This window comes from Nicotiana tabacum, chromosome 17, assembly GCF_000715075.1.
Source record: "Nicotiana tabacum cultivar K326 chromosome 17, ASM71507v2, whole genome shotgun sequence".
NCBI lineage: Eukaryota > Viridiplantae > Streptophyta > Magnoliopsida > Solanales > Solanaceae > Nicotiana > Nicotiana tabacum.
Genome location: NC_134096.1, coordinates 106488155 through 106560243, shown reverse-complemented (window position 1 = coordinate 106560243; position 72089 = coordinate 106488155). Strand labels below are relative to the sequence as shown.

Here is a 72089-nt window from a genome sequence, read left to right as displayed (position 1 = left end):
ACTAGGACATCCGCTTTTGAGGCGGAGCAGCTAAGACTTGAGAGGTACAAGAAGTACCACCCACCTACCTTCAATGGGTCGGCTACAGATGAAACTCAAGGTTTTCTGGAGGAGTGTCATCATATTCTCCGTACTATGGGCATAGAGGAGAGGGTTCATTGCTTTATTGAAAGACTCCACCCCAGCATCAAGATCAGTATGGCTAGGGAGTTGGAGATGGATATCTCTTATCTGCAGGTTATGAGTATTGCCAAGAGATTGGAGGGCATTCTTGCCCGGGACAAAGAGGAGAGAGAGGTCAAGAGGTCTCTCTTTATTGAAGGACTCTACCCCAGCAGCTCTCCATGGTAGGGGTTATATAGGTCACCCCGTTCATTCAGCTCTTCCAGCCGCCAATGGTATTCCGGTCCCTTCTAGGCCTCAGGAGATTTATTATGCACTGCCAGTATCTAGTGTACCTCCTGCTCGGTGTGCTTTTAGCGGCCAGTCCAGCAGACCTGGCCCGAGACAGTCACATCAGTCACGCTCTCCGAGATCTTGTTTTGAGTGTAGCGACACTCGCCATATGGTGAGGGATTGCCCCAGATTTAGGAGGGGTGCACCTCCACAGACTTCTCAGCCACCACATGCTCCACCGGGTCCTTAGGCTATGATTCCAGCACCAGCTACCGCCCCACCTCCTCAGCCAGCTCGAGGTGGAGGTCGGGGAGGTCGAGGTCGCCCTAGAGGAGGAGGCCATGACAAATATTATGCTCTTCCAGCTCGTACAGAGGCAATTGCTTCCGACTCTATCATTACAGGTATTGATCTGGTCTGTCATAGAGATACGTCAGTATTATTTGACCCAGGCTCTACATATTCCTATGTGTCCTCTTATTTTACCCCGTATTTAGGAGTATCTCGGGATTATTTGAGTTCCCCTATTTATGTGTCTACTCATGTGGGAGATTCTCATGTTGTGGACCGCGTGTATTGGTCGTGTTTGATTGGTCTTAGTGGTTTTGAGACCAGATCATGGTAGACTTTGATGTTATCTTGGGCATGGACTGGTTGTCGCCCCATTATGCTATTCTTGATTGTCACTCTAAGACCGTGACGCTGGCTATGCCAGGTTTGCCGCGATTAGAGTGGAGAGGTACCTTAGAGTATACTCCCATCAGAGTTATTTTATTTCTTAAAGCTCAACAAATGGTTGAGAAGGGGTGAACGCGTATCTAGATTATGTAAGAGATGTTAGTATTGATACCCCTACAGTTGAGTCAGTCCCAATAGTGAGGGACTTTCCTGATGTATTTCCAGCTGATCTTCCGAGCATGCCGCCCGATAGAGATATTGATTTAGGCATTGATTTGTTGCAGGGCACTCAGCCCATCTCTATTCCTCCGTATCGCATGGCTCCTCCTGAGTTAAAGGAGTTGAAGGAACAATTACAAGAATTGCTTGATAAGGGCTTCATTCGGCTCAGTGTGTCACCTTGGGGTGCTCCTGTCTTATTTATGAAGAAGAAGGATGGTTCTATGCGGATGTGTATTGATTACCGCCAGTTGGACAAAGTTACAGTGAAGAGCATGTATCCTTTGCCTCGTATTGATGACATATTTGATCAGTTACAGGGTGCCAGAGTATTTTCCAAGATTAACTTGTGTTCATGCTATCATCAGCTGAAGATTCGGGAGCCAAATATCCCGAATACTACTTTCAGGACTCGGTATGGTCACTACGAGTTCCTTGTGATGTCATTTGGGTTGACCAATGCCCCAACAACTTTTATGCACTTGATGCACGGTGTGTTCTGGCCTATCTTGACTCATTCATCATTGTGTTTATTGACGACATTCTGGTGTACTCCCGGACTCGGGAGGATCATGAGCAACAACTGATGACTATGCTTCAGACCGTGAGAGCAAAGAAGTTATATACGAAAATTTCAAAGTGTGAATTTTGGCTAGGCTTAGTGGAATTCTTGGGTCATGTAGTATCGAGTGATGGGATCCAGGTAGATCCGAAGAAGGTGGAAGCAGTGCGAAGTTGGCCTAGACCGTCATCAGCTACGGAGATTCGGAGTTTTCTTGGTTTGGTGGGGTATTACCGTCATTTTGTAGAGGGATTATGATCTATTGCACCACCTATGACCAAGCTGACATAGAAGGGTGCTCCATTCAGGTGGACATAATAGTGTGAGGAGATCTTTCAGACGCTCAAGACAGCTTTGACTACAAACCCAGTATTGGTATTACCTTTAGGTTCAGGGTCTTATACTGTATATTGTGATGCATCACAGGTTGGTCTCAGTGCGGTGTTGATGCAGGACGGTAGGGTGAATGCCTACGCGTCCAGACAACTGAAGGTGCATGAAAAGAACTATCCTGTCCACGACCTTGAGTTAGCAGATATTGTTCATGCCTTGAAGATTTGGCGGCACTATTTGTACGGTGTTCCTTGTAAGAGTTACACCGATCATCGGAGTTTGCAGCATTTGTTCAAGCAAAAGGATCTTAACTTGCGTCAGCGGAGATGGTTAGAGCTACTTAAGGATTATGATATCATTATTTTGTACCACTCGGGAAAAGCCAATGTGGTGGTCGATGCTTTGAGTCGCCAGACGGAGAGTTTGGGGAGTTTAGCATATCTTCCAGCAGCAGAGAGACCCTTAGCATTGGATATTTAGGCCTTAGCCAGCCAGTTTGTAAGATTTGATATTTCTGAGCCGAGTCGAGTGTTGGCTTGTGTGGTCTCTCAGTCTTCTCTTTATGAACGTTTCAGGGAGCGTTAGTATGATGACCCCCACCTGCTTGTCCTTAAGGACACGGTTCAGCACGGTGATGCTAATGAGGTCACTATTAGAATTGATGGCGTATTAAGGATGCATGGCAGGCTATGTGTGCCTAATGTAGATGGTTTGCGTGAGTTGATTCTTCAGGAGGCTCAAAGCTCACAGTACTCTATTCATCCGAGTGCCGCGAAGATGTATCAGGACTTGAGGCAGCATTACTGGTGGAGGAGGATGAAGAAGAACATAGTGGAGTATGTGGCTCGGTGCCTAAATTTCCAGCAGGTGAAGTATGAGCATCATCGAGCGGGTGGGTTGCTTCAGATGTTAGAGATTCCGGAGTGGAAATGGGAGCGGGTCATTATGGATTTCGTTATTGGACTCCCACAGACTCAGTAGAGGTTTGATGCAGTTTGGGTGATTGTGGATAGGCTGACCAAGTCAGCTCATTTCATTCCTGTGATGACTACCTATTCTTCCGAGCAGTTGGCTCGAATTTATATCCGTGAGATCGTGAGGCTTCATGGCGTACCAGTATCTATTATCTCTGACCAGGTTACGCAGTTTACATCACGGTTCTGGAGAGCCGTACAACATGAATTGGGTACTAGAGTGGAGCTGAGCACAGCATTTCATCTCAGACGGACGGACAGTCCGAGCGCACTATTCAGATTTTTGAGGACATGCTCCGTGCGTGTGTGATGGAGTTTGGAGGGTCATGGGACCAGTTCTTGCCACTTGCGGAATTTGCCTATAACAACAACTATCAGGCGAGCATCTAGATGGCACCGTATAAGGCTCTGTATGGTAGGCGGTGTCGGTCCCCAGTGGGTTAGTTCTAGCCAGGCGAGGCCTGATTATTGGGTACAGACTTGGTACTGAATACCCGGGATAAGGTGAAGGTGATTCAGGATCGACTTCGCACAGCCCAGTCCAGACAGAAGAGTTATGTGGACCGGAAGGTTCGTGATATAGCATTCATGGTTAGAGAGTGGGTCTTGCTCCGGGTATCGCCTATGAAGGGCATTATGAGGTTCGTAAAGAAGGGCAAGCTGAGCCCAAGGTACATTGGTCCTTTTGAGGTGTTGCGGCGTGTTGGAGAGGTTGCTTATGAGGTTGCCTTACCTCCCAGCCTTACAGGGGTTCATCCGATATTCCACGTTTCTATGGTACGGAAGTATCACGGTGATCCGACTCATGTATTGGATTTGAACTTAGTCCAGTTGGACAAGGATCTATCTTATGTTGATCAGCCAGTGGCTATTTTGGATAGGCAGGTAAAAAAGCTAAGGTCAAAGAACATTGCTTCAGTAAAAGTTCAGAGGAGGGGCCAACCAGTCGAGGAGGCGACTTGGGAGACCGAGCAGTATATGTGCAGTTATTATCCTCATCTTTTTACCACTTCAGGTATGTCTCTATACTCGTTCGAGCACGAACGATTGTTTTAAGAGTGGAAGGATGTGACGACCCGGCCGGTCGTTTTGAGAGTTATAGCCATGATCCTCTATTAACCGCTTCCCCCAGTACCTTTTTCTGATATTGTTACTTGCCGGGAGGTTTCATTTTGATTTTTGGAGTGTTTTGGGATACTTAGTCCCTAAACGGAGGTTTAAGCCTTAGGATATGGACCGTAGTTGGAACTGTGTGAAGACAACTCTAGAATGAAATTCCGTCAGTTTCGTTAGCTCCGTTGTGTAATTTTGGACTTAGGGGCGTGTCCGAATTGTGTTTTGGAGGTCTGTAGCTAATTTATGCTTGAAATGGCGAAAGTCAAATTTTTGGAGATTTTGACCGGTGGTTGACTTTTTGATATCGGGGTCGGATTCCAATTTCGGAAGTTGGAGTAGGTCTGTAAGGTTGATTATGACATGTGTGCAAAATTTGGGGTCAATCGGACGTGGTTTGGTTAGTTTCGGCATCGGTTGTCGGATTTGGAAGTTTCAAGTTCTTTAAGTTTAAATCGGAGGATGATTCATGATTTTAGCGTTGTTTGATGTGGTTTGAGGGATCAACTATGTTCGTATGGTATTTTAGGATTGGTTGGTATATTTGGTTGAGGTCCTGGGGGCCTCGTGTGTGTTTCGAATGCTTAGTGGATTGAGTTTGGGACTTATGCAATTGCTGAAGTTGATGCACCTGGTGCAATCGCACCTGCGCACTTTGGGGCGCAGGTGCGGCGCCGAAGATACGACTATGGAGCCGCAGAAGTGGTTTTGGCCCTGTCCAATTGGGGCCGCAGGTGCGACGATAGATCCGCGGAAGCGGATATGCAAAAGCGGAAGAGGAGCGCATGTGCGGGCTTGCAAATGCAACCCTTGTTCGCAGATGCGGACCTAGTTTCCCTTAAGTGACTTTCGCACCTGCGATGGTATTTCCACAGGTGCGGTTGAAGGCTCGCAGAAGCGAGTTTACTGGGCAGAAATGAGAAATTCGAGGGTTGATTACCCATTTCGATTTTGGGAGCTTGAGAGCTCGGAATTAGGCAATTTTTCGAGGGATTTTCAGAGAAGCTTTGGGGTAATGATTCCTAACTCGGTTTTGGTTGTATTCCATTAATATATAGTTGTTTTTTCCATTTAATTTCAGATTTGGGGTTGAAAATTTGGGAAAAAGTTGAGAAAAGTTCTTAGGCCAAATTTTAAGATTTTGATCGAGATTTTGGTATCTGATTTGAGTAATTTTGGTATGACTGAACTCGTGAGTGAATGGGTGTTCATATTTTGTGACTTTTACCCGATTCCAAGACGTGGTCCTGGAGAGGCATTTTAGGGTGATTTTCCAATTTCTTGCTTTAGCTTTGATTTCATTAATTAGATTAATTTCTTATAGTTGTATTTATGGTATGAATTTGATTTTGGCTAGATTTGGGCCATTCGAAGTCAGATATTCGTGAAAAAGGCATTGTTACCGATTGATTGAGCTTGGTTCGAGGTAAGTGGCTTGCCTGATCTTGTGTGGGAAAATCTCCTTAGGATTTGGTACTGTCGTGATATGTGAGCATCGTGTTCGTGAGGTGACGAGTACGTACACGGGCTATTTGTTGAAAAACCCAATTTATTTTACTGAGTAGTAACATGTTTTTCCTTTAATTTGAGTTATATCGTTTAAATGAGTATTAGTCTATTTTTATTCTTAATTGAGCTATTCCAACATGCGTAATTATCCTGATTAGCATGATATCGCACGTCTATGTGTTTGTACTTCTTATTTTGAACTTTGTGAAGCATGCCTAGTTGTTTTTTCCTGTTTTTCCTTGTTCTTTATCAGTCTTAACTGTAGAATTCTTGTTGTTAACTATGGTATTTATCGGTTGAGCTGTGTGTTTACTTTTGAGACTACGAGGCATTTCCTCGGGAGTTCTCCCTGCATATTTACTTTTGAGACTACGAGGCGATTCCTGAGAGTTCTCCTTGCACATTTACTTTTGAGACTACGAGCCGGTATCTCGGGAATTCTCCTTGTATATTTACTTTTGAGACTACGAGGCGGTTCCTCGGGAGTTCTCCCTGCACATTTACTTTTGAGACTATGAGGCGATTAATCGAAAGTTCTCCCTGTATATTTATTTTGTGAGTACGAGACGGTATCTCGGGAGATCCTCTATTGTTTACCCCTTTGTGTTCTGCGTTACTACTTTGCTATATTCTCTTTGTTTAAATTCTAGTCTCTTATTCTATTGTACGTTTTCCTTCTTTATTTATTATATACCAATGGGTCTGACCTGACCTCGTCACTACTCGACCGAGGTTAGGCTTGACACTTACTGGGTACCGTTGTGGTGTACTCATGCTACTCTTCTGCATATATTTTTGTGTATAGATCCATGTACTACTTATCACTCTCGCTATTAGCTGAGAGTGTTTGATGTTGTACGGAGACTTCAAGGTACATCTGCCGCGTTCACAGACCTCGAAGTCCCCCTCTATTCTCTCCTATGACATTTACCTTTCGTACTTCTTTTGTTAGACTCTGCTGTATAGAGATACTAGTTTTCTTCTGTAGCTTGTGACGTACGATATTCCGGATTTTGGGAAGACTATGTATTATAGAGTATTAGTTATTGTACATGCCGAGCGACATTGTTACTAGTTATTCAGTTATCCACTGTTGTTAGTTTCCAAGTTTTACTTTCGTTTTTGTTATATTTTCGCAATTTGTTAGGCTTACCTAGTCGTAGAGACTAAATGCTGTCACAACGTTATACAGAGGGAGTTTGGGTCGTGACAAAATAGTTGATACAATAGATATATGCGGTCCAACAACCCCATTTGAAAAAAATGAAATACTACATAAAAAGTACTCAAGTTGCATATTGTATGGGCGAGAAACTTCATATCATTCATTTGGCTAGGTCAACGACGATAAAGCCTTTGAAGACAATGACATGTTGACATTGTGACGTGTCAACCCGATCCCGAAAGGTTGGGGTCATGAGAAGAAGATAAATTGTTGCCGAAGTCGAGGTGGCTTAATGAAAAATAAGGATGAGGACGAGTGTTCGTCGTAACGACTAGTTTTAGGATTTACATTTCCTAGAAAATATTCTAGTAAATATTAACTTTATACATCTTTTCTTTCATCATTCTCTCCTGATCTAAGAAGAATCGGAATATTCAACTGCTTATCATTAGCCATCATATTGTCAGAAAGCTCAGTGGAAAATCTCACCATTGTCGGGTGAAATTTATCTCATTTATTACTGAAATGTCATTTACTATAATTTATTACTATCTTTTACATTTCCGAGCCATGATTGTTCCATCATTGTTCTAATTTATTCCTATCTTTTTATCTTTTTATTTTACTTTCCCTCCCCTTTGATTCTCTTTGATCCCCTTTGTTAGAGTGTTGCTCCTTTGATAACTCGAACCCACGACCCTGGGGATGTACGTGGAAGGTGATGACCATCGAGCAATTCGTCTTGTCAATTTACTTTTATCTAATAGCATGCATTAAATATTCACCATAAAAGCATTAGATCTACTATTGAATATTAATATTGATCACTTTGATTAATCCTCCTTCTCTATAAATCTAATTGTATAAAAACATAGATCTAATTTTTGGGTTATACACATATCAGGAAATGGCAACGAGAAAACATGTTTTTCCAAACAGCGAATAATTTGCTTAAACAGAGAATAATTGCAACGAAAAGAGGATTTAATTTAGGAAGTGGTACGAGGATATATTCATTCTTCCGAAAAAGTAGAGTAAAATTTACTTTGTCACTTACTCTTTTGACTTTTGAAAATAAAACCTCTTTTATTACTTTTTGAATATGGCAAAGTATATCCACTATAATATCAAAATCAATTGGCAAAATGAGAAAGCCATTATTGAAATTTTCAAAATATAATTAACCTGCTCAATTATTATGTATTACTAGAAATTCCAAAGTCCTTCAATGTTTTAAAATTTATTTCGATCACTTACAGAACTATTTCTAATTGCCATTTTAGTGACACCCTAAAACGAACGATCAAGGTATATTCAAATATATGAAATGAGATAGAGGAAGTAAAGAACTTTCTCATAATAAACCTCAAGGTTTTGTGCTTGTTGGGATACTTGTGATCATATCCCACATTGACATGAAAATATATTCATATATTATAGTAGTATTATTATAGTTTTTTGTCTAATGACATGAACGTGAACTACCCTTGGTATTCAAAACGTTTATTTCAAAAGGCGACCGTAAACGACAAGATGATTCTCTGTCCAATGGAATCCACAACAATTCCTCTTATATTGAACACCCCAATCACGTGGCGACTTTGAAATTAGTGACTCATAACTACTCCTATTCACTTTGCTTACCTATTGGCTATTGCCTACCCACCAATGTTACAAGTGCTGGGAAGAAAAAGATTATGGAATAGTTCCTGTCATTTTACAACCCCAGATTTGAAGTTTACAAGTTTCTAAGGTGACCACAAGTTAGTTTAATAAGCCTATTCACTTTGCTTACCTACTGGCTTAAGTGATTTTTTTTTTTTTTTGGGTCCATAATATTTAATTTTTTTAAATATCAAGAAGGAATTAACTTTTTCTTTTTAAAGTTATTCTTAGAGTAAAGAGCTTAAAAGTAGTTTGTTATATTTTTAAAGAGTAAATTAAGGTTAATAAAGTCAATTTTATTATTAATTAATGCTAAATGTTAATTTCTTAATATGTATGAGAAAGCCAAAAAATCACTTAAAACGTATCGGAGGGAGTATATAATAATAAAGGATTGATAATTAAATATTTTTAGATATTTAATAAAATTATTAATAATCTAGATTCATGTGAACTGTTAACTTATAAGCTAGGCCCTGTATTTTACGTGATCAGACATCATATTTAAGTTAATTTATATGAAAATATATAATCTAAACATTGAAAAGTAATAATTATTGAAAATAAGTATGAAAAAAAAGATAAAAAATCTATACTAATGATTTGCATTGTAAAACATGTGAAATTAGTCTAAACTTATACTTCCTCTATCTAAAGAAACTATATTGAATTAAAACTTTAACCAAAAAACTGTAATTCGTAGAAGTTTTGATGTAATTTGAAATATGTAAATCTCTTTTAAAATAACTGCAAAAATCAATGATCACGCCTAACTATGCCTCCTAAGAGGACTAAGCGGTCGTTGCAAATATAATCCAGTTTACAAGTCTGGAGTCGAATCCCATAGAAAAATAACGTGTTAATTACAACCAATAGTTCTTTTTGCACGAATTTAAGTAATCAACCTTCAAAAATATTATATAACAATTTGAGAGTTTACTAACTAAAATTAAAGTAATTAAAAATGCAGTAATTTATAATGAGCAAAGCAAATATTGTAGACAAGATTTGGAAGAGTCTAAGGTTATGATTTTCCCTATTGTCGGAATCTTTCCCACTATATTTTTTATGAATTTGCCTAACTATTCTCTACCAATCATGAGTACTTTGATTGTCGTAGCTCTCTCTCGAGTAACTACTATAATTTACTAGACGTATTCTCTCGAACTACGCTAGCTGGCACTAATTTACCGCTCACTACGATCGCACCAAGGCTTCGTTATCTCTAATCCTGCATTTAAACACTCCGCATCGATCTCTCAACTACATTAGGAGTGGTGTTCTTCAACAACTACCTAAATGTGTACTCTCTCTCTCGAGCAATATACACACTAAATATGCCCAGTTAATTGAGAGCTCTTCAATTAACAATAATAAAAATATAGTTGAACAAGTAGAGGAAATTCAAAGGCAAATCTATATTAAACGCAATAGAAAATCATCTTCCAATAGGTTCCATCAAACCTTAGATTAAAGAGTTTAACTATTCATAACGCTACTCAAAAATATATAAACCATTGTCAAACCAATATTCATAGAAATAAAGATAGAAAAGTAAAGAGAAACTCTTTGATTTGTCTTCTTGAATGAACTTGGGGATCTTTCGGGCTCAACTTTGCTTCAACAATGGTGTTTCTTGCCTTCTCAGGTCAAGTGTGTGGCTGTAATTAGGGTTGAAAACTCTTATATCACGTCTCTAAGCTAATTGACTAAGTTGCCCCTCAAGATAAAACACACGCAATTTTGCTCTTGTGCTATAGTTGTGCTTAGCACATGGCCTACATAACAAACTTCAACAATTAAGCTCGATTGGTCATCTTTCAACATTCAAAATACCTAAAAACGCACCAAAGTAGGGGTAAAATATGTCCAATTACATGTAATTCTAGCATATTATCACCACCCCACACTTAGACTTTTGCTTGTCCTCGAGCAAACACATGATACATATCACACACAAATCACAAAGAAGCAGTCAAGCTCATTCAAACTCCATGTCAAGCAATTATTCAGAGATATCAACCACAAGAGTGAACACCTTTTCTTTGCTCAGATTCATCTATTGAAACTCAAAAATTTACTCCTTACAAATCCCATTGTACCTCACAAAGAAAGAAATGCCCCCAAAACACACATCTATAGTAACAATTCACAAGCACTAGGGCATATAAAATAAAACACTCGCACTCATCAAGGAATTTCACATGCAACACATACAATACCATAAGCTTGCCTATTCTGTCACTATCCACTAATGTAGGAGTCTCAATCCACAGTCAAGTAGGTATTTTCAAAGCTTGTAATGCTGGCTTGGGGTAAGGTATGGACACTTCTGGTTATATAGTGATTAAATCTTCCCCTTAATACTTTAAGCATTACTAAATTCTACGCTTCCCACTCTTTTCTTTGTAGAAACTTTTCACATTTTTTTTTGTAGCTTAAGCACCGAAGTCCCAACTTATTATTTTCTTTTGTCTCCCTCTTACTTTTTCCAAATATATATTCCTTTTTTTTTTAATAATGGATCTTCAAAAAGGGGGTATCAAGGGACTTAACTTTCATTCTTTAGTGCAACTTTGAGTTTTCAAATACATAATATTTTTTCATAACCACAACTTCTGCCCAATCACACAACCTAAAGTAGTTAAGGGGAATATGGGTTAACAAGAGAGATTAATGCAAAATGGACATGGCTTGTAACATGGGTTGCCAAAGAAAAGGTTACTAGGCGCAAAATAGGACGCTAGGGATATTCATTAATTTGGTAGGTTAATTTAGGCATGTCACACCTCTTTTTTTCCGAGGGGATAGGGGATAGGAGAGTTTTTCCAATTAAAGTGACAATATTCGAAATGAGATTATTTATTTGATCAGAGTCGCCACTTGGAATAAATTATGGTGCCCCAAGTCACCGGTCTATTTTAAATCCCAAATCGAGGAAATTTGACTCTATTTATGGTCTGCGAACACAGAAGATCGGGTAAAAAATTCTGTTAACCCGGAAGAAGGTGTGAGGCACTCCCGAGTTTTGCGGTTTTAGCACGGTCGCTCAACTATTAATAATTGGCCTAATTATCTGATTTATTACCTGCGTTTAGAACTATTGTACATTTTTACCTTTGATCGCTTTTAATAATTATTTAACTGCTTTTAGTATTTATGAAAATTATTTGAACAAGTCGTGATGTCGCAACTTGTTCGTTTTTGTACATATTGCGAATCGCGCCACGTGAAACGCACCCGCGATTTACAACATGTTAATTGTTGTTATTATTTAAAGTTGAGGTCGAGTCACGTGAAACACATACTCGAATTGGGGGTTATGTATCATGCCTATGCCATGGAAACTGTACCCATACTCACAATAATTTATTAATAAACGCGTCTAAAGCAAACTAAGAATGTTCATAAGATGTTTATTTCCTAAAATTTGAGATGAGTGTGAGGCCATGAATTATGGATATGGAATTATTTGTGGAAGAGGCGATGACATAGCTATTATTAATAAGTCACTAATTATAATGTGGCATTCTATCTTTTGGAATTAAAAAAAAAAAAACTAAAGTTGTAAATTAAAGTAATGGAATGGCACAATTTCCTTTATATTACCAAGAAGTTGTTTTAGGAGAGGGTTCAAAATTATGTTTAGTTAATTAGCGTACTGATTATAAGAACCGCAGTCGATTATCAAGATACTATCACTTCCTGCTGCTTCATCAAGACAACAAAATAATCTAAGGCATTCCACAATACATTAGAGCAACACAAATAGGCTTGAAACGTATGAGAATATCAAGTAACTTGGCTAAATACATGATGAAACATGAAATTAGGCTAACTTTGCACCTAAATATATAAGCATCGAGAATTATTGAAGAATGACCAACCTTCACTATACAGTGATGTCAGTGATGTTCTAAGTCCCTAAATAACATATTGATATAGTGTTTTGGCATTAACAAATATTAATCAAACAGAAGCTAAATTCGAATCAGGCAGGAGCTAAGCATCATAAACTCATATAACTGAAACTAAATTACTTAGACATTCAACTCGTTAAAACAGGGGAGAGATGGCTAGAAATGGACCTGAAACTCAAGAAATTCTTCAATGATTTGATAACGTAAATTTATACACAGAGAATTATTCTTCCAGCAACCGTGAAACCTCATCAACGAAACCCGAACTAGAGACCTCGCCGTGAATCTCAATGAGCTCAATTAAGAACTTCACTGCTGACGGAACTTCAAACCAAAATCGATGGCTCGAAAGGATTCAACTCGAACTCATTGGTGATCTATGTTTTTGTGCTATATTTTTGGTGTTTGGAGGTGTAGTTAACACTGGGATTTGGGGCTGTTTTTGGATAGTAAATGCTGCATTTTTCACTGCCCCTTTTTGGAACTAGAACGTCTACATGAACAAGAAGAAGAAGAAGAAGAAGAAGACGGGCAGAAGGTGAAGAGTCTGGTTTTTTCTCTTTTTGTGTCTCTGTTTTTCAGTTTCTTAGAGAAGGTAATCCCAATCCCTTTTCCCCATTTCTCTCTCTATCTAGCCCTATTTCCTTCCGATTTATCCCCCCTTTTCAGATCCCTTTTTCTAGGTCTAGGTCTTTATGTATTTATAGTTGTCAGGTCATTGCTTGGAGTGAATGAATAATTAGGATATGAGTGTATTGTTGAAAGAATCTTTCTCAATTGTGTGAAGTGCTTTGTGTGGAGTGTGCAAGTGAGGCCAAAATCTGTTACTAAAGATAAGAGGAATCTTTGACATGTAGCAATTTTTGTTTGATTCTCTTCTTAATTCTTTTTGTTCTTATTTTTTTGTTTAAACAAAAAATGAATTAAAAAATACTAGAATAAAATACTGTTACTACTAAATAAATAAAAAATAAGATAAAATTACTACACTCAAACCTCTAACTTAAAAAATTGTTCTAAACTAGATAAAACTATATTTTTTGAAACTTTTCTTTCTTTGTAAATGAAAATAAAACTAATAATCTTAAAAATATAACTCTTTTTTTTGTATTATTTTTTTTAATTTTATCAAATAAAACTACTAAAAGGTGAAATAAAGGCTAAAATATGTAGATAAATTTGAAATATATTTACATACGAAAAAGTGGTAAGAAATTAAAATATGGTCAAAAATTACGTGCTTACAGCTGCCCCTCTTTGCTTGAAAATACGAAGAGTTTTCGGAGCAAAAAACAATAAGCAACGTAATTGATTTATAACCCGGCGCTTATTCAAAACGAAACAAAGACGGACAAAAGATTGTGACTGAGCCCTGGTATCTGAGCTGCCTACATATCCTTGGCTTTAAAGGAGTCAGGTCACGTGCAGTTCAGAGGTGAATGAAATGATTGAGTGTGTGGAAAGGATGAGAGAGTCGAGTGAGGTTCCGTCGAGGTTGCGGTCCGCGGTCCCTGCCATTACATCATAAATCGAAAGCAAATATTACAGCAAAAATAAAAGAAAAATACAAGATCCTATCTACTTCTTGTCTTGGATCTTTCTTGAATCTCCACTTGATCCTTCAACTTGAAATTGAAAATTCACCCTATTCTTCAGGTGGGCATCCTGCTGACTTGAATTTGAAGAAAACTGGAAGTTGACCATGTTCTTCAGGCTGGCATCCTGCTGCTTGCACTTGAAATAAACTTGAACTTGGAGTAGACTTGATCTTGCAAACCTTGTTTTTCAGGCGGCTCGTGCTACTTCTCTAACTTGAACTTGAAATAAATTTTCTCATTCTCCAGGTGGGCGCTTGATGACTTAAAACTTGAAATAAATTCCCTCGTTCTCATGGTCGGCGCCTGATGACTTAAAACTTGAAATGAATTCCCTCATTCTCCAGGATGGCACCCGATGACTTAAAACTTGAAATATATTCCCTCATTCTCCAGGTGGGCACCTGATGACTTAAAACTTGAAATAAATTTTCTTGTTCTCCAGGTGGGTGCCTGCTAATGCCTTGAACTTGAAATGAATTCTCTCATTCTCTAGGTGGGCACCTGATGACTTGAAATAAATTTCCTCGTTCTCCAAGTGGGCGCCTGTTGACTTAAAACTTGAAATAAATTCCCTCGTTCTCCAGGTGGGCGCCTGCTGACTTAAAACTTGAAATAAATTCCCTCATTCTCCAGGTGGGTGCCTGTGCTGACTTAAAACTGAAATGAATTCCCTCATTCTCCAGGTGAGCGCCTGATGCTAACTTAAAACTTGAAATGAATTCCCTCGTTCTCCAGGTGGGCGCCTGATGTTGACTTAAAACTTGAAATGAAATCCCTCGTTCTCCAGGTGGGCGCCTGATGCTAACTTAAAACTTGAAATAAATTCCCTCGTTCTCTAGGTGAGCGCCTGCTGACTTAAAACTTGAAATGAATTCCCTCGTTCTCCAGGTGGGCGCCTTATGACTGACTTGAACTTAAAATAAATTCCCTCATTCTCCAGGTAGGTGCCTGCTGACTTCAAACTTGAAATAAATTCTCTCATTCTCCAGGTGGACGCCTGCTGACTTAAAACTGAAATGAATTCCCTCATTCTCCAGGTGGGCGCCTGTGCTGACTTAAAACTTGAAATAAATTCCCTCGTTCTTCAGGTGGGTGCCTGATGACTTAAAGCTGAAATAAACTCCCTCATTCTCCAGGTGGGTGCCTGCTGACTTAAAACTTGAAATAAATTCCCTCATTCTCCAGGTGAGCGCCTGTGCTAACTTAAAACTGAAATTAATTCCCTCGTTTTCCAGGTGGGAGCATGATGACTTAAAACTTGAAATAAGGTGGGATCCTGATGACTTAAAACTTGAAATAAATTTCCTCATTCTCTAGGTGGGCGCCTGTGCTGATTTAAAACTGAAATGAATTCCCTCGTTCTCCAGGTGGGCGCCTGTGACTGACTTGAACTTAAAATAAATTCCCTCATTCTCCAGGTGGGTGCTTGCTGACTTCAAACTTGAAATAAATTCCCTCATTCTCCAGGTGGGCGCCTGATAACTTAAAACTTGAAATAAATTCCCTCATTCTCCAGGTGGGCGCCTGTGCTGACTTAAAACTGAAATGAATTCCCTCATTCTCCAGGTGGGCGCCTGATGTTGACTTAAAACTTGAAATGAATTCCCTCGTTCTCCAGGTGGGCGCCTAATGTTGACTTAAAACTTGAAATAAAATCCCTCGTTCTCCAGGTGGGCACCTGATGACTCTAAAACTTGAAATGAATTCCCTCATTCTCCAGGTGGGCGCCTGATAACTTAAAACTTGAAATAAATTCCCTCGTTCTTCAGGTGGGCGCCTGATGACTCTAAAACTTGAAATGAATTCCCTCATTCTTCAGGTGGGCGCCTGATAACTTAAAACTTGAAATAAATTCCCTCGTTTTCCAGGTGGGTGCCTGCTAACATAAAACTAAAATGAATTCCCCCGTTCTCCAGGTGGGCGCCTGCAATTATGACAACACAGACAAAATAGAGAAAATTTTCTGCCCCAGTTTATGCCAGGAACATTCTTGAGTGTTAGTTGAATCCCATTATTCAGGAGGGTCCTGAAAATTTAAAACTAGATCCCATTATCTAGGAGGGTCCTTAAAACTTGAAATTAAATTCCATTATCCAGGAGGGTCATGAAAAGTTGAAATTAACTCCCATTATCCAGGAGGGTCCTGAAAACTTAAGACTGAACTTATCTGGAACATGCTTCCTCATGGGGATTCCTGGCAAAGCAAACAAGATTTCTTGCCCCTGCTTAAAACAAAGAAAATTTTGTCAGTTTGAAAATGTGGCGGTTAGTTTGTGGCATCTTTGCTGAAAGTGTCTGCTTCTGCCACTACCTCGCTTCATTTTGATTATCTGCTTCGGGCTACAAAGAATTGTTTGACCTTTTAATCGGACCTCGACCACAAAACCTCTGAATGACTTGAATCCCTTACACTCAACTCGTCGTATGGCACTTTCATTCTGACAACTATTGAACCTTTGCATTTCCTACAAATTCACGAATCACTTGACCACCTGAACTTCAGTTACCACCGCATTGCTCATTCTAAATCATGTCACTTGTGATGTGCCTGGCCGAATTTCGCTTGGTGCAAATAAAAAGCTGGTAATGACCTTTGAAGTCCTTTCTTGCTTGCTTAACAAAGACTAATTTGACATAGACTTAGAAAAATAGACCCAAAAGAAACGAAGCGAAGTGACTTCGAGAATTATGAATAAAAAGGAAAAAACAGAGATGACTATTTGAAGAAAAATGGAAAAGAGGCTTATCTGAATGAAGCAACTGGCTCCAATGATCATGACATGCATTTCAGATTGATCAGCCTAATCTGTCCAACTAATCACATTTCAGTTCATGCCATGTCTTCATACTTCAAAATCGGGGTTTCCATAATTCAATTTCTCTCTAAAGTCATGAACCCCATTCGGCTTGTAATGTCCCGAGGGGTTTTCACCAGCAAATCTCTCTCATTTGCTCCTATCTCAACTCACTGTTGCCTTACAGTGCCCGTAAGGGTTTTCACCAATAAGACTCTCTCATTTCAATTTTCTCTCGACTCACCATCGCCCTATAGTGCCCGTGAGGGTTTTCACCAATAAGACTCTCTCATTTATTCACTTTTCCTTGTGCTCATGAACAAAGGTGCTACCCATGATGTAAATCGTACCTCCATCTCACTTGACTTGGCATCCTCAAAGTTGATCAGAAGGTCTTTCTTTGGACTGTAGTGTAGGTTTTGGACAGGGTTAGAAAGAAAGGGTGGCATGAAGGCTCAAAATAATTTAAGATGAAGGGGTTCAAAATTATAACTTTTGGAATCAAATCTTTTTTACAAAACTAAAATTTCTGCCCCAGTTTCTTCGAATTTGGGGAATTTTAAATTTTTTATTTTGATGGGACCGAACCGTGTAAGGCTATCTACGTATCCTTAAAAGGAATCAGGTCGAACGTAGTTCAAACATAAGAGTTTTGTTTTTGTTACTTTGCTTTTCTTTTTCTTCTTCTTTTTCTCCTTTCTTTTTCTCTTTTCTTTCTTTTGCTTTTCTCTTTTTCTTTTCTTTTCTTTTTCTTTTCTATTTCCAGCTCTACTTCTGATTCCAAAAAAGGGGTATGAAAGAACATAAATAAGGCTAAAAAATGGGTAACAAATGATAAAAGTGTTTGGGATAGCAGAATAAAATGCCTTCATCATTCCAACTTTGAACATGCCTAGTACAAAATGCGATTGAATATGAGAAAAAAAAAATCATACATAATATCTCTTGACTGCATCAGAATTGATAGCCATATCCACACATTTACCTTCTATGTCTGTTAAATACAAAGCACCATTGGGCAACACCTTGTCACAATGAACGGCCCCTGCCAGTTTGGGGCGAACTTGCCTTTAGCTTTAGCCTGATATGGAAGGATTCGTTTCAACACCAACTGACCCACCTCAAATTTCCGGGGACGCACCTTCTTGTTGTATGCTCTTGCCATTCTTTTCTGATACAATTGACCGTGACATACTGCTGCCAATCGTTTTTCATCAATCAAACTCAATTGCTCTAGCCGGGTCTTGACCCACTCATCATCATCAATTTCATCTTCAGCAACGATCCGCAGGGATGGAATCTCAACTTCTGCAGGTATAACTGCCTCGGTTCTATATACCAGAAAATAGGGAGTTGCACCTATTGAAGTGCAAACAGTAGTGCGATAACCCAGTAAAGCAAAAGGTAACTTTTCATGCCATTGCCTGGAACCTTGCACCATCTTACGAAGTATCTTCTTTATGTTCTTGTTAGCAGCCTCAACAACTCCATTTGCCTTAGGACGATACGGAGTGGAGTTTCGATGCATAATTTTGAACTGTTGGCATACCTCTTTCATCAAATGACTGTTGAGGTTAGCAACATTATCTGTGATGATTACCTTGGGAATTCCGAACCGGCAAATGATGTTTGAATGAACAAGATCTACCACCGCCTTCTTGGTCACGGACTTGAAAGTTACAACTTCGACCCACTTGGTAAAGTAATCAATGGCCACCAGAATAAACCTATGCCGGTTTGGCGCTGCCGGCTCAATTGGTCCAATGACATCTATGCCCCAAACAACGAAGGGCCAAGGTGCAGACATTGTGTGCAACTTAGATGGCGGGGAATGAATCAAATCACCGTGCACCTGGCATTGATGACATTTGCAAACGAAGCTGATGCAATCTCGTTCCATGGTGAGCCAATAATAACCTGCTCGAAGAATCTTCTTTGCCAAGACATACCCACTCATATGCGGCCCCGCAAACTCTGAAATGCACTTCGGCCATGATAGTCGAAGCTTGTTTAGCATCTATGCACCTTAGTAAACCTAGATCTGGAGTTCTCTTGTACAATATTCCCCCACTTAAGAAAAATCCACTAGCCAGACGTCGAATGGTTCTCTTTTGATCACCTGTGGCATGTACCGGATATACCCCCGATTTGATGTATTCCTTGACATCATGAAACCAAGGCTCACCATCAGGTTCCTACTCAACCACATTGCAATATGCATGCTGATCACGGATTTGGATATGCATAGGGTCGACATAAGTCTTATCCGGGTGGTGTAACATTGACGCCAGAGTAGCTAAGGTATCGGCAATCTCATTATGAATCCTGGAAATATGCCTGAATTCTACCGACCTGAATCGTTGACAAAGATCATGCATACATTGTCGATACTATATGAGCTTCAAATCTCGAGTCTCCCATTCTCCTTGAATTTGGTGAACCAACAAATCTGAATCTCCCAAAACCAATATTTCTTAAACTCCCATGTCTATAGCTAGCCTCAAACCCAGAATGCATGCCTCGTATTCAGCCATGTTGTTAGTGCAATAAAATCGAAGCTGAGCTGTTATAGGGTAGTGATGCCTTGTCTCAGAAATGAGTACAACCCCTATTCCGACACCTTTCATGTTAGCAGCTCCATCAAAGAAGAGTTTCCAACCTGGCTTTTCATCATGATCAGCCTCGCAACATACATCACTTCTTCATCAGGAAAATAAGTCTTCAGTGGCTCATATTTTTCATTCACCAGATTCTCGGCCAAGTGATCGGCCAGGGCTTGGGCTTTCATCGCGGTCCGAGTCACATAGATGATGTCAAACTCTGTGAGTAAAATCTGCCACTTTGCCAATCTTCCTGTGGGCATAGGCTTCTGAAAGATATACTTTAGAGGATCCATGCGAGAAATGAGGTAAGTAGTGTAGGATGACAGATAATGCTTCAACTTTTGTGCCACCCAAGTCAGGGCACAACATGTCCTTTCAAGAAGAGTATACTTAACCTCATAAGGAGTGAACTTCTTGCTGAGATAATAAATGGCTTGCTCTTTCTTGCCCGTGATGTCGTGTTGACCCAACACACAACCAAAAGAATTATCCACTACCGTCAAATAGAGAATTAAAGGTCTCCCAGGTTCTGGCGGGACCAGCACAGGTGGGTTTGATAGGTAACTCTTGATCTTATCAAATGCTTCCTGACACTTATCAGTCCACTTAACCGCAGCATTCTTCTTCAGCAACTTAAAGATGGGCTCACAAGTTGTCGTGAGTTGAGCAATAAACCTGCTGATGTAGTTTAACCTTCCGAGAAGGCTCATCACCTCGGTTTTGTTCTTTGGAGGTGGTAATTCTTGGATGGCTTTTATCTTTGATGGGTCCAACTCAATACCGCGTCGACTGACTATGAATCCCAAAAGTTTCCCAGACGGGACACCAAATGCACATTTTGCCGGATTGAGCTTGAGGTTGTACCTGCGGAGCCTTTGGAAAAACTTTCTCAAGTCTCCAACATGGTCGGAATGCTTCTTTGACTTTATGATCACATCATCTACATAAACCTCAATTTCCTTGTGTATCATGTCATGAAATATGGTAGTCATTTCCCTCATGTAAGTTGCCCCATCATTCTTTAAACCAAATGGCATTACCCGGTAGCAGTATGTCCCCCATGGTGTGATGAATGCTGTCTTTTCTGCATCTTCCTCATCCATCAGGATCTGGTGATATCCCGCGTAGCAATCCACAAAAGACCCAATCTCATGCTTGGCACAATTGTCGATCAGAATATGGATGTTCGGCAATGGAAAGTTATATTTTGAACTTGCCTTATTGAGATCACGATAATCAACACAGACCCTGGTCTTACCATCCTTCTTTGGTACTGGCACGACATTAGCTAACTAGGTGGGATATCGAGTGACCCGAATGACCTTTGTGTCAAGCTGCTTTGTGATTTCTTCTTTGATATTCACACTCATGTCAGTCTTGAACTTCCTTAACGTTTGCTTGACTGGAGGGAATGCCAGATCAGTTGGCAATTTATGAACTACCAAATCAGTACTCAAACCCGGCATGTCGTCATACGACCATGCAAAAACATCTTTATATTCAAACAGTGCTTTGATTATTTCTTCCTCGATTTGTGGTTCCAGATGCACACTTATCTTGGTTTCCCTCATATTATCTTGATCTCCTAAATTGATTGCTTCAGTTTCATTCAGATTAGGCTTGGATTTTTCTTCAAAGTGATTTAGTTCTCTACTGATTTCCTGAAATACTGCTTCTTCATCATATTTTGTTTCATCATCACACTCTACTTCTTGGATTATTATTTCGGAATTAGATTGGCTTTTAAGATTTGGCTGAAAATTCCTCATGCATGTCATGTAATTGAAACCAGCATCAAAAGAACTATACAGAAAAAAGAAATAAAACAAAAATGAAACGCTATCAGGAATAATGGAAAACGGGAAATTGTATTTCATTGAAAATAAAAAGATAGAAGGGTTTGTACATCAAAACAAGCAAAAAATAAAAAATCTGGATTACAACCCTGGAATAACCCAGATAACAGAAAGGAAAACAAAGCAAACTACCAAAACTCCTTCCGGGTGGGGAGAGGAGTAGCTTTCCAATTGCTAAGCTTCACATTTGGCCCAACGAGCTGCATATCGGCATTACTAGAACCTTTCCCTATTTCCACCATATTAACCTCATGAAACAGACTCTGGAACCTCTTGATCAGCTCTTCATCAAAGTCGACCACAGGTTTTGGGACCGCTGATATTGGGCGTTTTGCAACCCCTGGCTTGACAAAAAACTTGGAGATATGTGGAACAGGCTTAGGAAGTGACCATGTCTTTCTTTTCAAATTTTTAGCCTTTTTCATGTCCTTCCCTGTGAGTGTGAATCCCAAACCAAATATACCAAAACTTTCACGTGGACACACCGAATGTGCAATACCCTGCAGAGACGAACCCAGGCCTTTGCCCGACACAAAACCATTCTTCAACATTTCATTTGCTACCATGACGGACGCGGAGGGTAGCTTTGGACCTGGAATGCATTCTCCTTCAGGAATCTTCTCGACAGACACTGTTTCGAACGTTTGGTACACCCAAGGCCCTTTATCATCTTCAACTTCAATAAATGGAACAATTGTGTCATTGTAAGCAGATAAGTTCTCATCACCGTGCACAACTATTTCCTGCCTGTCCCATTCGAACTTTACCATTTGATGCAGAGAAGACGGGATTGCCTTGGCAGCATGTATCCAGGGCCTGCCCAACAACAAGTTGTAGGAGACAGCCACATCTAACACTTGGAACTCCATAGTGAACTCAACTGGCCCTATTGACAATTCAAGCATTATATCACCGACAGAATCTTTCCCTCCTCCATCAAAGCCTCGAACATATACATTGTTCATGTGGATCCTTTCAGTGCCGATGTTCAACTTTTGCAAAGTGGACAGAGGGCAAATATTTGCACTAGAATCATTATCAACTAGTATCCTTGAGACAGCAGAATCCTCGCACTTCACTGTGAGATAAAGAGCTCAGTTGTGCTCTGTACCCTCTATAGGAAGTTCATCATCTGAGAAAGTGATCCTGTTTGCTTCAAAAATCTTGTTAGCAATCTTTTCCAAGTGGTTCACCGTGATCTTATCAGGAACATGGGCCTCATTCAAAATCTTCATCAGGACTTTGCGGTGTTCATCTGAATGTATCAGCAAAGACAAAAGAGAGATCCGAGCTGGTGTTTTCCTTAACTGCTCTACAATGGAATAGTCTTGCATTTTCATCTTTTTCAGAAACTCTTCAGCCTCTTCTTCGGTGACCGGCTTCTTTGCTGGGATGTGGCCATCCTTGAATGGCTTGGCTTTCCTCAGTTCTTCTGGGTAAAACATCTCCCAGAACGAGCCAGTCCTCCGATTTCATTGACTTCTTCCTCTACTTCTTTCCCTTTATATGTTACTATCACCTGTTTGTAATTCCACGGGACAGCTTTTGTGTCAACCATTGGTAATTGGGTCACTAGCTTAATAATAACGGGGGTAATACGAGCCCCTTCCACGATTATGACAGGCTTTCCCGGGACCCCTGGTACGATAACTTTTTGCTTTTCCCGGTTCGCTTCAACATCAATCGGAGGCCCTTTCACAACCAATACAGATGGCTTCACGTTGAGCGTGCTTAGCTTCTCCGACACCCCTTCAACTGTCAAGGGCATTGCTTTTGCAGAATCTGGAGCTTTAACTGGATTACTTTCGCTAGCCCGGATCATCATGACAGACTTGGAAGAATTCTTGGGTGCCTCATCCTTATGAACTATCTCAATCATATGTGTCTCTGCATGGGCCGGCAAAGGATTTTAGTTGATGTTTGGAGCCTCCGGGCTCTGGACCATAATTTGATTTGTATCAATAAGCTCTTGGATCGCCCTCTTCAAATGCCAACACTTCTCTGTGTCGTGCCCTAGGGAATCAGAACAATATACGCATCTGAGGGAATAATCAAGGTTCCTTGGAGGTGGATTTGGTGTCTTTGGCTCAATCGACCTCAAAACGTCCAACTGCCTCAACCTTTGAAACAAACTGGTATATGACTCTTCAAGAGGGGTGAAGGTTTCTTTCCGCTGCTGCCTCTCTTTTCTATAATCCGGCCTTGATCGAAAGCTTGGACCAGTAGGGTTTCGGTATGGTTGTGGGGGTTGATAAGGATTTTGTGGAGTTGGAGCATGCCATTGCGGGTAAGGAGGGGGTTGCGCATATGACTTTGCATGGTGAACATGGTATTGGGGTGGTCTGATTGAATATTGAGGGTCTTGTGGTGGGAAATAATGTTGGGATGGATTATATGGAGCTTGGGTGTAGGCTTGAGGTTGGGGTCGAGGTTGGGTGTACTGGTGAGGAGAACCCCTTGGGCCACGCCCTGATCCAGAGACAAACATAGCGATATTATCTTTTTTCTTTTTGCCTAACAGGCTTCCGGTGCCACTTTGAATTGCCTGTGTGGTTGCTTTTATGGTGGAGTAGCTCATGATCTTGCTTGACTTGAGTCCCTCTTCCACCATTCCTCATATCTTTACCACATCGTTGAAGGACTTACCTATGGCTGAGATCAAATGGCCAAAGTAAGTAGGATCTAAGGCTTGAAGAAAGTACTCGACCATCTCATCTTCTTCCATTGGAGGATTGACCCGTGCAACTTGTTCTCTCCATCTGAAACCATATTCCCTAAAGCTCTCACTAGGCTTCTTCTCTACCTTGGTCAAAGATAAGCGATCCGGGATAATGTCTATATTGCACTGAAAGTGTCGAGCAAAGGCCTGAGCCAAGTCGTCCTATGTGTACCACCTGCTAACGTCTTGGCGGGTGTACCATTCCAAAGCCGCCCCACTCAGACTCTGACTGAAATACGCTATTAATAATTCTTCTTTCCCACCGGCGCCTCTCATATTGCTACAAAAGCCTCTCAAATGTGCCACGGGATCTCCATGTCCATCGTACAGGTCAAACTTTGGCATCTTGAACCCAGCGGGTAGTTGGACATCAGGGAATAAGCATAAATCCTTGTAAGCCACACTTACTTGGCTTCCTATCCCTTGTATGTTCTTTAAAGATTGTTCTAGACTCTTCACTTTCCTGAATATCTCATCCTGCTCCACGTTCCAGGATGGTTTCTCAGTTTCAACAGGAGGTTCAAAGTGAGGGGTGTAGGAATAAGGATCCGTGACTTTGAAAGTTGGTTCTGGAGCATAATATTGGGTATCTGGAGCTTGGAACACGGGTTCACTAGAAGATCGATGGAGGGTAGCTCGCGGAGGGGCTACAAAAATAGGAGCAGATGTCGGAGCCGGGTATGCGGTTGTTTTGGCTGGTGGAGCATGGAAAGTTTGGGACGAGGTGCCGGGATAGTGGTGGAAAGGGGTAAAACCCGGTGCATGCTGAGGGGAAAGATCAACGGTAGTAGGATTCTGGGCTTGTGCCAGTGGTGGGATGAAAGCGGGATTTTCTGTGTAGTTAACGGGAAATAAAGGTGGAGGATGCCCCCAGATCCAGGCTTGGTACATCTCAGCCATTTGATACTTCAACCTGTGGACCTCCTCTTTCAATTCAGACTCCGATTCTACAATCTCCCTCGGCGGGTCAACAACACCCGTGCCCGACTCTTTGCTAGTCATGACTGCCTTGCGCTTTGATCTGGTGTTATAAGGGTGACTTGCCAGGATGCCAACAAACTAACCACCTAAAAAGAACCTGTCTTTTTATGCACACACAATAACTTGGTAAGTTTTGAAGCATTGAACAGATAGGGAATCACATATTGGGGATGCAATGCACCTGAGCAATTAAACATTTCTAAATGCTTTGCGACGGCTTATGTGTTTCATCCCGCCTTTTTTCCCAAATTTCAAATCCTGATTTTTTCCTCTCCTTTTGCTGTGTTTCGCCCTTTTAATTCTCATTCTCTTTTTTTTCTTTTGTTTGGCCCCTCTTTTCTTTCTTCCCTAACTTTTTATTTTCCTCTTTTTTTTCTTTCTTTTCTCTATTTTCTTTTAAGACTATGATCGAATCCTATGGGGATTGCCTATATATCATGACGCCGCATGAATCAGATCATTACGTAGTTCAGGGAAATGAATGCGAAATGAATTTTTTTTTTCAATATTTCATTAATAAAAGACATCTTTTTAGATTTTCGCTTACAAGGAAGTAAGTAGTGATGACTACAAAAGAAAAATCTACAGACTTGAAATAAAGCAATAAGCAGCCTTGACAAGGACGAACAAAACTCGAGGAAAGTAAAATACAGACTCAAAAACTAACTAAAAAAATCAAAAATACCTAAGAGCCTCTACTGGTACTCCGGGGGCTTGCGGGACATCAGCCGGTCTCCGCACGGGCCTACGGGCAATATCTTCTTGAAGGTGGTCTAGGTCAACCATCACCTGTCGAACGAATGTCATTACAGAAGCAAAAAACATAGACTTGGTCATGTCTTCACATTCATGGCATTTCATTACAACATAATCAGCTATCTCTTTAATCCTCATTCTGATGACACCCTTTTCTTGAAGCAAACGTCCAATCTGCTGGGCCCGAGCCTCCAATACTTGTGTATCTGTGTTGTTATGGTCTTGTAACTGCTGCAGGCTTTCTTGTAGTTGGTAAATCAATGCATAGCAATGCTCTCTTTCTGTCTTGACATCCTTTATTTGCTTGACCATTTCATTTTCCAGGGTAACCAGCTTTTTTTGTAAAATTGCTACTTCTTTGTCATATTTCTGCTTCAACTGGTGGGCTAATCTAGCATGTTCTTCGTCCTTTGTCAAGTCAAAACTATAATCATGCACTTTCTGCCTTAGGTTGGTTATAATTTTCTCATCTCTCTTACTTCTTACCGGTGTCTCGGCGGCTATTTTCATTCTCTGTATTTGGGCTCGAAGGGCTTCATTTTCCCTAGCCAACGTCTTCTTTTCCCCTTCATCTTCAGCTGCCTGCAAACTACTATCAAATTTGATTTTTTCAATTTGTTCTTCTAGTTTGTTTGTATTCCTTTTCTTTAGCTAACCAAACCCATTGCTCTCGTGCTCCATCGGTGAATTGTTGGACATGGGGCCTTTTGGCGGGTTTTTCTGGCTCTTGATCGACCCGACTTCTTTTACCATACCATGTGGCATAGTTGGATCCTACTTCACCCATGGACAAATCTCGTACTTGAGTCTGTGGTTCCAGGAACCTACATTGGTGCCAACTCAGGCGAACCCTTTCTTCTAGAAATGTGGCTTTTGGGAATAGTTCAATAACATGTGGACTCAAATCTTCGTCATAGGGGACTGTTTGGTATCTGCCCAATTGGCATAGGACCCGATACGAGGCATATGGCTGAATACTCCGAAAACCCATTAATAAAAGAAAGCACACTCTGGCGGACATGTAAATTACTTCATCGACCGGGAGCCAACCGAAAGTCCACTCAATTCGATTTGCGTTTAAAGAACCCAAATACGCGAACCATGCCTCAGTACCTTCTGGCAACTCATGACCGTTTACTCGGTTTTTATATTCTTTGATGCAATTGAGTTCGGTCAGACCGTAGTTCATGTAACCTGGGCGATGACAAAGATGTTCTACCAACCACATTTGTAAAAGCAAGTTGCAACCCTCAAAAAACTTTGTCCCGGCTCAACAAGCAGTTAAAGCTCGGTAATTGTTTGCGAGAATCATCGGTATGATAGTGCCATTGGCCTTTTTGACCATAAAGTCGGCCACTCCTGCGAGCCCCAATTCTATATGTCTGTCACTCCTTGGGCATATCAGAGTGCCTAAAAATACCACCACAAAGGCCAAACCCCTGGGTGCTTCCCATTTGTCTTTATTTCCCTGATGATTCAAACCAGTGTCCGGAGCCTCAAATCCGTGGGGGTCCCCATACCGGCTGTATAAGAACGGGAATGTGCAGAATCCTCCGGCTAAATTTTCATCTTTAACCTGCCGGCTAATACTCAAGAGGTCCAAAAACTTATGAGGGGTTACAGTTCTTGGTGCTACTAGATATTGATGCCTTAGCTTCCCTTCGAACCGAGCATAACCTGCTATCTCTTCTAGTGTATGGGTCAACTCGAAATCAGAGAAGTGGAAAACATTGTGTGTCGGGTCCTAAAACGGTATCAAAGCTTTGATTATATCAACCCTTGGTTTAATCTCCAGAAGACGAGTGAGCCCACCTAAAGCCTTTGTTACAGAACGCTTGGCGACCTCCCCTAGGTCGTTCCACCACATGTGGAGTCCTAGTGGAATATCGTCTACAACTCGAAAAGGTATATTTTCAATAGTGCTCATCCTGCACATTTTTATTTAAGGCGACTGGTTAAAAACAAGTGATTTTTGATTTTTTTTTTTTTTGATTTTTGACCCAAAAGAAAGATTATTTTTTTGCAAAATAAAACTCAAACAACTCAAGGCCCCCTTTGCAAATACGGCCCTTCAGCCCTTCAGAAATGAAGATTTTAAAACTGTGCTTGCTAAGTGGTCAAAATTAAGAAAAGAGCCATAGGTGGCTATTTTTGCAAAACAAGCCTTTCGGCGTCCCGTCGGGGACGTTTCTGGCTATTTGGACAGAAAATGTCATCCCCTAAATTTATTTATGACAAAATGATGCATTTTTTGATTATTTTTGCAAAAACGGGGCCGGACCCGATGAGAGTTGCCTACGTATCTCACATCCGGTGAGAATCAAACCCGCGTAGTTCGGTCAATTTTGATGCACAGACAAATATGATTTATTTTGAAATGCTTCTCTCTTTATTCTTGAAATTTTGACAGAGTAACGGGTTTATTTTTTGAATACCGGGATTGTCAAAACTAGGCATTTTTCTATCCTACCTCACTCTTTGGTTTTTCTCTTCTATTGTTTTTTTTTATTTTTTTTCTAACTCAAGAAGCCGGTCAACATACAAGCCAAGCAAATTAATGCACAAGTAGCACGTAAAGAATGCATCGGGATGGTCCTTTAATTTTGGGTACACCTATCCTAGACGGACCCAACCCCTGTGTTGAGTCCCCTAAGTCAAATGCACGTGATGCAAGCAAACGTACCTACTAGGGATCCGGCATGAGGCTGTGTTATTCAAAGTTTAAATCCTGGGTGTATTGTTCTAGACATGGCTTACCCGAGCGGACAACTCGAGCCGGGGGGGGGAGGGGCAGCGTATCGGGAATATAGAAGCTTCACCGACTTTGCAACTTGTCCGAACCGCGTTCTAAAATTAGGATATGACTCTAACAGAAAAGAAGCCACGCGAAGCGCACGCTCCCCAGAAGATTTAGAAGACTCAGAGAGAAGGAGGGTTTTGTAGTAGTTTATATACAGTTCAAACAATATCAAAGCGGTAAAAAGCGACATTTAGCACATTAGGCTCAAATACGTAAAAATCAGATAATAGACAAAAACAAGGTATAACACTTATTCTATGCTGGAATTCTGAACCCTGGTCTGCGAAACCAGAGATTCTGGGTTCGATCCCCAGCAGAGTCGCCAGAGCTGTCACACCTCCTTTTTCCCGAGGGGATATGGGATAGGGGAGTTTTTCCAATTAAAGTGATAATATTCGAAATGGGATTATTTATTTGATCAGAGTCGCAACTTAGAATAAATTATGGTGTCCCAAGTCACTGGTCTATTTTAAATCCCAAATCGAGAAAATTTAACTCTATTTATGGTCTACGAACACAGAAGATCGGGTAAAGAATTCTGTTAATCCGGGAGAAGGTGTGAGGCACTCCCGAGTTCTGTGGTTTTAGCACGGTCGCTCAACTATTAATAATTGGCCTAATTATCTGATTTATTACCTGTGTTTAGAACTATTGTGCATTTTTACCTTTGACCGCTTTTAATAATTATTTAACCGCTTTTAGTATTTATGGAAATTATTTGAACAAGTCGCGATATCGCAACTTGTTCGGTTTTGTACATATTGCGAATCGTGCCACGTGAAACGCACCCGCGATTTACAACATGTTAATTGTTGTTATTATTTGAAATTGAGGTCGAGTCACGTGAAACGCACACTCGAATTGGGGGTTATGTATCATGCCTATGCCACGGGAACTGTACCCATAGTCACAATGATTTATTAATAAATGCGTCTAAAGCAAACTAAGAATGTTCATAAGATGTTTATTTCCTAAAATTTGAGATGATTGTGAGGCCATGAATTATGGATATGAAATTATTTTTGGAAAAGGCGATGACTTAGCTATTATTAACAAGTCACTAATTATAATATGGCATTCTATCTTTTGGAATTAAAAAAAACTAAAGTTACAAATTAAAGTAATGGAATGGAACAATTTCCTTTATATTACCAAGAAGTTGTTTTAGGAGAGGGTTCAAAATTATGTTAAGTTAATTAACGTACTGATTATAAGAACCGCAGTTGATTATCAAGATACTATCACTTCCTGCTGCTTCATCAAGACAACAAAATAATCTAAGGCATTCCACAATAGATCAGAGAAACACAAATAGGCTTGAAACGTATGAGAATATCAAGTAACTTGGCTAAATACATGATGAAACATGAAATTAGGCTAACTTTGCACCTAAATATATAAGCATCGAGAATTATTGAAGAATGACCAACCTTCACTATATAGTGATGTTCTAAGTCCCTAAATAATATATTGATATAGTGTTTTGGCATTAACAGATATTAATCAAACATAAGCTAAATTCGAATCAGGCAGGAGCTAAGCATCATAAACTCATATAACTGAAACTAAATCACTTAGACATTCAAATCGTTAAAATAGGGGAGAGATGGCTAGAAATGGACCTGAAACTCAAGAAATTCTTCAATGATTTGATAACGTAAATTTATACACAGATAATTATTCTTCCAGCAACAGTGAAACCTCATCAACGAAACCCAAACTAGAGACCTCGCCCTGAATCTCAATGAGCTCTATTAAGAACTTCGCTGCTGACGGAACTTCAAACTGAAATCGACGGCTCGAAAGGATTCAACTCGAACTCATTGGTGATCTACGTTTTTGTGCTATATTTTCGGTGTTTGGAGGTGTAGTTAACACTGGGATTTGGGGCTATTTTTGGACAGTAAATACTGCATTTTTCACTGCCCCTTTTTGGAACTAGAACGTCTACAAGAAGAAGAAGAAGAAGAAGACAGGCAGAAGGTGAAGAGTCTGTTTTTTTCTCTTTTTGTGTCTTTGTTTTCCAGTTTCTTAGAGAAGGTAATCCCAGTCCCTTTTCCCTATTTCTCTCTCTATCTAGCCCTATTCCCTTCCGATTTATCCCCCCTTTTCAGATCCCTTTTTCTAGGTCTAGGTCTTTATGTATTTATAGTTGTTTGCTTGGAGTGAATGAATAATTAGGACATGGGTGTATTGTTGAAAGCATCTTTCTCAATTGTGTGGAGTGCCGTGTGTGGAGTGTGCAGGTGAAGCCAAAATCTGTTACTAAAGATAAGAGGAATCTTTGACATGTGGCAATTTTTGTTTGGTTCTCTTCTTAATTCTTTTTGTTCTTTTTTTTTTGTTTAAACAAAAAATAAATTAAAAAATACTCGAATAAAATACTGTTACTACTAAATAAATAAAAAATAAGGTATAATTACTACACTCAAACTTCTAACTTAAAAAATTATTCTAAACTAGATAAAACTATATTTTTTGAAACTTTTCTTTCTTTGTAAATGAAGATAAAACTAATAATCTTAAAAATATAACTCTTTTTTTTTGTATTATTTTTTTTTAATTTAATCAAATAAAACTACTAAAAGGTGAAATAAAGGCTAAAATATGTAGATAAACTTGAAATATATTTACATACGAAAAAGTGGTAAGAAATTAAAATATGATAAAAAATTATGTGCTTACAAGGCACAAGTGATTTATATCAAAGAATGCCTACTATCACTCTAAGGATCAAAACTTTCTAAGATTTCGCCTCAAACAACAGGCAGGGCAAGTTCTAGACTGACATGCATACACGGAACTGCACAACAAAAACTCCCCACACAATATACATGGGATTTACAAGTCACTCTATTTCATCGTCAATGCACAAACATGAGCTCAAAAAGTTGGTTCAAGAACAACTTAGGTGACTCTCACAAAATACAGCTTTTCAAGGAGTGAATTCTCTTTGCTTCAAGTTCTCTCTATATTTTTTTTTATGTATATATATTACAAACAGAAGGAAAGAAAGAAAAATGTTTGGTTCAAAAGATAAACTCACTGGGAAAGAACCAAGTCCAAGAAAACCCAATGAGATTACTATGCTAAAAAAATAAATTAAACTACACTACACATAAGATATTCCCTCACCCCACACTTAAGAATCTGCAGTGTCTCCATTGCAGCAAAATAAAGAATATGGGTGAAGAAATACTCCCTCTAAGTAGCGTCATCGGAGGCGCCAGCATCGGAGTCACTGACATCCTCCATATCTCCATCACCTGCAGTATCATTAATAACAATGGGTGGAGCACTCTGAGATGGTCCATCAACAAGGTCTTGGGTTGGCCAAGCTACAGTAGAAATACTAGCAGGATGTGCCACCTCCTCGTCAGACTCATCATCACTTTTATTATCCTCTTCTGCTGACATGGGTGGTGTTACTTCGTCCTCAGATGGATGAACATCACTATATTCATCAATGTTTAGAGCAAACTTCGATTCAGCACTAAATGGTATAGACTTCATGAAGTGGCTATTAGTTTCCTCTGGCTTCTTAACTTTAGGGGTAATTATAGACCACAATTGTTTGAAGTTACCAATGATCACATCAAATTTCTGGTCAGTACTCAACTTCATAGATTTTTCGGGGCCCTTTACCGTATAGTAATCGTCCAATTTAGTCTCAGTTGGCTGCATTACATCGCCTCCTTGGTTGGACACAATGAACTTATCCTGCATGTATTTGGCCAGGGTATTTGCATAAAACAAACGACACCTAGACCACCTCAATGCCCGCTGCATCTCTAAGCACATAAGGGCACCCACATTGACCGTGACACCCGTCATAAGGGCATAAGTCAACAACACACATGTGCGCCGCACAGAACTGATATGCTTGCATGGTAAGATCCTGTTACAGATAAAGTTCAGATAAACTCTAGCCTTCTGGTTCAAATACCTGTACGGCAACACATGGTGTCGACTCTGACCCTTTCGCTTCCACTTAGCCTTCTTGTTGCCATCACATAGAACTTCTCTGATTTTAGCATAGTCACGCTGTTTTTTCCAACTAAAGTCATCATCTGGATTGGAGAGTCCTAAAAATTCATTGAAGGCCGCCAGAGTTATGTGAATGTCAAATCCTCTCACCTAAGATACTCCGCTCTCCCAATCTACCCAATTGGCATATAATTCCTAAACCATTGTGATGTTGGCGCCACCTGTCGGCTTGAACAAAGGACCCCATTGGCGGTTCTCTATTAAGTCATTCCAAATCCCCTTGTACCTCTTTTTCAATTTTTCTTCATCTACATGTCTTTCTGCTAAGTACTTCTTTCTCTTAACCATTTCAAAGTTCTTTGTTGCCTCATCATTGACAAACCATGGTGGCGCAATCACCTTCTGTCTCTTTTCTTGACGCTGTCCAGCTACCCCTTTTTCCGTAGATAGCTGCTTCTGTTTCCCCGACTTAGGTGCATCTCGAAAGGATGATGGTTGTGATTTTGCCTTTGGTTTGTGTCGGGACCCGAAATTCCCACCTTCGGACCGTGATGACGCCTAACATTTCACTTGCTAGGCAAGCCAACGTTAGAATAATATTATCAATTTTTAAAATAATTTTTAAATTTATTAATAACAAAGAACGATTGCAGAAGTAAAGTCAGAAATATAGTGAGTAATCCATAAAAACAACTGTGTCTAAATACCATCCTAGAATTGGTGTCATAAGTGCACGAGCTTCTAGAATAAATATAAATAAAGGTCTGAATAAAATAAAGTTGTCTGGAAACAAACACACAGCTAAAGTAAAATAGACGGGGACTTCAGAACTGCGGACGCTGTGCAGTTATACCTCAAGTATCCTCTGAGTAGCTGGAATCCGAGCAAGTCTATAATACGCCGCTGGGAACAATTTTGAAATCTGCACAAGAAGTGCAGAGTGTAGTATCAGTACAACCGATCCCATATACTGGTAAGTGCTGAGCCTAACCTCGACGAAGTAGTGACGAGGCTAAGGCGGGTCACTTACATTAACCTGTACACAATATTAGTAAAAATAACAAATAATAAAAATAAATCAGGTAACTCATTTATAATAATTGAAGCCAACTCAGTAGTCATAACCAATTATCATTTCCATCAATTTCCGTTGCAGCGTGCAACCTCTCACAATATATTCACATTTAATTCTGTAGCGACGTGCAACCCGCTCTCACAATATATTCATTTTTAATCCTCTCATATAATTATTTTTAATCAAGTATATATATTGACTTTTAAATAAGTCTATTGCGGCGTGTAATCCGATCCCCCAAATATTGACTTTTAATAAGTCTGTTGCGGCGTGCAACCCGATCCTCCAATATGGACTTTTTAATAAGTCTGTTGCGGCGTGCAACCCGATCCTCCAATATAGACTTTTAATAAGTTTGTTGCGGCGTGCAACTCAATCCTCCAATATGGACTTTTTAATAAGTCTGTTGCGGCGTGCAACCCGATCCTTCAATATATTCATTTCAATCAATTCTCTTGTGGCGTGCAATCCGATCCTCCAATATATTCGTTTACCAATTCTTATAGAAGAAATTTCCCCAATAAATGCAACAATTAATATAAAATTATAAGATAATAAGCATACAATAATTATGATTTAATTATGAAACAAACAATAACAAATAACAAATTATTATGGAAATCAGGGAGAAAATAGGCAGTTTAATATTTAATATGCTAAATGTCAAATAACAATTAAGACACATAATTCAAATAGCATGTAACAATTAATGCAGAAATTCAAGAATTAATATTTGACAAAGATTAGGAGAGAAATAATTATTATAATAATTAATTCATGATTTAAAATGATTTATGATTTTTCAAGTAATTATGAAAACAATTAATTTGACGACGTATAGACACTCGTCACCTCGCCTATACGTCGTTCACATGCATTTTACGCAACAAATAGTTTAAGGGTTCTATTCCCTCAAGTCAAGGTTAACCACGGCACTTACCTCGCTTTTCTAATTCCAATCAATTACTCGACCATAACTTTTCCTTTTAAATTTGTCTCCAAAAGCTTCAAATCTATTCATAAACAATTCAATAAACTCAATACGAATCATAGGAATTAATTCCATATGAATTTACTAATTTTCCGGTTAAAAATCCGAAATTTATTAAAATATTCGACAGTGGGACTCACGTATCAAATCATGGAAAAACTTACGAAATTCGAACAACCGTTCCGATACGAGTCCAACCATATAAAATTTATCAAATTCCGATGTCAAATGAACCATCAAATCTAAATTTTTTCGTTTTTGGAAGATTTTAGAAAAATCTGATTTTTCTTCCATAAATTCAAGGATTCATGATATAAACGAGTATGGAATCATGAAATATAATCAATATAGGATAAAAAATACTTAACCCAATGTTTTCCCGTAAAAATTGCCTTACCCGAGCTCAAAAATGGAAAAGGGTTGAAAATGGGACGAATCCCATTTTTCAGAACTTAAGTTCTGTTTCTAAAACTTTTACCCTTTGTGAACGCGGTCAGTGCCTCGCATTCACGAAGCACAAATTCCTGCTGACCAATTTTACTCTTCGCAAATGCGAGGGCTACTTCGCGAACGCGAAGCTTGCCTGGCTTGGCCTACACGAACGCGAGATGCCCTTCGCGAACGCGAAGGCAATTGTCCTGGCCAGCCCCTTTCCCTTCGCGAACGAGAGGCTTCGATCGCGAACGCGAATCTTCGCACCTCAAGCCTTCGCGAATGCGTTCACTCTGTCGCGAACGCGAAGCATAAAATGTGCCAGCCCCAATTTACTCTTCGCGAACGCGAGACTACCCTCGCCAACGCGAAGAAGGAAACCAGAAGCAGGTTTTTACAGTTTTCTCAAGTCCAAAAATGATCCGTTAACCACCCGAAACCAACCCGAGCCCTCGGGGCTCCAAATTAAACATGCACCCAAGTCCTAAAATATCATACGAACTTGCTCGCGTGATCAAATCGCCAAAATAATACCTAAAACTACAAATCGGACACCAAATCAAAGGAAGTTTCCAAGAAAACTTTAAAACTTATATTTTTACAACTGGACGTCCGAATCACGTCAAATCAACTCTGATTCTCACCAAATTTGGCAGACAAGTCATAAATATTATAGTGGACCTATACCGAGCTCCGAAACCAAAATACGGACCCGGGGTCAATAAATTCAATATCAGTAATTTCTTAAAAATCATTAAGCTTTCAAGCTTTTAATTTTTCATCAAAATTTCATATCTCGGGCTAGGGACCTCGAATTTCGATTCCGGGCATACGCCCAAGTCCCAAATCATGATACGGATCTATCGGAATTATCAAAATACTGATCCGGGTCCGTTTGCTAAAAATATTGACCAAAGTCAACTTAGTTGAGTTTTAAAGCTCTATTTCACATTTTAATCCATTTTTCACATAAAAACTTTCCGAAAAATTGTACGGACTGCACACGCAAGTCGAGGATGATAAATGGTGCTTTTCGAGGTCTTAGAACACAGATTTACTTATTAAATTTAAAGATGATATTTTGGATCATCACATTCCCCACCTCTAAAACAAACGTTCGTCCTCGAACGGAGTTAGAAAAAAATACCTGAGCTGGTGAATATGTATGGATATTTACTCCGTATGTCCGACTCAGACTCCTAGGTAGATGCCTCTACCGGCTGACCTCTCCATTGCACCTGAACTGAAGGATAACTCTTAGACCTCAACTGTTGGACCTGCCAGGCTAGAATAGCCACCGGCTCCTCCTCGTAAGTCAAATCTTTGTCCAATTGGACTGAGCTGAAATTTAACACATGAGCTGGATCACCATGATATTTCCGGAGCATAGACACATGGAACACCAGATGAACCACTGATAAACTAGGTAAGTAATGCAAGCCTGTAGGCTACTTCACCCACCCTTTCAAGAATTTCAAAGGGTCCGATTTACCTAGGGCTCAACTTGCCCTTCTTTCCGAACCTCATTACACCTTTCATAGGTGAAACTCGGAGCAATATTCTTTCTTTAACCATGAATGCAATATCACGAACTTTACGGTCGGCATAACTCTTTTGCCTAGACTGAGCTGTGCGAAGTCGATCCTGAATAATCTTGACCTTATCCAAGGCATCTTGTACCAAATCGGTACCCAATAACCGAGCCTCTCCCGGTTCAAACTAGCCAACTGGCGAACGGCATCGCCTTCCGTATAATGCCTCATATGGAGCCATCTAAATGATCGACTGGTAGCTATTATTATAAGCAAACTTCACAAATGACAAGAAATGATATCAAGAACCTCCAAAGTTTATAACACAAGCGCGAAACATATCCTCCAATATCTGAATGGTGCGCACTGACTGTCCGTCTGTCTGTGGATGAAATGGTATACTCAATTCCACCCGCGTGCCTAACTCACATTGTACAGCACTCTAGAAATTTGAGGTAAACTACGTACCTCGATCTAAAATAATAGACACGGGCACACCGTGAAGGCGGGCATTCTCACGAATGTAAATTTCAGCTAACCTTTCTGAACAATAGGTAACTGCCACTGGAATGAAATGTGCTGATTTGGTTAACCTGTCCACAATGACCCAAACTGCGTCAAATTTTCTCTGAGTCCGTGGGAGTCCAACAACAAAATCCATAGTGATACACTCCCATTTCCATTCAGGAATTTCTAACTTCTGAAGCAAACCACCAGGTCTCTGATGCTCGTACTTAACTTGCTGACAATTCAGACACCGAGCTACATATGCAACTATATCCTTTTTCATTCTCCTCCACCAATAATGTTGCTGCAAATCTTGATACATTTTGGCGGTACCTGGATGAATAAAATACCTGGAACTGTGTGCTTCTTCATGAATAAATTCACGAAGCCCATCCATATTAGGCACACAAATACGACCCTGCATTCGTAGAACTCCATCTTCCCCCACAGCAACCTGTTTGGCATCACCGTGCCGCACCGTGTCCTTAAGGACAAGTAAATGAGGATCACCATACTGCCTCTCTCTGATGCGCTCATATAAAGAAGACCGAGCAACTGTGCAAGCTAGAACCCGACTGGGATCTGAAACATGTAACCTCACGAATTGATTAGACAAAGTCTGAACATCTGTAGCTAATGGCCTCTCACCAATCGGAATATACGCAAGACTGCCCATACTCACAGCCTTTCTACTCAAAACATCGGCAACCATATTGGCCTTTCTGGGGTGATACAATATGGTGATATCATAGTCTTTCAACAACTCCAACCATCTTCTCTGCCTCGAATTAAGATCTTTTTTGTTTGAACATGTACTTAAGGCTACGATGATCAGTAAATAGCTCACACAAGACACCGTAGAGGTAGTGCCTCTTAATCTTCAGTGCATGAACAATGGCTGCCAGTTCTAAGTCATAAACAAGATAATTCTTCTCGTGAACCTTTAACTATCGTGATGTATATGCAATCACCCTGCCATCTTGCATTAATACTGCACCAAGCCTAATGTGAGATGCATCACAATATACTGTATACGATCCTAAACCTATGGGTAATACCAACACTGGCGCCGTAGTCAAAGCAGTCTTGAGTTTCTGAAACCTCAACTCACACTCGTCTGACCATCTGAATGGGACACCTTTCTGGGTCAGTCTGGTCAATGGGCTTGCTATAGATGAAAACCCTTCCACGAACCGACGATAATAACCTGCTAAACCCAGGAAACTCCAGATTTCTGTAACTGAAGTAGGTCTAGGCCAATTTTGAACAACCTCAATCTTCTTAGGATCCACCTTTATGCCTTCTACTGATACAACATGCCCAAAAAAGGCAACTGAGTCTATTCAAAACTCACATTTTGAAAACTTGGCATATAACTAATTATTCTTCAAAGTATGAAGCACACTTCGAAGATGCTGCTCATGATCCCCTCGACTGCTGGAGTAAATCAAGATATCATCAATGAATAAAACCACAAAAGAATCCAAATAAGGCTTGAACACCCGATTCATCAAATCCATAAATGCTGCTGGGGCATTTGTCAACCCAAATGACATCATAGGAATTCATAATGCCTATACCGAGTCCGAAAAACTGTCTTAGGGATATCAGAAGCCCTAATCTTCAACTTATGGTAACCAAACCTCAAATCAATCTTCGAAAATCCCTTGGCACCCTGAAGCTGATCAAATAAGTCATCAATTCTTGGCAGCGGATATTTGTTTTTGATAGTGGCCTTGTTCAACTGCCGATAGTCTATACACATCCGCATAGAGCCATCTTTCTTCTTTACAAATAATACTGGTGCACCCCAGGGCGAGATACTAGGTCTAATGAATCCCTGATCAAGCAAGTCTTGTAACTGCTCTTTCGATTCTTTCAACTCTGGTGGTGCCATACGGTATGGTGGAATAGAAATGGGATGAGTGCCCGGACCAAATCAATACAGAAGTCAATATCTCTGTCGGGTGGCATCCCCGACAAATCTGTAGGAAATACTTCTGGAAATTTTACGAACGACTGGTACTGAGTGCATAGAAGGAACATCCGCAATGGGATAGCGAATATAAGCCAAATAGGCTAGACACCCTTTCTCTACCATACGCCGAGCTTTCATGTAAGAAATAACCTTGCTGGAAGAATGACGAGGAGTTCTTTTCTTCTCTAACCGAGGTAACCCCGGCATATCTAGGGCCACTGTCTTGGCATGATAATCCAATATAGCATGATAAGGGGATAGCCAATCCATACCCAAGATGACATTAAACTCTACCATATCAAGAAGTATAAGATCTACACTAGTCTCAAGATTACTAATAATAACCACACACGAATGATAGACATGATCTACTACAACACAGTCTCTCACCGGTGTAGATACACATACAAAAGCACTGAGAGAATCACAAGGCACAACTAAATATGAAGCAAAATAGGAGGACACATAGGAATAAGTAGATCCTGGATCAAATAGAACTGAAGCATCTCTATAGCAAACTGGAATAATACCAGTGATCACAGTATCAGATGACTCGGCCTCAAGCATAGCTGGAAAAACATAGAATCGGGGCTGGGCCCCACCACTCTGAACTGCGTCCCTGGGACGGCCTCTAACTGGCTGGCCTCCAACTCTAACAGTCTAACTTCCACCTCTAATGGCATGACCTCCACCTCTAATGGCCTGACCTCTACCTCTAGCTGCTTGACCCCTACCTTTAGCTGGCTGAGTAGGTGGTGAAGCAACCAGTGCCGGTATGATGGCACGAGAATCTTGTCGAGATTTGTTACTCGCCAATCTAGGGCAATACCTCCTGATGTGACCAATGTTTCCACACTCATAACACCCATCTAGATGTCGTGGCTGCTGAAGCTGAAGCTGACCCAAATGGGCCGGATAACCGTTGTAGTAACGCTGGAGTGGTGATGCACTGATAAGAGCTGAATGTGCACTGAATACTGGCTGCCCAGAGTAAGGCATAATAGGACCGTGACTCCCTGAAGTACCGGGAGATGCATGAAGTGCTGAATGAAACAGTCTGGGAGGATGACCCCTACCAAAATTACCCTTGCCTCCAAACGAGGCACAACTGAAGCCACTGAACTGACAAGGCCTCTTATCAGATCTCTGCCCCTCTCCTGTGCAAGAACCATCTCGATCCTTCTCGCGACATTAGCAACCGCTTGAAAAGAAATCTCACTTCCGGTCTCCTTGGCCATCTGAAGCCTAATAGGGTGAGTGAGTCCCTTAATAAACCTCCTCACTCTCTCTCCCTCAGTAGGTAGTAAAAGGAGAGCATGATGAGCCAAATCCAAAAAACGGAACTCATACTGAGTAACAGTCATACTGCCCTACTGTAGACGCTCAAATTGCTTGCGAAATTCCTCTCTTAGTGTGATAGGAAGGAACTTCTCCAGAAATAGCTGAGAGAAGTTCTCCCAGGTAAGTGCAGATGATCCAACTAGTTTGATCAATGTATAATCTCTCCACCATCTCTTGGCGGAACCCGTCATCTGAAATACAGCAAAATCAACCCCATTGGTCTCAACTATACCCATGTTCTGTAGCACCTCGTGACATCGTTCAAGATAATCCTATGGGTCCTCAGAAGGTGTACCACTGAAGTGAATTGGAAAGAGCTTAGTAAACTTATCCAGTCTAAATAAGGCCTCAAAAGACATGGCGGGCCTATCACCGATCTGTGCCGCAACAACTGGCTGAACTACCCCAACTGGTGGGGCTGCTGGAGCCTGATTCTAGGGAGCCATCTGCTCCAGAGCGGGAGTAGTGGGAGTTTGTGCTCCTCCCCTAGCCTGTGAGATGGCTGGTGCCACTGGAAATGTACCATTTTGAGCCACGCCCTCCATAAGACTCACCAAATGGACTAGAGCGTCCTGAAATACTGGAGTGGCTATGAATCCTTCCGGGACCTGAACTGGTCCAACTGGTACATTCTGAATTGGAACTTCCTTTTGAAGGTCCACCTGAGGTTCTACAACAGGTGCAACTGCTCGATCTCTGGACTGAGATCTACCTCGGCCTCTAGCACGACCTTGGCCTCGACCTCTACCTCTGGCCATAGTTGCTACCGGGGGTTCTGGTCTATGTCCATCGGTAGAGGTATTACGTGTTCTCACCATCTGCGAGAGAATTAGAGTAGAATGGTTCAATCATCGATGATAGAGTAAATTCGCACGACAGAATAAGAAAAAAGTGATATTATTCCTAAACTTTATAGCCTCTAAGAGATAAGTACATATGTCTCCGTACCGATCCTTCAGACTCTACTAAGCTTGCTCGTGACTCGTGACACCTATGTAACCTAGTGCTCTGATACCAATTGTCACGATCCAAAATTCCCACCTTCGGACCGTGATGGCGCCTAATATTTCACTTGCTAGGCAAGCCAATGTTAGAATAATATTATCAATTTTTATAACATTTTTTAAATTTATTAATTACAAAGAACGATTGCGGAAGTAAAGTCTAAAATATAGTGAGTAATCCATAAAAACAACGGTGTCTAAATACCATCCTAGAATTAGTGTCACACAGCTAAAGTAAAATAGAAGGGGACTTCAGAACTGCGGACGTTATGCAGTTATACCTCAAGTCTCCTCTGAGTAGCTGAAATCGGAGCAAGTCTATAGTACGCCGCTGGGACCAACTCCGAAATCTACACAAGAAGTGCAGAATGTAGTATCAGTACAACCGACCCCATATACTGGTAAGTGCTGAGCCTAACCTTGACAAAGTAGTGACGAGGCTAAGGCGGGTCACTTACATTAACCTGTACGCAATATTAGTAACAACAACAAATAATAGAAATAAATCAAGTAACTCATTTATAATAATTGAAGCCAACTCAGCAGTCATAATCAATTATCATTTCCATCAATTTCCGTTGCAGCGTGCAACCCGCTCTCACAATATATTCACATTCAATTCTGTTGCGGCGTGCAACCCGCTCCTCCAATATATTTATTTTAATCAAGTCTGTTATAATTATTTTTAATCAAGTATATATATTGACATTTAAATAAATCTATTGCGGCGCGCAATCCGATCCTCCAAATATTGACTTTTAATAAGTCTATTGCGGCATGCAATCCGACCCCCGAAATATTGAATTTTAATAAGTCTGTTGAGTCGTGCAACCCGATCCTCCAATATGGACTTTTTAATAAGTCTCTTGCGGCGTGCAACCCGATCCTCCAATATAGACTTTTAATAAGTCTATTGCGGCGTGCAACCCGATCTTCCAATATAAAATTTTTAATAAGTCTATTGTGGCGTGCAACCCGATCCTCCAATATATTCATTTCAATTAATTCTATTGCGGCGTGCAACCCGATCCTCTAATATATCCATTTACCAATTCTTATAGAAGAAATTTTCCCAATAAATGCAACAATTAATATAAAACTATAAGACAACAAGCGTACAATAATTATGATTTAATTATGAAACAAACAATGACAAATAGCAAATTATTATGGAAATCAGGGAGAAAATAGGCAGTTTAATATTTAATATGCTAAATGTCAAATAACAATTAAAACACATAATTCAAATAACATGTAACAATTAATGCAGAAAATCAAGAATTAATATTTGACAAAGTATATGAGAGAAACAATTATTATAATAATTAATTCATGATTTAAAATAATTTATGATTTTTTAAGTAATTATGCAAACAATTAATTTGACAGCGTATAGACACTCGTCACCTCACCTATACGTCGTTCACATACATTTCACGTAACAAATAGTTTAAGGGTTCTATTCCCTCAAATCAAGGTTAACCACGACACTTACCTCGCTTTGCAAATTCCAATCAATTACTCGACCACATCTTTTCCTTATAAATTTATCTTCAAAAGCTTCAAATCTATTCATAAACAATTAAATATACTCAATACGAATCATAGGAGTTAATTTCATATGAATTTACTAATTTTCCGGATAAAAATCCGAAATTCATTAAAATATTCGATAGTGGGACCCACGTCTCAGATCTCGAAAAAACTTACGAAATCCGAACACCCGTTCCGATACGAGTCCAACCATACAAAATTTATCAAATTTCGATGTCAAATGGACCATCAAATCTAAATTTTTTGTTTTTGGAAGATTTTAGAAAAATCTGATTTTTCTTCCATAAATTCACGGATTCATGATATAAACGAGTATGGAATCATGAAATATAATCATTATATGATAAAGAACACTTACCCCAATTTCTTCCCATGAAAATCGCCCCAATGTTGCCTTACCCGAGCTCAAAAATAGAAAAGGGTTGAAAATGGGACGAGTCCTATTTTCTAGAACTTAAGTTCTGTTTCTAGAACTTTTACCCTTCGCGAACGCGGTCAGTGCCTCGCGTTCGCGAAGCACAAATTCTTGCTGACCAATTTTACTCTTCGCAAACGCGAGGGCTACTTCGCAAACGCGAAGCTTGCCTGGCTTGGCCTTCGCGAATGCGAGATGCCCTTCGCGAACGCGAAGGCAATTGTCCTGGCAAACCCCTTTCCCTTTGCGAACGCGAGGCTTTAATTGCGAATGCGAATCTTCGCACCTCAAGCCTTCGCGAACGTGTTCACTCTATCACGAATACGAAGCACAAAATGTGCCTGCCCCAATTTGCTCTTCGCTAACGCGAAGAAGGAAACCAGAAGCAGGTTTCTGCAGTTTCCTCAAGTCCAAAAATGATCCGTTAACCACCCGAAACCAACCCGAGCCCTCGGGGCTCCAAACCAAACATACACCCAAGTCCTAAATCATCATACGAACTTGCTCGCACGATCAAATTGCAAAAATAACACCTAAAACTATAAATCGGACACCAAATCAAAGGAAGTTTTCAAAAAACCTTTAAAACTTATATTTTTACAACCGGACGTCTGAATCACGTCAAATCAACTCCGATAGACAAGTCATAAATATTATAGTGGACCTATACCGGGCTCTGAAATCAAAATACGGACCCGGGGTTAATAAATCCAACATCAGTAATTTCTTAAAAATCATTAAGCTTTCAAGCTTTTAATTTTTCATCAAAATTCCATATCTCGGGCTAGGGACCTCGGAATTCGATTCCGGGCATACGCCCAAGTCCCAAATCACAATACGGATCTACCGGAATTATCAAAATATGATTCGGGTTCGTTTGCTAAAAGTGTTGACCAAAGTCAACTCAGTTAAGTTTTAAAGCTCTATTTCATATTTTAATCCATTTTTCACATAAAAACTTTTTAGAAAATTGTACGGACTATGCACGCAAGTCGAGAAATGGTAAATGGTGCTTTTCGAGTTCTTAGAACATAGAATTACTTATTAAATTTAAAGATGACATTTTGGGTCATCACAGTTTAGTTGTTGGAGAATATAAACTTTAAATTTTTAAGTTTAAATTGCATTAGCAAATTGTAAGAAATAGAGTTTAACAGCTGAATATTCCCAAAGTCGCACATTTCTCTATTCAAGTAAAGAATTACGACGACCATAAGCTAAGAATTAAGTAACCATACTTCCTTAATTTAGCGAAGCTTGCAGTGTAGAATAATGCCTGGTAGCTTCTCCGACACACACATATTCTAATAACAGAGACAATCAAATGGGTACTCAGACTTCCCCTCAAACAAAATCGAGCAGACCTACCCATTCCGCACGTAGTACTTGGATACATGACAACAATATATTACCAAAGGAAACAAACTCAAGGTGAGCACACAAAGGAATTGCAACATTCGGTATAATCTATGAACATGCCAGAGCGATGTCGTAGCATTATGAATCGATCATTTACTTCGAGCACTCAAACTTCGCTTAACCTCAAATGAGTGAAAGATACAGGCACATTAGTGGGAAACCAACAAAATCCGAAAAGAGTTTCACTCAGTCCAATTAATATATAACAACCTCCAAACGATGGCTCGCTACTCAGACTTCGCGAAAACTACCATTTCGTTATTGAGGCAAATTATCAAATAGTTGGTGTGCTTAAGTCAGAACTTGAACCTTGTACAATTGATGGAGGGTACTGCCCTCTCAAAGCGACGAGAATCGTCATTGACAATTACACAACACCATTAAAATTCAATCCCAAGTTGAACTATACATATGCATCGAGGTTGTGTGAAGGGGAATTGAGTAGGTAAAGATAAAATAGAGGTGAGAGAAAGAGAAGAGAAGAGAAGCGGAGAGAGATAGACTTACCAGGTCATCTGATGGTGGTGGTCGCTGGTCGGAGCAGCAACAGTGGGGGAGAGTATCGGGGAGATAAGGGGTGTATGTATCGATGTATTGGGTTCTTTTTGACGTATTGGGGGGGGGGGATTAGGGAGAAGGGATTATTTCAGAGAAGGCTGCATTTTTGACTTAAAGAAAAAATAATAATTACATACCTGATGTGCTATCCCTGTGCTATACTCTTTTAGCACACTGTAAAGGGAAAAACAATTTTTGCTTTGTTGTGCTATCCCTGTGCTATACTCTCTTAGCACACTGTAAAGGAAAAAAAAATATTTTGCCTTGTTGTGCTGTCTCTGTGCTATACTCTCTTAGCACACTGTAAAGGGAAAATAATATTTTGCCTTGTTGTGCTATCCCTGTGCTATACTCTCTTAGCACACTGTTAAACAGATTGTTTTTAACAGTTACAACATTTCGTGAAGCTTTCGAGCTAATCCTTTCTTGGGTGACCTTATTTGCTCCACGAACTTTGCAACTGTGTATTAATCCTACAAAACAAACAAACTAACCAACTAAAATTAATTTACCCTAACAAAAATAAAATTAAAAAAATAAAATATTAATAATGACTTAAAGTCGTGGGTTGCCTTCCACGCAGCGCCTTATTTAATGTCTTGGCCCATAATGACTTAAAGCCCATAATGCATCATCCAACTTCCTTGCCCAATCAGTCTGAGTCGCATTCACTGTCTTGGTCCGGATGCTTTTGATTTCCCTGTTGGACACTTCCATTTGCCCGCTCGTTTGCGGGTGGTAAGGCGTGGCAACCTTATGGCGAACTCCATACTTTTCTAGTAGCCTTGGAAAAGCTTTATTGCATAAATGAGTTCCACCATCACTGATTATAGCTCTTGGAGTTCCAAATCGGGTGAAGATATTTTTTCTTAGAAAACCAATAACTCCCTTTGCATCATTTGTTGGGAGTGCTACAACTTCTACCTATTTCGAGACATAGTCCACTACTACGAGTATATACTTGTTATTGTATAAGCTAACAAATGGTCCCATAAAGTCGATTCCCTATATATCAAATACTTTCACTTCTTGTATTGGGTTCATGTGCATCTCATGTCGACGAGAAATATTCCCCGTCCTTTGACATTCATCACAGCTTTTTACCCAAAAGTGTGCATCTTTAAACAGCGTCGGCCAATAGAAGCCCGACTCCAAAACTTTAGCAGTTGTCCTTACTCCTCCAAAATAATCTCCATAAGGCCAAGCATGACATGCCTGCAAAAATAGAAGCTTGGTCTATCTCGGGAATACATCTCCGGATCATGTTATCAATACAAATCCGAAACAAATATGGTTCATTCCAGAAATACATGCGACAAGCACAGAAGATAAGTCATATGGAATAATACCGCTTGCCAGGTAGTTTGCAATATCTGCATACCATGGTGCTACCTCAAGGCTCGTGGCCAACAAATGTTCGTCTGAGAAAGTCTCCATGATCTCTTCCACCTCAACCTTCGTTTCAGCTCCTTCAAGCCTAGACAAGTGATCGACAACTTAGCTTTTCGTTCCTTTTCGGTCACGAATTTCTAAGTCAAACTCTTGCTGCAGTAGAACCCATCGAATCAGGCGGGACTTTGCTTCCTTTTTATCAATTAGGTAACTGAGAGCAACATGGTCAGTATAAACAATTACCTTCGAGCCTATCAAGTATGACCAGAATTTGTCAAATGCAAACACCACTGCTAGCATCTCTTTTCCTGTCACTGTGTAATTCAGTTGAGCGCCATTCAATGTTCTACTTTCATAATAGATTGGATGCATGATTTTATCTTTTCTCTGTCCAAGTACTGCTCCCACGGCATGATCACTTGCATCACACATCAGCTCAAATGGTTGCTCCCAGTCGGGTGCAACTATGATAGGTGCAGTTACTAGCCTCTTCTTCAATCCTTCGAAAGCTACCCTACAGTCATCAGAAAACACAAAGGGTGATTTTTTTCAAGCAATTTACACAAAGAGTTAGCAATCTTGGAAAAATCTTTTATGAACCGCCTATAAAAATCGGCGTGACCAAGGAAACTTCTTATTGCCTTGACGGAAGTGAGTGGTGGCAGCTTCTCTATTGCATCAATCTTGGCACGGTCCACCTCAATGCCCTTACTTGACACTAGGTGTCCCAAGACTATACCTTCGTGTACCATAAAATGGCATTTTTCCCAGTTTAGCACAAGATTAGTATCCATACATCTTTGCAGTACTCTTTTCAAATTTCTAAGGCAATCATCAAAAGAGTTTCCCACCACTGAGAAATCATCCATGAAAACCTCCATTATGTCCTTTACCATTTCTGTGAAGATGGCCATCATGCACCTTTGGAATGTGGCGGGTGCATTGCATAAGCCAAACAGCATTCTCCGAAAAGCCTTAATTCTATATGGACAGGTGAATGATGTTTTCTCTCTATCCTCTGGGGCAATTAATATCTGATTGTACCGCGAGTATCCATCGAAGAAGCCAAAATGGGACCTCCCTGCCAATCTATCTAGCATCTGATCAATGAACGGCAAGGGGAAATGATCTTTTCGGGTGGCCTTGTTCAATCTTCTGTAGTCCATGCAAATTTGCCATCCCGTGACTATTCTTGTGGAGATTAATTCATTGTTCTCATTTTGCACAATAGTCATCCCACCTTTCTTTGGCACACACTGAACTGGGCTAACCCAGTTGCTATCTGAGATGGGAAAAATAACTCTTGCATATAACCACTTAATCACATCCTTCTTTACAACTTCCTTCATGTTAGGGTTCAACCTTCTTTGATATTCTCTGGAAGGTTTGTGCCCATCTTCCAATAGAGTTTTATGCATACAGAAGGCCGGGCTGATACCCTTAATGTCTGCAATGGTCCAACCAATTGCATTCTTGCATTCTATCAACACTTGCAAAAGTTGTTCTACCTGCACATCTAACAAACCAGATGAGATAATAACGGGTAAAGTCGAATTAGGTCCCAAGAAAGCATCCCTAAGGTGAGATGGTAGCGGTTTCATCTCCAATTGTGGTGGTGCTTCGATCGATGGCTTGGCTGGAGGGTTCTTTCGTTCTTCAAAGTGTAAAGGCTCGAATTCGAGCTCTCTTTTCCAGTACCTTGCCCTTGAAGAGCCAACACCCATTCCGCCAAGTCCTTACCATTTACTTCTTCTAAGTTCATAAGGCAGGCTGTTAGAGGGTCTTTTGCATTAAGTGCCTCATCATCTTCCTCCATGATTACATCCACCGTGTCTAACAAAGAGCAATTCGCAAACTCACTAGGTCGCCGCATAGACTTTTGCACATTAAATGTTATTTCTTCATTATTCAGCCTCATCTTCAGCTCCCCCTGTTTCACAATCAATCAGAGCTCTCCCTGTGGCTAAGAATGACCTTCCCAAAATTATGGGAATCTCCTTATCAACCTTGCAGTCCAGAATGACAAAATCTGCTGGAAACACGAATTTTCCAACTTGCACAAGTACACCGTCAAGTATAACTGATGGCTTTTTTACCGTTCGGTCAACTAGTTGCAGTAATATGGATGTGGGCCTTGCTCTTCCAATGCCTAACTTTTTATAGATAGACAATGGCATCAGATTTATATTTTCTCCCAAATCACACAATGCTTTGGAAAATGCATAGCTACCTATGGTGCATAGAATTGTGAAGCTTCCAGGGTCAGATAACTTCTCAGCTATAGGTCTAGACACAACAACACTACAAGTCTGTATCAATGTGACAGTTGCCAAGTCTTGGAAGTCAAACTTACGAGACATCAAGTCTTTCATCATTTTTGCATAACCGAGCATCTGCCTCAAAGCATTGATTAGAGGAATGTTTACCTGAATTTGCTTCAGCATTTCCATGAACTTTTTATACTACTCATCCTTCTGATATTTGGCCAATGTCTGTGGGAAGGGTGCTGGAGGTCGCTTCTTTCCTGTAGCTTGAGTTAGATCCTGCTCAGGAACTTTTTCTAAAACCTTCTCTTGCACTTTCTCAGTCTCCTCCGCAAGCTCTTTTTCCTTGTTTATTTCCTCTCTGGCTGGTTGCACTCTTACTTCTGTTAGCCTAGTTGACTCATCTAACTCAATTGGCACTGGCACAAGTGTTTCAGTTAACTGGCTCTCACGAGAAATTTATTCCTCTAAATCAAGATCTCTACCATTTCTCAAGCTCACTGCCATAAGAGTCTTCGGGCCCTACTCTTTTGGATTGACATGTATGTTCGCAGGTAACGTCCCTTAAGGACGATTGTTAAGGGCCATGGATAACTGCCCTAGTTGAATCTCAATGCCCTTGATAGCCGAGTCGTGTGACACTACCTTTTCTTGCATTTGGTGGACCTTTTCTTCTATTTTCCTGCTGGCCCCAATGAGTTGTTGCAACATTCCTTTAATTTCAGATAACCCATCATCCTGCCTCACTATCTGCCGTTGTTGAGGTTGTTGATAAGTTAGCTGCTGATTTTACTGGTTGTATCCTTGTTGCCTTTGGTAAGGTACTACTTGACCCTGTGGTCGCATAGCTCCAGGATTGTTGGTGTTATTGTACTGTTGTTGTGCTGGTCTATACTGCTGATTTTGCTGCCCCCAATTCTGATCACCTTGTCTCTGACCTCCATAGTTGGTCACATAGTTCATATTCTCTTGATAGTCCTGGTTGTCACTTTCACCACTCCATGAACACACGTATGGTTGATTAATGCATGGTGTACATAATCCCCCATTAGTCGTGTCAATTATGTGTACCTGCTTCTGGCCTGATTCATCAATTTTCTTGGTGAGGATACTTATTTGCATTATCAGAGTGGCCATATTTTCGGCTATGGAATTGTTCGGGTCAAATGCTACTGAGTGAACTAGAGGGATGATTGTGGAGTCTCTTGTCATCCATCCTGAGTTTTGAGCCATTTTATCTAGCAAGACCTTACACTCTCTAAATGACTTGCTTAAAAATGCTCCACCTGCTGAAGCATCAACATTGGCCTTCAAGCTGTCCGCCAATCCCATGTAAAACCAGTGTCCCAATATCTGATCTGGAATGCCATGATGTGGACACTTAACCAGCATACCTTTGAATCTCTCCCACGTTTCTTATAATATTTTAGCTGGTTTCTGCCTGAAGCTCAATATCTCATCAACCTGCTTGGTGGTCTTATTGGGTGGATAGAACTTATTCAAAAACTGCTTGACTAATTCCTCCAAGTTGTGATGGAATTTATGGGGAGCGAATTAAGCCATGTTTGGGCTTCTCCTGTCACTGAGAATGGAAACAACAACAATCTTATTGCTTCCAATGTCATATTTGGTTGCCTTTGCGTGACACAAATCGACAAAAATATTTTCAGATGCTGCTGTGGATCTTCAATGTGAGACCCAGAGAACAGTCCTTTGTTCTGCAGTAGATGTAGCATGTTGTTTGTGATTTGAAATGACTCCGCTTGTATCTGAGGGACTGCAATTGCAGTAACCAAATTTTCAGCTGTGGGTTGTGCCCAATCATACAAAGCTGCTTCTGGCACAAGAGGTGCCACACCCTGATTGTTAGGGTCATTCATATTGTTTCGATTGTTTTGATTATCCAAAGTAGTTGTTTGTCTTTCTTGTTTGCACGATTTAATGCCTTGAAAGTTTTCTCAAGATCCGGTAATGCTTCAAACAATTCACTAGTTCTTGAAGAGTGTCTAGGCATACACCTATAACACACAAGACCACAAACGTTAGAATTAATGTAATGAATAAAAATGGAGAAAATTTACTAAACTAAGAATCCTAACAATTCTTATAGTTATAATTAGTAACACTGTTGCTTTCCCCGGCAACAACGCCAAAATTTGATGATGCCCAACTATGCCTCCTAAGAGGACTAAGCAGTCGTTGCAAATATAATCTGGTTAACAAGTACAGAGTCGAATCCCACAGGGAAATAACGTGTTAATTACAACCAATAGTTTTTTTTACACGAATTCAAGTAATCAACCTTCAGAAATATTATATAACAATTTGAGAGTTTACTAACTAAAATCAAAGTAATTAAAAATGCAGTAATTTATAATGAGCAAAGCAAATATTGTAGACAAGATTTGGAAGAGTCTAAGGTTATGATTTTCTCTATTGTCGGAATCTTTTTCACTATATTTTCTATGAATTTGCCTAACTATTCTCTACCAATCATGAGTACTTTGATTGTCGTAGCTCTCTCTCTCGAGCAACTACTACAATTTACTAGACGTATTCTCTCGAACTACGCTAGCTGGCACTAATTTACCGCTCACTACGATCGCACCAAGGCTTCGTTATCTCTAATCCCGCCTTTAAACCCTCCACATCGATCTCTGTTAGGAGTGGTGTTGTTCAACAACTACCTAAATGTGTACTCTGTCTCGAGCAATATACACACTAAATAGGCCCAGTTAATTGAGAGCTCTTCAATTAACAACAATGAAAATATAGTTGAACAAGTAGAGAAAATTCAAAGGCAAATCTATATTAAACGCAGTAGAAAATCATCTTCCAATAGGTTCCATCAAACCTTATATTAAAGAGTTTAGCTACTCATAACACTACTCAAAAATACATAAATCATTGTCAAACCAATATTCATAGAAATAAAGATAGAAAAGTAGAGACAAAATTCTTGATTTATCTTCTTGAATGAACTTTGGGATCTTTCGGGCTCAACTTTCTTCAACAATGGTGTTTCTTGCCTTCTAAGGTCATGTGTGTGGCTGCAATTAGGATTGAAAACTCTTATATCACGTCCCTAAGCCAATTGACTAAGTTGCCCCTCAAGATAAAACGCAAGCATATTTGCCCTTGTGCTATAGCTGTGCTTAGCACAGGGGCTGGTTGTGTTCTCCAGATTTTTCTGTGTTTTCCCTGTGCTTTTCGAAGTTACTTCACTGCCTGGTTCGATTTTCCTTTTTTTCAAAAATTGCATTTTTGCTTCATTATTGCTCAAATCACCTAACTTCAACAATTAAGCTCAATTGGTCATCTTTCAACATTCAAAACACATAAAAACACACCAAAGTAGGGGTAAAACATATCCAATTACATGTAATTCTAGCATATTATCGAGCAACGTCTAAATTCAGTTTAAAATGTGTTAACCTATGTACTGTAAACCGAACGATTATTTCCGAAATGGAGTAAAATGTTAGCATTATCCGTTTATGGATACTCGAGATTGAAGGAATCTGAGGCCCATAGATCTACATATTCCACCTTGCTGGCTGCTCTCCAGCTAACTATTTACTGTTGAAACAATTATCATGTTTTTACTTGGAAAATTTTGATATATCGTACTAAAGTGTACACCACAAAAATAAAAGGTTTTTAACAAATTTTACGGTATGTAAAAATAATTATAGCTGTTATTCAAACATAAAATATATATTTTAATTTTACATAAAATATGTAAATTAAATGTATATTACACATTATTATGCAAAAAATATACAATCACTGACTATTAATACAGGGGACAACTATACTGCATAGATTTTCTTCATCAAAAGTAATTGCAATTTGCATGTTGCATACTATATTAGTAACGGCGACAAGAAAACATGCTGTTTCTAAACATGGAATAATTTCTTATACGATGCCCATGGTTTTGGACTTTTGGTTTCTGGTTAGTTTATTTAGAAAGGATACATAACAATATCCAAGTGGAAGTTATAAAATTAGTAAATATTAAGTAGTCTATTGTGCAATCTAGTTTTACAGCTAAACTATTGTTTACAAATTGAAAAAAAGAAAAGAAAAGAAAAGGCCAGCTCTTTCATCATAGTGATCAAATGATGGTATGCCACCCTATTACAGATTAATAAGTTTCTGAGAACTTTAATAAATTCATTAATCACCTAATTCGGCTACTTTACCGCGTCAGCAATAATGCTCTAAGATTAAATTATAGGATTAATTAATAACCTAAAGATACATCCATTATTGCTTCAAATGACTTTTCAATATTTTAAAGGCCTATGAGATCCATTTAGTATCTCGATCATGCTTCAAGAGATAAGTATCGATTTTATATTTGATTAAAGTCCATGATTATGTGTTGTCTATATTACATGCAAGTGATCCTGACTATTTGATTCCGCGGTTTATATCTGTTTCGATCAAGAATAATTGCTTAAACATTGGCTACAGTGTGAATGATGGTATGGTCACATTGACCCTGGTTCTTCATTTCTATATGCTTCAAATGACTCTAATGCTTTAAGGGCCAATTAGGTACTATTTGATATCTTATCTTAGAGCTATAATTAAAAATAGAGTTTTATATCGCTGCTGATATCATTACACCGATACTTTATCATAATCCGAGTGCTTATGATTATTTGAACAGTTTCTGCAGTACTGCATAAATGCTAGTACATAATATAGTGGGTTCAAATTTTATGTAGTAACAGTAGAATAAAATTATATCTACAAAATTAAGTCACTTGTAAGGTAGATTGTATTCGGTAAAATTTACGGCTTCCAAGTATACATATCTCAAGCAGACACGCGTCACTAATAATAGGGTGAAAATAAATCAACAAATAACTGGTACCGAATACATACATGTGATCGATATTGTGTAAATTTCGAGAGTATCAAAGTCGGAAAAATGAATTTGAAAGTAAGGCACCGGTTGGAGAGTGCATCATTAAAAGAGCAGCCGTTACAGAAAATCACATCATTTATTCTCAAAGGTTATGCAGCCATTAGTTGGGATTTTTATTCATCTTTAAGAAGAGTATGATTTGAGGATTTGTCTTCTCAAATTTAACTATAAATAATAATATTTATACTCATTGGAAAAATACGAAATACTGATTACACAAAGACTAATATTATTTTCTCACTCTTTTAAGCTTTATACGAGTATTGTCGCTAATTATTCTTGGTTCCAGTGGGATCAGTCTGAAGACTAGGCTTGTTCTTTCTTCACTTGTCTTTATTTTATTTTCTTTGCACTGTATTATTTTATTAATCAAGTCAATTTAATCCACGTGTCTATAAACCATATTACAAATTTAACTATACTTATTTAATCTCTCTACATATATATGTATGTGTGTGTGTATATATATATATATATGTAAAATCTCTATGAAAAATATCGATATATAACTTGATAAAAATAATAGTAACATGTTATTACATGTTAAATCACACTAATAATGTAAAAAATAATTTCTATTATATTGTGTGTATATAGCTTACATCAAAATACACTTAATACTAGCAAGTAGCAATTCACATCCTGTCAAAATGGAATACTAGGCGCTCATTTGTAGACTAACCGTACGTACATGCTTTGTCATGAAAAGAAAAAGATCGACAAAGAAAAAGATCAACAGAAACCAATCCATACACTCATTTAAGGACTGACTTTAGCGTTAGGAAAACAGATTGCCCGTATTTCACACTCACATGTGTCAAACATTTATTATAATAATAAAAACCTGAACCTTTCCTCACCACCTAAAAGTAAACTAAAGTAGCTTTATTAAATTGTGCTTTAATTTAAGTACTTTTTCTTTGTATGTTAAAATAATACGAGCATTGGCCATTCTTGGTTTTTTTTAGTCTATATAAGAACACCGGCTGCGAGAAGATGATTCGTAGATCAAACTGAAGCTCACTACACACTTGTACTAAGTCATGGCTACTAATTCCTCTCAACCATTGTTAGAAACTCCCACAACAAAATCCTCCTCTTCTAAAGCTCTATATGTTCTTCTCTCCTTAGTTGCTATTGTGGGCTCAGTTGGATTAGTTTCAATCTGGGCCATCAATGGCAGCAGCCCATCTCTTTCTTTGACAGCCCATGTTTGTGATCAGGCTCATGATCAGCCATCTTGCTTGGCCATGGTGTTTGAGGTTGCACCTACTGGTGTGATGGATACAAAAACAGTGGATTTACTACAGATGGTTTTACATAAATCATCGTTAAAAATCCACGAGACGATCGATTTAGTGAGAAATTAGTCTAAACTTATACTTCCAATATCTAAAGAAGCTATATTGAAATAAAACTTTAACCAAAAAACTGTAATTCGTAGAAGTTTTTATGTAATTTGAAATATGTAAATCTCTTTTAAAATAACTGCAAAAATCAACATCTAAATTCAGTTTAAAATGTGTTAACCTATGTACTGTAAACCGAACGATTATTTCCGAAATGGAGTAAAATGTTAACATTATCCGTTTATGGATACTCGAGATTGAAGGAATCTGAGGCCCATAGATCTACATATTCCACTTTGCTGGCTAAAGTGTACACCACAAAAATAAAAGGTTTTTAACAAATTTTACGGTATGTAAAAATAATTATAGCTGTTATTCAAACATAAAAAATATACATTGATTTTACATAAAATATATAAATTAAATATATATTACACATTATTATGCAAAAAATATACAATCACTGACTATTAATACAGGGGACAACTATACTGCCTAGATTTTCTTCATCAAAAGTAATTGCAATTTGCATGTTGCATACTATATTAGTAACGGCGACAAGAAAACATGCTTTTTCTAAACATGGAATAATTTCTTATACGATGCCCATGGTTTTGGACTTTTGGTTTCTGGTTAGTTTATTTAGAAAGGATACATAACAATATCCAAGTGGAAGTTATAAAATTAGTAAATATTAAGTAGTCTATTGTGCAATCTAGTTTTACAGCTAAACTATTGTTTACAAATTGAAAAAAAGAAAAGAAAAGGCCAGCTCTTTCATCATAGTGACCAAATGAGGGTATGCCACACTATTACAGATTAATAAGTTTCTGAGAACTTTAATAAATTCATTAATCACTTAATTCGGCTACTTTACCGCGTCAGCAATAATGCTCTAAGATTAAATTATAGGATTAATTAATAACCTAAAGATACATCCATTATTGCTTCAAATGACTTTTCAATATTTTAAAGGCCTATGAGATCCATTTAGTATCTCTATGTGTATATGGAAGTTATGAGCATATTGGCACCTACCAATCTGGAAAATTAAAACTGGATTAATAGATGAATAATAATAATAACTAGATATTACTTTACTAAAGATTATAGATAAATAAGGATTAACTGTGACCCTGCACCCTATTTGTATCAATTGACAATATAATATAGCCTACTGTGACGAGCTAGATATTTTGTTTTTCTAATCTCTTTTTATTTCAAATAATTTTTATTTTAGATTTAGTCCTATTATGACAAATTGCATTGAATAAACAAATTTAAAAAGTTTTTTATTTTTCTGAACTCACTCTTTTTGGTCTGAAAATAATTAGCTGATCGAAGTAACATGCCAAATTATCCTTCACTTTAATAATTAACACCAAAATTTTATACATTGCCACATCCTTAAAGAAGCTAAATTAAAGGCACTTTCTATTTTATGTCTTATTTGAAAATATTCACCAATTTTTTCACTTTTACGGGCTTGTTTGTTCATAGGTGTAGTTGTTAACTGTTAATATTCTTGTACCATTTTTTTCATAGTCAACAAATATGGTGGTAAACAGGCATGTTAATTTGAACTTGACCGTGTTAAAAGTGCATTTGAATAATATTACTAATTATGTATAACTTATAACACAGTCTGGTTATGTTTCATACGCGTATAAAACGGATTGGTTTAGAAATTAACTCGTATTAATTCAACAACTAAAAATTTGGAATTAATTTTAAATTCCATCGCTAATTTGTAGATAAATCGCTCGTAGCTAGCATATTTTTTTACAATCTGATGCAAAATTGTCGCTATGTAGGATTAGCGACGGATTTTGCTACTTAGCTATATAATTTGTCCGTCGCTAATTCTTAGTTTTTTTGTTCGTATCGGTCAAATCAAATTAAATCTGATTAGCGAGAACCTGGAACATTTTAATTCGAATTAAATCGAAGGAAACAAAAGGAAGGCTGAATGATATTAAATTTTTTAATGTTATCGGACTAATGTTATTAAATCAAGACTGATTATCGGACTTAATGTTATTAAAAAAAAATTCTAAGCAGTTCACCTACCACCTTACTTCCAACGTGAAGCTCTAGTTGGGTCACTTTGCAATAGATTAGAATAGATTTAGTAAATGGATCGCATGAGTCCAGATAAATACAAAAGGAAGGCTGAAATATGCTCTTGGTTCTGTATTCACAGGTATTCAATACCTCATAGGTAAGAAGTTTTTGTTTAATTGAAGGGGAAAGCTATATGAGTCTATATATTGCCACCACTTGCCACGAGTTCTTGACATTTGAACAATTTTAGCAATAGAAGAATACTTAAACTAGCAATGTGTGCCATTCAAAATGTAAGCCTATTGCCTACACGTCCATAGATTAACAGATGCCCAGTACTCAATAGGAGAAAAAACAAATCCATAGATTCAATCATATTAAAGCACGAACTAGCGTTAGTGAAAAAAATACCAATATATCGGACTTACATGTGCAGCATATTAATTAGAAAAAGTATTATTGTAATTATCCTAATCCCTTTCCCACCTTATAAAAAATAATTTAAAGCTGCTTTATTGAATTCCAGCTACTTTATGTATATTTTCTTGCAAGTTGTAGGCAAAAATAATTATGAAATAGACATTTGGTGCTGCTTTTAGTCTATATATATAAGAACACTTGCAATGACAAGATTCACAGCAAACAAACTCAAGCTCATTCCACTTTGTTACTAAGTCATGCCTACTAATTCCTCTCAACCATTGTTAGTAGACACTCCGAAAAGAAAATCCTCTCCTTCTAAAGCTCTCTATGTTCTTCTCTCCTTAGCTGCTATTGTGGGCTCAGTTGGATTAGTTTCAATCTGGGCCATCAATGGCAGTAGCCCATCAACTTCCTTGACAGCCGATGTTTGTGATCAGGCCCATGATCAGCCATCTTGCTTGACCATGATGTCTGAGGTTGCACCTGCTGGTTCAATGAACTCAAAAACAGTGGATTTGTTACAGATGGTTTTGCATAAATCATCGTTAAAAATCCACGAGACGATCGATTTAGTGAGAAATGTGAACAGTAGGATTAATAATGACAAGGAGCAAGCAGCTCTAGCAGATTGTCTAGAGTTAATGGATTTGTCAAGGGACAGATTAATGGACTCTATGATGTCACTTGGGAACCTATCATCCCAAGCCCATTTTGATGTCCATACATGGCTAAGTAGCATTCTGACTAACCATGTTACTTGCAAAGATGGGCTAAATGCTCAGGCCCAGTCCATTATGAAGCCCATGTTGAAGGATTTGATAGCAAGGGCAAAGACTTCCTTAGCCTTGATGGTTAAAATGGCACCATCCAATACCATGGATCTTCCATCAGTTACTGATGGAATGCCCTCATGGGTTACTTCTAATGATAGAAGGCTTTTGCAACTTTCTGCAAATGCCATAACAGCCAATGTTGTAGTGGCTAAAGATGGTAGCGGAAAATTCAAGACTGTAAAGGAAGCAGTTGCATCTGCTCCAGATAATGGCAAGACTCGTTATGTTATATATGTGAAAAAAGGAATATACAAAGAGAATGTTGAGATTGGGAAAAAGAAGAAAAATGTGATGCTTGTTGGTGATGGTATGGATACTACTATTATCACTGGCAACTTGAATGTTGTCGATGGTGCAACAACCTTCAACTCTGCAACCGTTGGTAAAAAAATCTCCTTTCTCACTACTGTTTTGGCTTAATTATCTTTTGAAATAATGAAAGGTTTCATTCTAACAAAGAAGTTTGAAATTCAGTAGCCCTTTTGGACAACTTTTGCGAAAAAGGTTTGTCTGCAAAAAAACAAAGGACGAACGCCTTTGTCAATTGGCGATAACTTATAATGCAATCTTTAACTGTCACTGGAAGCTTTTGGCTAAAGCTATGAAAACTGAAATCCACAGAACATAATAATATTGCACTTTTATTGACTTCTTTTTAAATGCAGCTGCTGTTGGGGATGGATTCATAGCCCAAGATCTGCAGTTTCAAAACACGGCAGGACCAGCAAAACACCAAGCAGTGGCGCTTCGTGTAGGAGCAGATCAATCAGTCATCAATCGTTGCATAATAGATGCATTCCAAGACACCCTCTACACTCACAGCCTTCGTCAATTCTATAGAGATTGTTACATCGCTGGCACTGTTGATTTCATCTTTGGTAATGCTGCAGTTGTGTTCCAAAACTCGAAAATCGCAGCACGAAAGCCCGGGAGTGGACAAAAGAACATGGTTACAGCTCAAGGTCGTGAAGATCCAAACCAAAATACAGGAACTTCAATCCAAAATTGTGACATTATTGCTAGCTCAGACCTTGCACCAGTGAAAGGGTCGGTTAAGACATATTTGGGCCGTCCATGGAAAGCGTACTCACGAACTGTATTTATGCAGTCCAATATTGGAGACCATATTGACCCAGAAGGTTGGTCAGTATGGGATGGTGATTTTGCATTGAAAACATTATATTATGGTGAGTATATGAACAAAGGACCTGGAGCTGGAACTAGTAAGAGAGTGAAGTGGCCTGGTTATCATGTTTTAAGTGCTTCAGAGGCGACGAAATTCACAGTAAGTCAGCTGATTCAAGGAGGAGTATGGTTGAAATCTACTGGTGTCGCTTACACTGAGGGCTTGTGAGAAACCTGTTTCATTAATTTGCCTATTCATGTACTGCTAGTGAAGTTTTAGTATGTTTTGGTTGCTGGTTGTAAGCTTGTTTCGTAATAATATGCTGCGGAGTTGTCAGGTAAAGGAGTAATCTTGTTTGTTTTTGTGAATAATTGAGAAGACGCGAGTTCACAATGAGATGTCTTAAAACCGATCAATTTTGTATCATTTCATTTCATTGAAATGCTGCTCAGAAGTTTTCATCCATACTTCAGTATCACCAGTTTTCTTTATTATTTTTGGACCCCCTTCGGGTCATATTCATTGTTTACATTTTTTAGCCATATACACATATAATACATTAATTATACACAATTATACATATAAATTATGTATATATTGTACCTCCACCGGCTATTTTTAGTTTAAGTAGTTAGATGAGCGGCTATTTGGGTTAGTTGTTCTTACAATTTGTTGTATGTAGACTTGTAGTCCACAACTACGGGGTACAAACCTGTCACGCCCCGAACCTAGAAGCGAGACAAGCACCCGGTGCCTCACCTAACTTGGCGTACCAAATTGCGACTAAGGGACTCTGAACACATAATGTCATACTTTGGCCATGGGGTCACCTTGCAAGACAATTTGCGAAGCAAAATATAAAACTGAATGGAAACTAGCGCTAACTAAACATCAATATAAAGCTAGGCTGAAAAGGCCATCATAGCTACTACAGCTGACAAACCACCAAATTATACATACCAGGCCTACAAACCCAACATACTGCACTAACCAACAGGATATGTCTACAAGCCTCTACTGATAGATATACTATGATCGGAACAGGGCCCCGACCTACCCATAACATATATACAGATATACATAAGATGTACACAACACTCTAGACCTGGCAACTCCGAAAGACGTGGAGCTTACCGATCAGGCTGAACTCGGGAAACACCTACTGAGGAGATCTACTCGTCTGTCTATCTGAACCTGCATGCATGAAATGCAGCGTCCCCGGAAAAGGGACATCAGTACGAAATAATGTACCGAGTATGTAAGGCAATAACATAACTGAAAATCGAAACTGAACTGATAATATAATAACTGGAAGTAACTGGGAGTCAAAGATGATCTGGAGATATACTTACCTGCTGATACTGACTCAACTCCTTCAATATAGTAAGTAAAATAATTGTACGGCCTTATAAGGCTCGGTATATATATATAACTGCTCTGCCATAGTAGGCTCGCTCATAGGCGCTCGGCCATACTAGGCTATGTATCTCGACCATGCTGGGCTCGCTCATAGGCGCTCGGCCACAGTAGGCTCGGTATATAACTTTCCATCTGATCAGAGGTTGCCCAATAGGGGCCTGCCCATCGATTATAGCTCGATGGTAATGAAAATACTGTAATACTGTATATATAGGCTTGCTGCTCTCTTGACTGGAAGAAGACAATACTAAAATTGAATATAGAGTCTCGATAAGGAATAATATTGTAACTTATGAGACTAGAATAGTGTGAATAAATTCATGAATATGAACTTCTCTTTTGTCTCATTACTAACACATGTAGCTACGAGATCATGCCAAAATGAAGGAAGGCTTAGCCTTAACATACCTTATCACAATCTTTCCAATCACCAAGTTGAACTCACCTCTTCGCACCTTAATCTACAAGAATGATAATAATACTATCGTTAAGTTACGAAAGGTACAACTATCGCACAACGAACGACAAACCTATTTTATATTAAAACGGGCAGCATCTCCCCTATAATCCTTACTTCCTCCAAATTCAAGATAACACCAACAATACAAGAACAGAACAATAACAACATATATACACCATTTTCCAGCCCTATATACACCATCAAATACTACAAAACAGCCCAACACACCCCAATCTCTTCGTACACAAAACGACCACCATAGTAGTGTCAAACGACCCGAAAATATTATGACGAACGACCAGCCAACCACCCTATATTTATATGGTGTTTATAAACCCCCTTCCTCCTCCAAAACTCCATAAAATAGTAGTAAAACACGCAGCCCAACAGCAACACAAAATAGTCCACAAAATAGTCCGCTACAAGTGAATAACTCGAACTCACGGCTTCCGATCACCGTCCCGTGAGTTCTTACAAGTATAGAACGACTTACCATGAATTTACAGAAGAAAAATTGGATGAAAGAGAGAAGTAAACTCACCTTATTTGTTGGATAACTCAGCTCTTATCTTGGTTCTTCAAACTCTAGGTTTTACCTCCAATTGGAACTTGAAAGGGAGAGAAAATCAATTAGGGTTTGTGGGAAATTTTTTGGGAGGATTCTTTGCAGAGCTTATGTCTGGTTATTATGCTCTATTTTAAGTCTAATATATGAAGAAAATAGGCCCTTAAAAGGCCTCTTTGTACGACCCGAAATGGCCCATTTTTGGGCTTTCATTTAAGCAAGTAGGTGACACACCTACTTGTCACCTAGCAGCTTGCGCAGTATCGCACAAATGCCCATATCTTTCTACTCCAATGTCATATTGACAAACGGTTTAATGCGTTGGAAAATAGACTCATAGATCTTTAATTTGATGGGTGGAACACCCCATAACTCTAAGTATATTGGGAGAAAATCGCAGTTACATTTGACCCAAAGTTTCAGTAAAACTTATGAATGTAACTTGTGATGACTTTCATCGACTTTTGTTCCACAACTCGCTTGACTTCAAAACATAACACACGGATATCATACGACTAATATAAATCATAACATAATCTCCTTATCATGTTAATCACCCTAGTCTCACCCCAAAGGTACATGTTATAACATTTTCAACTTGTCGACTTTCGACGAAATATTGTTTTATTTAATTGCTTTAGCTTCTGAACTGTCCAACCCTCTTTGTACTTGTTGTTCATGATCTTCAATATTTGTAACCTCCGAGGTAACATGATTAACTTACTTTATATAATTTTAAATATTATCTCATTTTTGGTCCTACATTAGTTTGCTTACGACGCATTTTTACGTACGAAAATATAGGGTGTAACAAAACCGAACCAAAAAATCGTACCAAACCAAACCGATTAAAAAACCCGACTAGGTTTGATATTGAGTAGAAAAATTCGAACCAAACCGACATATAAATATATAATTTTTATATATATACTTTTAAGATTTTAGATAGAATTTTCTTTAAAAAATATCTAGAAATATTTGGGATTATCTTGCGGGATATAATATGTAATAGTATATGAAGTGCTCCATATTTATTAATCTTAAATAATGGGTTGTATGATCACTTTCTCATCAAGTGTTAATGAAATGCGTCAACCTCTTTGTTCTTCCACATTAAATTCTTATATCTTTTTCGAATGTGGAGTGATTGTTATTATTTAGGTATCATATTGATTTTTATGTTTAATTACTAAATTCGGTTCACCTTGAAAGTGTACATCAACGAACAATTATTGTCAGACGACTAAAAAAATAACTATTATGTGTTACTTAGAAAATTTTTCCATAAGAATATTTTAATAGATAGTATATTTGTCAATTTTTTATATTTTTACTAAACATATATTTACTTATAAAAAATTTGACAAAGTAAGATTGAAATAATATTTAAGTAACAAAAATCCCGAAAAACCAAACAAAACCGAACCAATCCAAACCGATATAGTTGGTTTGGTTTGGTTTTGATAAAAACGAACCAACCCGGTCCATATACACCCCTATCCACAACTTCCAACTAGGGTTGATACACCAATAGGCATTGCAGTCTGAGTCCATTGCAAATGAGCCATAGGTTTCCTAGTACCAAATATAAGCGCGAAAATTTCATAAATAGTCATTTTTAAGCCTGGTCAATCAAATTTAGCCATATAATCAAAAGTCAACCTTATTTAGCCACTAAATTAGAAAGTGTTATTGATTAAATTACCCTTACTCTATTTATAAATTTACGCAACACGACCTCACACTCTATTTCAGCAGAATCTTGCGGCGTAATCTACAGATTGAAGTAAACTCTCAATTATTCTTCTGATTCTTCGAATTTTCTGGTTTGATCTCAATGCTTTAATATGTGCTAATCTCGAATTTTCTCAATGCGTTAATCTTTGCTTAATTGTATAATATATCTTTTTGTTTGTAAAACTCAAAAAATTCCAGTAGATTATACTGGAAGTATCTGTGATTCAAACCAGAAGAAACACATCTAAATTTTTAAGGTTTCCCTATTGTTGTGAATAAAATGCTAAACTTTTATGATTACATATGTGAAAGATACAAACTGTGCAACATATAATGCTGGGGGGATCTTTAATTCAAAATCAGAAAAATAATACATCAAATGGTGCAAAAGGATAACCCTAGTATAATATGCTGGACTTTTCTTAGATATCAAAAACTCAGAATCTTCCAGCTTATTATACTGAAAATATCCGTGATTCAAATAATAGACTGGAGCTTTCTGAATTGATATATAAAACTCATAAAATTCCTAATATCTAATTATTTGTGTACATTAAATGCAGGATGCATACAAATTTCTTGATTATTGCTTTCGATGGCAAATGGACACCAGATTACAACTATTTAGATCATAAAATAAAGTTTCTGCTTATAAATGACGGGACTTCATTTGACGAATTCATGAATAAGAATTTTCAAGTTAAGGAGTTCGACATGAACAAGTTTGAAGTAACAATATGGCTTAATATCAATCTAGGTACTGGCAAGGGAATACATGTGACAAAAGTTGAAGAACTTACTTCATGTATGATGCTTTTAAGAAATGATCCATACTACAAAGGTTCCAAATTTGTTGTTGATATATCAGAAATACTTTCTAAAAACTTTATTAGAGATCAACAACAAGAAGGTAATGCAATAATGGAGATTGACAATCAACAATTATTGAAGGGAACCACATATGTTCCAGAAGAGCAACTGATGTTGATGTTTAAATACTAGAAGAGCAAGACATTCCGATTTATGAAATTACAATTGAAAATGAGAGTGTAATTCCTTTAGAAGATCAACACTTTAAAACACTAGACACAATTGAAGGGAGAAAGAGGAAAGCAAAAGGAAAGGCAAAAGAATTCCCATCAATAATACTAAAGGAAAATACATCATTGGATGATGTAAAACCGGGGTCTGTTTTTCAAGACAAAAATGCTATGATTAGATGTTTTTGCTTAGCAGCAATAAAGGAACACTTTGAGTTCTATGTTAAAAGATCAAGTAATACAAGATACTCTTTGGTATGTACTGATAAAAAGTGTGGTTGGACTGTTCGATGTTCAAGAATTAAGGAATCAACACTTTTTAAAATAGTTAAATTTCAGAGAACACATGAATGCTCGGTTGACATTAGAAAGTCACATCAAAGACAAGCAACTTCAAATGTGATTAGAGATTACATGATTGACAACTTAAGAGATATAGCTACTGAAGTAAAGCCTAAGTTTGTCATTTCAGAAATGAAAAAGCACATGGAATAGATGCTGGTTATGGAAAAGTATGGCGTGCTATTCAAAAAGGGATATCTTTATTAAGAGGAACAACATAAGAAAATTATGAGCAGCTGCCATCATATTTGTATATGATCGAACAAAACAATCCAGGATCATATACTAATATTAAGAGAGATGCAAAAAACATGTAAATTTCTTGTGTTTGTGGCCACACATCTGCTAATATCCTTTAGTATTCAGCTTGTCATATCGTAAAACTAAATTTTATTTACTTTTCAATGTAACAGGTTTGTTTATATGTTTTTATGTATGAGGCGTCACTTTCTGGGTGAAAGTATTGTAGACCACTTATTGTTGTTGATGGAACATTTCTAAAAAATAAATATAGACGTGTTCTATTAGTGGCAGTTACAAAGGATGCAAATAACCAGATTTTCCCTATGGCATTTGGGGTAGCGGATTCAGAGAATAACGAATCATATGAATGGTACTTCAGAGAATTAAGAAAAGCAATTGGCATTCGTAAAGATTTAATATTTTTGTCAGATCGATACAAGGCCATTGCAAATGGAATTGCAAATGTTTTCCCTGAGTGCTACCATGGTATTTGCATATATCATTTAAAGAAGAATCTAAAGCAAAAAGAGTGAGAAACAATATAATAAACCTATTTCAAAGTTCTGCAAGAGTATACATTCAATCAGAATCTGATGACCTTATGTCCCAAATAGCTGTTGTTGATAAGAAAACATTCGACTATTTGATGGAGGAACCACCAGGAAGATGGGCTCGTTCACATTGTCCAAGACGACGATATGATATGCTAACAAAAAATATTGTTGAGTCAATGAATAATGTTTTGAGACGTGCAAGAGAATTGCCACTTTTAATAATGATGGATTTTATACAAGAAAAATTACAAATCTGGTTCTATGACAGAAGGACATCAACAGAAGGAATATTCCGTGAATTATCAAATTGGGTAGAAGCAACATTAGAAGACAAAATTAAACCAGCTTTTACATTTAGAGTATTGCCCATTGATCGACTCAAATTCAAAGTCAAATAAAGGGGGTGTAGAATTTATTGTTGATCTAGACAAAAGAACATGTGATTGTTCTGAATTTCAGCTAGATGAGATAACCTGTGAACATGCAATTGCTGCAATTGACAATATATATGTCACGACCCAATTTCATCATAGGCCGTGATGGCGCCCAACACCATTGTTAGGCAAGCCAACACTAATCAAACTAAGGGTTTCCCTTTTAAATAGGTTTCTAAGTGGATAACATTTCCTCATTTGTTAAAAAATAGATTTTGAAATTTGCAAATGTGACATAATTAAACGGAAGCAAATGAGTACAAATCGTAATCATGTAAATAAATCAAAAATCATAAGTCTACTAGTGTGTGTGCCAAGACTGGTGTCACAAGTATGTGAGAAATCTAGTAGAATATACAAAAGAACACTAGCCTACTGTCTGAAAGGAAATAGACAGAAAATAAATCATAAGGGAGACTCTAGCTGCTGCAGAATGGCTCGGAAGGCAGCTCACTGTGAAGTCTCGAGATGAGGATCAAATCTGCGCAACAGACTGGTAACCAAATGCACCTGCCTCAGATCCTGCACAATCAAGTGCAGAAGTGTAACGTGAGTACATAAATAACATATACCCAATAAGTATCCAGTCTAACCTCGAAGAAGTAGTGACGAGGGGTCGACTTTGACACTTACTATGGGCCAACAATGATATATCAAATATATACTAAGCATGAATTTCATGAACAATACTGAAAGCTCAATAACAGGAAATAGTAAATTCTTCTTCTGCAAGTATTAAATTCCAAGCTTAGTTTCATTATTTAACAGTTTGTAATTCAAGGCATTTTAAGCAATGTAAATCATGAATAGTTCCAAAGATTTTCAAGCACATATTATGCCGAGGTCGTACGACCCGATACAACATAATATTTAAACTGTGCACTGCCGAGGGTCGAACGACACGAACCATAGATGCATCTAGCTATTAAATAAAGTTCACTGCCTCAAGCTGCGGTCATAGGGCCGCACTTGCGCCCTCGCTTCTGCGGACAAGAGTCCGCTTTTGCGGAACTCCCCTGGGCCGGCTGGCATCGCTTCTGCGGATGGGTTTTCGCTCCTGCGGAGGATAGGCCGCACCTACGAAACCTGGGCTACCCTTCCTTGGCCGCTTCTGCGAGGCTTGGCTCGCACCTGTGGCTGGCCAAGCGCAGGTGAGATTATGACAGACCTGATGCTTCAGTTGTTGCTCCATACTCTTACCTTGGTCTGATCCTCGTCCGATTGTCATTCGGGGCCCCCGAGCCCCCGCCTGAACGGGTTTAGATTCATACATGGAGTGCTGAATAAATGTGGATATCTGCTCTGCATGTCCTCTTCGGATTCCCAGGTCGCCTTCTCGACTGGTTGGCCCCTCCACTGAACCTTTACCGCAGAAATCCTCTTGGATCTTAACTGGCGATCTTGCCTATCAACAATGGCAACTGGATCCTCTACATAACCCAGACTCTCATCTAACTGAATCGTGCTGAAGTCTAACACATGCGACAAGTCGGGATGATACCTCTGAAGCATCGACACGTGGAAAATCGGGTGAACTCCCAATAGATTAGGAGGCAAAGAAAGCTCATAAGCAACCTCCCCAACTCGCCTCAACACCTCAAATGGGCCTATAAACCTTGGGCTCAACTTGCCCTTCTTTTCGAATATCATAATCCCCTTCATCGTTGAGACTTTTAAGCGAACCTTCTCGCCTACCAAAAATGATAAATCACGCGCCTTCTGATCCGCGTAACTCTTCTATCGGGACTGAGCTGTGCGAAGCCGCTCCTGAACCAACTTTACCTTTTCCAAGGCATCCTTCACCAATACAGTTCCATACAACTTAGCCTCGCCGGGCTCAAACCACCCAATGGGAGAACAACATCGCCGACCATACAAGGCCTCGAATGGAGCCATATCCATGCTGGACTAATAGTTGTTGTTGTAAGCAAACTCGGCCAAAGGCAAGAATCGATCCCACTGCCCTCCAAAGTCAATCACACATGCTATGAGCATGTCCTCCAATATCTGAACTCTCTGCTCCGACTGACCGTCGGTCTGCGGATGAAATGCTGTACTGAGCTCTACGCGGGTCCCCAACTCACTCTGTACTGCTCTCCAGAAATGTGATGTAAACTGAGGACCTCTGTCTGAAATGATGGAAACGGGCATACCATGCAGCCAAACTATCTCCTGGATAGAAATCTGGGACAATCTCTCTGAGGTATATATAGTCATCACAGGAATAAAGCGTGCCGACTTGGTCAATCTGTCTACAATGACCCAAACTACATCAAACCTCCGCAAAGTTCGCGGCAACCCAACCAAGAAGTCCATAGTGATGTGCTCCCACTTCCACTCGGGTATAGTCATCTGCTGGAGTAGGCCTCCTGGCCTCTGGTGCTCATACTTAACTTGCTGGCAATTTAAGCATCTAATTACATACTCAACTATGTCTTTCTTCATCCCCCGCCACCAAAAATGCTACTTCAGGTTGCGATACATCTTCGTAGCACCTGGGTGAATGGAATATCGAGAATTGTGCGCCTCCTCTAGAATCCTCTCCCACACGTCATCCACATTAGGAACACATAGATGACCCTGAAGTCGCAGAACATCATCCTCGCCAATAGAAACCTCCTTGGCACCACCCTGTAGTACCGTCTCTCTGAGAACCGCCAAGTGCGTATCATCAAACTGTCGAGCCTTGATCTGCTCAAATAGTGAAGACTGGGCAACAACACATGCAAGAACTCGGCTAGGCTCTGAAATATCCAACCTCACAAGTCTGTTAGCCAAGGAATAAATGTCCAAGGCTAGTAGTCTCTCCTCTGCTGAAATGAATGCCAAGCTACCCATACTCTGTCTTTATGCTCAAGGCATTCGTGACCACATTCGCTTTGCCCGGATGATAAAGAATAGTGATGTCATAGTCCTTCAGTAACTCAAGCCATCTGCGCTGCCTCAAATTGAGACCCATTTGCTTGAACAAGTGCTGCAAACTGCGGTGATCAGTGTAAACCTCACAAGGCACCCCATATAGATAATGCCTCTAGATCTTAAGAGCATGAACAATCGCGGCAACTCCAAATCGTGCACAGGATAATTTTTCTCATGGGGCTTCAGCTGATGTGAAGCATATGCAATAACTCGCCCCTCTTGCATCAATACACAACCCAAGCCAACACGTGAAGTGTCCCAATACACAATATACATCCCCGAACTGAAAGGCAACACTAGAACTAATGTTTTAGTCAAGGCCGTCTTGAGCTTATGAAAGCTCGCCTCACAATCATCGGACCAACGGAACGGAGTACCCTTCTGGGTCAATCTAGTCAAAGGTGCTGCAATGGATAAAAAACCCTCCACAGACCGGCGATAATAACCTACTAACCCTAGAAAACTCCTGATCGCAACCGCTGAAATGAGACGAGGCCAACTCTGAACTGCCTCAATCTTCTTGGGGTCCACCTTAATACCCTCGTCTGATACAACATGCCCCAAGAATGCCACAGAATCTAACCAAAACTCACACTTGGAGAACTTAGCATACAACTTCTGTTCCCGCAAAGTCTGGAGCACTACTCTCAAATGCTGCTCGTGCTCCCCAGGCTACGTGAGTAGATCAAGATGTCATCAATGAAGACAATGACGAACGAATCAATATAAGGCCTGAACACCCTATTCATTAAATCCATAAACACCGTTGGGGCATTGGTCAAGCCGAAGGACATCACTAGAAACTTATAATGGCCATATCTAGTACGGAAAGCAGTCTTCGGAATGTCTGAGTCCCGAATCTTTAACTGATGATACCCTGGCCTCAAGTCGATCTTAGATAACACCCTAGCACCCTGAAACTGGTCAAACAAATTATCAATACGCGGTAACGGGTACTTGTTCTTAATGGTGACTTTGTTCAACTGGCGGTAATCAATGCATATTCACATAGTCCCATCTTTCTTCTTCACAAATAATACTGGTGTACTCCAAGGTGATACACTCGGCCTGACGAACCCCTTTGCTAACAACTCCTAAATCTGTTCCTTCAACTCTTTCAATTCTTTAGGAGCCATTCGGTACGGTGGGATAGATATAGGCTGAGTGCCTGGAGCCAAGTCAATACAAAAATTAATATTACGATCTGGTGGCATAACTGGAAGGTCAGAAGGAAACACATCGACGAACTTCCGGACTACTGGCACTGAATCAATCGTTAGAGACTCTGTGGTGGTATCCCGAACATAGGCTAGATAAGCCAAACACTCCTTCTCGACTATATGTCGAGCCTTCAGAAAAAAGATAACCCGACTAGATGTACTGATAGACGAACCCTTCCACTCCAATATCGGCAACTCTGGCATTGTTAAAGTAATAGTCTTGGCATGACAATCAAGAATGGCATGATATGGGGATAGCCAGTCCATGCCCAGGATGACCTCAAAATTGGTCATATCAACCAACAAAAGATCCGCCCTACTCTCATATCCATAAATAACCACACAGGACCGATAGATCTGATCCACAACAATAGAATCGCCCACAGGAGTGAACACATAAACAGGAGTGCCCAAGGACTCACGAGGAATATACAGAAAATGAGCAAACAGGGATGACATATACAAATAGGTAGATCCTGGATCAAATAATACTGAAGCATCCCTACCGCAGACAAAGATAATATATGTGATCACGGCATCTAAGGCCACTGTATCTGGTCTGGCCGGAAAAGCATAAAATCTGGATGGAGCGCCCCCCGGCTGGCCTCCACCTGCCTGACCTCCACCTATAGGACGACTTCTACCCACCTGCCCTCCACCTCTAGGAAGCTGAATGGTTGGTGCGGCTACTGGAGCTGTAATCATGGGTTGCTGGCCCTGCTGCACTGCCTTGCCCCGAAGCCTGGGACAAAATCTCCACACATGACTAAGATCCCCGCACTCAAAACAACCTCTCGGCGCGGTAATCTGCTGCCCTGAAGTCTGACCCTGATGGCTTGAATACCCACCGGAAGAACCATGAATAGCTGGTGGGCGATATGAAATCTCTGGCATGACATTTAAGTAAGCACTAGAAGAACCATCGTAATGACCGGAGTAACCACTGGAAGGACCCTGAACAGCTGGCGGCCGATAAGAACTCTTCGACATAGCGCTGAAATGGTGCTATGCTGGAGCACCCCGTGGAGGCGGCGGTGCTGGATATGGGGGCTACTGGACTGACCCCTCCTGAACTATCCTCTGCCCCCAACTGAGGCACCTTTGAACTCCCCGGAGTAACAGACCCTCTTTTCCTGCTGCATCTTCTCCCTACTCCTCTGGCGATAGCCCTCGATCCTCCGAGCAATCTCCACTAATAGCTGGTAGGAAGTCCCCATCTCAACCTCTCGGGCCATACTGACCTGAATACTTGAGTGCAACCCCGCAAAAAACCTCCACACCTACTCCGCCTTAGTAGGGAGTATCATGAGTGTATGGAGAGATAGCTC

General features: G+C 39.3%; 2 protein-coding genes and 1 non-coding gene across 3 annotated transcripts; 2 read left to right on the top strand and 1 right to left on the bottom strand.

Moving 5' to 3' along the window:
- Positions 1-48731: 48731 nt before the first annotated feature.
- LOC107766156 (uncharacterized) lies at positions 48732-49277 on the bottom strand. The gene has a single exon (XM_016584900.1). It carries the CDS (start codon positions 49275-49277, stop codon positions 48732-48734), a length of 546 nt encoding a protein of 181 aa, XP_016440386.1.
- A 1177-nt stretch (positions 49278-50454) lies between these two features.
- LOC142172350 (small nucleolar RNA R71) lies at positions 50455-50561 on the top strand. Its single transcript, XR_012701711.1, has one exon. It is a non-coding gene; the product is annotated as a small nucleolar RNA R71 (small nucleolar RNA).
- A 7510-nt stretch (positions 50562-58071) lies between these two features.
- LOC107766157 (pectinesterase-like) lies at positions 58072-60293 on the top strand. Its single transcript, XM_016584901.2, has 2 exons — positions 58072-59084; positions 59368-60293. Exons 1-2 carry the CDS (start codon positions 58124-58126, stop codon positions 60054-60056), a joined length of 1650 nt encoding a protein of 549 aa, XP_016440387.2. The 5' UTR covers positions 58072-58123; the 3' UTR covers positions 60057-60293.
- Positions 60294-72089: the final 11796 nt, after the last annotated feature.

Bases quoted from the DNA above. Each gene is read 5' to 3' on its own strand.
- LOC107766156 (XM_016584900.1), bottom strand. From the start codon at position 49,277: ATGGAAATGCTGAAGCAAATTCAGGTAAACATTCCTCTAATCAATGCT.
- LOC107766157 (XM_016584901.2), top strand. From the start codon at position 58,124: ATGCCTACTAATTCCTCTCAACCATTGTTAGTAGACACTCCGAAAAGA. The intron at 59,085-59,367 runs GTAAAAAAATCT...TTTTAAATGCAG, and splicing joins CTTCAACTCTGCAACCGTTG to CTGCTGTTGGGGATGGATTC.